We start from the raw sequence: 70,225 nt of genomic DNA, 5'->3' as shown, positions 1-70,225 counted from the left end.
CACTGTGGGGCTGGGGGTCACTGTGGGGCTGGTGGGGACATGGGGGTCGCTGTGGGGCTGGGGGGACATGGGGGTCGCTGTGGGGCTGGAGGGGACATGGGGGTCGGTGTGGGGCTGGAGGGGACATGGGGGTTGCTGTGGGGCTGGGGGGACATGGGGGTCGCTGTGGGGCTGGAGGGGACATGGGGGTTGCTGTGGGGCTGGGGGGGACATGGGGGTCGCTATGGGGCTGGAGGGGACATGGGGGTCGCTGTGGGGCTGGGGGGGACATGGGGGTCACTGTGGGGCTGAGGGAGACATGGGGGTCGCTGTGGGGCTGGGGGTTGCTATGGGGCTGGAGGGCATATGGGGGGTGCTATGGGGCTGGGGAGGGCTGGGGGGGATATGGGGATCGCTGTGGGGCTGGGGGGAGACATGAGGGTCACTGTGGGGGTTGGGGGTCGCTATGGGGCTGGAATTGACATGGGGGTCGCTGTGGGGCTGGGGGACATATGGGGGGTCTCTGTGAGGCTAGGAGAGACATAGGAGTTGCTTTGGGGAGGGGGGGGACAAAGGGGTTGCTGTGGGGCTGGGGGGAATATGGAGATTGCTGTGGGGCTGGGGGTTCACTATGGGGCTGGGGGGACATGGGGGTAGCTATGAGAGTGGGGGGGGACATGAGGGTCACTATGGGGCTGGGGAGTCACTACGGGGCTGCTGGGGACATGGGGGTCACTATGGGGCAGATGGAGACATGGGGGTCACTGTGAGGCTGGGGGTGATATGGGGGTCGCTGTGGGACTGGGGGGGACATGGGGGTCGCTGTGGGTCGGGGGGGACATGGGGGTCGCTGTGGGGTTGGGGGGGATATGGGGGTTGCTGTGGGGCTGGGGGGGACATGGGGGTCGCTGTGGGGCTGGAGGGGACATGGGGGTCGCTGTGGGGCTGGGGGGGACACATGAGGGTCACTGTGGGGCTTGGGGGTTGCTATGGGGCTGGAATTGACATGGGGGTCACGGTGGGGCTGGGAGACACACGTGGGTTGCTGTGGGGCTGGGGGACACACGGGGGGTCTCTGTGGGGCCGGGAGAGACATAGGAGTTGCTTTGGCGATGGGGAGGACAAAGGGGTTGCTGTGGGTCTGGGGGCTCACTATGGGGCTGGGGGGTTGCTGTGGGGCTGGGGGGAATATGGGGATTGCTGTGGGGCTAAGGGTTCACTATGGGGCTGGGGGGACATGGGGGTAGCTATGAGACTGGGGGGGGCATGAGGGTCACTATGGGGCTGGGGAGTCACTACGGGGCTGGTAGGGACATGGAGATCTATATGGGGCAGACGGAGACATGGGGGTCACTGTGAGGCTGGGGGTGATATGGGGGTCGCTGGGGGGTTGGGGGGGACATGGGGGTCGCTGTGGGCCTGGGGGGGACATGGGGGTCGCTGTGGGGTATATGGGGGTTGCTGTGGGGCTTGGGGGTTGCTATGGGGCTGGAGGATATATGGGGGTTGCTATGGGGCTAGAGGGGATATGGGGGTCGCTATGGGGCTGGGGAGGACATGGAGGTTGCTGTGGGGCTAGAGAGGAACATGGGGGTCACTGTGGGGCTGGAAGGGACATGGGGGTTGCTGTGGGGCTGGGGGGGACATGGGAGTCACTGTGGGGCTGGGGGGGACATGGGGGGTCTCTGTGGGGCTGGGAGAGATATGGGAGTTGCTTTGGGGGTGGGGAGGACAAGGGGGTTCCTGTGGGGCTGGGGGCTTGCTATGGGGCTGCTGGGTTGCTGTGGGGCTGAGGGGAATATGGGGGCTTGCTGTGGGGCTGGGGGTTCACTATGGGGCTGGGAGGACATGGGGGTAGCTACGGGACTGGGAGGGGACATGAGGGTCGCTATGGGGCTGGAAGTGACATGAGGGTTGCTATGGGTCTGGGGGTTCGCTGTGTGGCTGGAGGGGACATGGGGGCCGCTGGGGGGCTGGGGGTTTGCTATGGGGCTGGAAGGGGACACAGGGGTTGCTGTGGAGCTGGGGGGGACATGGGAGTCACTGTGGGGCTGGGGGGAACATGGGTGTCGCAATGGGGCTGGGGAGTCACTATAGGGCTGGGGGGACATGGGGGTCGCTATGGGGCTAAGTTCAGCATGGGGACAGGCCATGGGGGGGTCGTCACATGACACCCCTGGGCCACATGATCGCGCTCCACGTGACCCTCCCCTACCTTTTTAGAGTGTCCTCCCCCCCCCCCCGCAGCGGCCGCCCGTTCCCACCCCCCCCTCCCCTCACCATAGCGGCGGTTCCGGTATCCCGGATGTTCCGGTGCTCCCGGTGTCCCGGTGCCGTTATCCCGCTGTTCCCGTTATCCCGGTGCCCGTATCCCGGTTTTCCGGTATCCCGGATATCCCCGGGGCCCGATCCCGGGCCTCACGTTACGATCGTTCCCGGTCTCTTTTCCTCCGCTCTCCTCAGGCCCAGGAGCACCGCGCATGCGCCGGAGCTTCCGGGAGGGGGCGGGGCCTGTTGCTGGGGGCAACGGGGCGAGGTGGGAGGGGCTACCGCGGGGTGTTGCCATGGTAACGAGGAGCGGTGGGGGGCCGGGCCTTCCTGGAAACGGTTGACGGGGTGTGGGGGGGTGTTTCCATGGCAACGGGCGGGACTCTTGTGGTGGAGAGGGGGTCTATGGGCTGTTACGGGGGTGCTGGGTGCTGGTATCGGGGTGCTGCGGGGTCCGAGGTTGCCATATCCAAACCCTGTGCCCCATATCCACACCCCACATCCCCATTGCCACCACACATCCCCCCCCATTCCCGCTCTATATCCCTATTCCCATCCCATCACCCCTATCCCCATTCAAGCCCCCATCCCCATTCCCACCTCACACCCCCATTCCCACCCATTCCCCACCTCCCCATTCCCACCCCCTCCCCCACATTCCTATTCTCACCCCCTCCCTCTATCCCCATTCCCACCCCCTATCCCCATTCCCACTCTATCCCCCATTCCCACCCCATCCCCATCCCCATTCCCACCCCACATCCCCCCCATCCCCGTTCCCACCCCACCACCCCATTCCCACCCCCTCCCCATCCCAACCCCTCCCATCCCCATCCCACCCATCCCATCCATCCCCATCCCATCCCCATTCCCACCCCCATCCCCATTCCCATCCCACATTCCCATTCCTACCTCACCCCATCCCCCACACATCCCCATTGCCATCCTACATCCCCATTCCTAACCCTCACCCCCATTCCCAACCCCTCCCCCACATCCCTATTCCCACCCCATCCCCACATCCCCATTCTCACCCCACATCCCCCACATCCCCATTCCTGTCCCACATCCCCGTTCCCACCCCATCCCCCACACCCCTATTCCCACTCCATCCCCATATCCCCATTCCCACCCATCCCCCACCTCCCTATTCCCACCCCACATGCCCATTCCCACCCCATTCCCCACATCCCCATTCCCACCCATCCCCCACCTCCCCATTCCCACCCATCCCCCACCTCCCCATTCACACCCCATATCCCCATTCCCACCCCATTCCCCCCCTTCCCACCCCATCACCCCCATTCCCACCCCATTGCCCCATTCCCACCCCATTGCCCCATTCCCACCCCATTCCCCCATTCCCATCCCATTTCCCCCATTCCCCCCATTCCCATCCCATTCCCCCCATCCCATTCCCCCCATTCCCACCCCATCACCCCCATTCCCATCACCCCCATTCCCACCCCACATCCCCCACATCCCCATTCCCACCCCATCCCCACATCTCCATTCCCACCCCATCCCCCCATCCCCATTCGCACCCCTCACCCCCATTCCCACCCCATCCCCACATGCCCATTCCCCCCCCACCCATCCCATTCCCACAGCCCACCCCATTCCCGTTCACAGGGGATCAGGATAGGCTTTGGGATGTACCTGGAGGTGTCTCCTGGACCCCATGGGCTCCATGGGCCCTCCCTTGTCCCACGTGTCCCATGGGTGACCCCTTTACCGGGAATGGGCGTTGACAGCTCCGGTTCCACCCTTCCCTTTGGGAGCAAAGGTCCTCCCAGTGCCGCTCCGTACCCCATTCCCACCTCGCCACCGCTGGGGCCGGATCCCGGCGCCTTCCCAGCGCCCCACAGGGATGTGGGATCGTCCATGGGGTACCATTGCCTTGGTCTGCGTCACCCTCCTGCTCCTCCTCAGAGGTGGGTGCTGCACCCGAGGGTGCTGGAGGTCTGGGTTTGGGGTCACCCCAGCGTGAATTGGGTGCTATGGGGGTGCTTGGGTGGTTCACAGGCTCTTAAGACCCAATTGGGGGTATTGGGGGGACATTGGTCAATGGTTGATGTTTTTGGGGGTCTATGGGGTTTTGAGGGGGTCTTGGTGGGTCTTTGGGGGCATCTTTGGGGGGATCTTTGGAGGGCATTGGTCAATGCTTGATACCTTTGGGGGTCTTGGGGGTCTTTGGAGACCCAAGGGCAGGTCTATGGGGGATGTTGGTCAATGGTTGATGTCGTTGGGGTCTATGGGTTTTGGGGGTCTTGGTGGGTCTTTGGGGGCATCTCTGGGGGGCATTGGTTAATGGTTGATATCTTTGGGGGTCTTGGGGGTCTTTGGAGACCCAAGGGCAGGTCTATGGGGGATGTTGGTCAATGGTTGATGTCGTTGGGGTCTATGGGGTTTTGGGGGGTCTTGGTGGGTCTTTGGGGGCATCTCTGGGGGGCATTGGTTAATGGTTGATACCTTTGGGGGTCTTGGGGGTCTTTGGAGACCCAAGGGCAGGTCTATGGGGGATGTTGGTCAATGGTTGATGTCGTTGGGGTCTATGGGTTTTGGGGGGTCTTGGGGGGTCTTTGGGGGCATCTCTGGGGGGCATTGGTCAATGGTTGATACCTTTGGGGATCTTGGGGGTCTTTGGAGACCCAAGGGCAGTTCTAGGGGGGATGTTGGTCAATGGTTGATGTCTTTGGGGTCTATGGGGTTTTGGGGGGTCTTGGTGGGTCTTTGGGGGCATCTCTGGGGGGCATTGGTTAATGGTTGATATCTTTGGGGATCTTGGGGGTCTTTGGAGACCCAAGGGCAGGTCTATGGGGGATGTTGGTCAATGGTTGATGTCTTTGGGGTCTATGGGGTTTTGGGGGGTCTTGGTGGGTCTTTGGGGGCATCTTTAGGGGACGTTTGTCAATGGTTGATGTCTTTGGGGATCTTGGGGGCCTTTGGGGACCCAAGGAGAGGTCTATGAGGGACATTGGTCAATGGTTGATGTCTTTGGGGGTCTATGGGGTCTTGAGGGACTTGGTGGGTCTTTGGGGGCATCTTTAGGGGATGTTGGTCAATGGGTGATATCTGTAGGGATCCATGATTTTTTGGGGGTCTTGGTGGCATCTTCTGAGACCCAAAGGCAGGTCTGTGGGGGATGTTGGTCAATGGTTGATGTCTTTGGGGATCTTGGGGGTCTTTGGAGACCCAAGGAGAGGTCTATGGGGGACGTTGGTCAATGGTTGATGTCTTTGGGGGTCTATGGGTTTTTGGGAGTCTTGGTGGGTCTTTGGAGACCTAAGGGCAGCTCTATGGGGGACGTTGGTCAATGGTTGATGTCTTTGGGGGTCTATCGAGTCTTTGGAGACCCAAGGACAGGTCTATGGGGGACGTTGGTCAATGATTGATGGTTTGGGGGGTCCATGAGTTTTTGGGATCCAACTGCGAGTCCTGGGAGGTCTTTGGAGACCCAAGCAGGTCTATGGAAGATGTTGATCAATGGTCTATGGGCTGGATGAGGATCCCACCAAAACTTGTGGTGGGATGCAGGGAACATCCCAGTTGGGGTCACCAAGGAAGACCCAAGTGGATGAGGCCCTTGGGAGACGCCTGGGATGTTCGGGAATGTTGAGAGCAGCTTCCCTGTGGCGGGAGGTGGGAACCTGGACCTTGCCCCCACCACCGGGGAGTGGCTGCTGAGAACTGTGAAGGCCAAGGGAGGAGGAAGCAGTGGAGCTGGAGGTGCTCAGGGAGAAGGGAACATCAGGAGGGCAGAGCCAGAGGGATCTGCTTGGAGCATCCCTATGGGATAAAGCAGGGATGAGGAGACCAAGGAGGCTCAGTGGTCAAGGGCCACCTTCTTCAAGCTCAGTTCCACAGAGGAGCACCATGGGTGGACAAGGAGCTTCTGGAAAAGCCTGGAGAAGAGAAGGCTCCTTAAGGAGAGCAGCTCCAGTGCCCAAAGGGGCTACAGGAAACCGGGAGAGGGGCTTTGAACAAGGGATGGGATAAGGAGGAACGGCTCCAACTGGAACAGGGAAGAGTTGAATCAGATCGAAGGGAGACATTTTCCATTTGGATCATGGAGCAGGGCTCCCAGATGTGGCTGCCCCATCCCTGGCAGTGCTCAAGGCCAGGTTGGACACAGGGCTTGGAGCATCCTGCTCCAGTGGAATGTGTCTCTGCCCATGGAACTGGATGAGATTTGAGGTCCCTTCCATCCCAACCCATTCCATGATTCCATGTTTCGGGATCCATGTGCCTTTGTGACACCTCATCTCCTTCACAGGTGACGGTGGCCAGCAAGGAGCATGGGACACGGGACAGGCACAAAGGCGGAGGTCTCCTGCAAATGGCATGGGATGGACTGGGAATGCCAAGGACATGAGACTGAAGGACTGGGAGGAAGAACCTGAACTGGTGCCTGGCAGCCAGAATGCAAAGGCCCCAGTGGAGGAGATGGAAAAAAAACGAATCAGGAGAGGAGCTGGGACAGGAACAAAAATGGAAAGAGGGGGACAGGAAACAAAAACTGCGGAACCTGCAACCACATTGGAACCTAGAACAACTTTAGGATCTACAACCACTACAGAACCCGCTACCACTGTGGAACCTGGAACCAATTTGGAACCTGCAAACAGCTTGGAGACTACAACAACTTTGGAAACTTCAACACTTTTGGAACCTGGACAGATTTTGGAAAATGACAGCACTTTAGAATCTGGATCCACTCTGGAGACTGGAACAGCTTTGGAAACTGGAGCCACTTCGGGGACTGGAACCACTCTGGAAAATGGAGCCACTTTAGAAACTGGAACCAGTTTGGAGACTGGAAACACTTTGGAATCTATTACCATTATGGAAAATGAAACCACTTCGGAATCCATAACCAATTTGGAACCTGCAACTACTTTGGAGACGGGAGAAACTTTGGAAACTTCAACAAATTTGGAACGTGGAACCACTTTGGAAACTGGAACCATTTTGGAGATTGAATCCACTTTGGAATCTGCAACCACTTTGGAGACTGGAACAACTTTGGAGGCTTCAACAACTTTGGAGATTGGAAGAACCTTGGAATATATAACCACTCTGGAAAATGGAGGCACTTTGGAAACTGGAACCACTTTGGAATATGGAAACACGTTGGAGACTGGAACCACTTTGGAAACTGGAACCACTTTGGAATCTGCAAGCACTTTGGAAATTTTAAAGACTTTTGAACCTTCAAACACTTTGGAAAGTGAAACCACTTCAGAATCTGAAACCACTTTGGAACCTACAACCACTTGGGAAACTGCAGCCTCTTTGGAGACTGGAACCACTTTGGAAACTGGTACCACTTTGGAGACAGGAATCACACTGGAATCTGCAAACTCTTTGGAAACTTCAACAACTTTGGAGACTGGAATCACTTCAGAACCTGGAACCACTTTTAAACATGGAACCACTTCGGAAACTGAAATCACTTTGGAGACTGGAACCACTTTGGAAACTGGAAACACTTTGGAATCTTTAACCACATTTGAACCTGGAACCACTTCAGAATCTAGAACAACTTTGGAATCTGCAAGCACTTTGGAAACTGGAACCACTTTGGAAACTGGCACTGCTTTTGTACCTGCAACCACTTCGGAGCCTGCAACCACTTTGGAAAGTTTAACCACTTCTGAACCAGGGACCACTTTGGAATCTGGAACCACTTTGGAAACTGCAACCATTTTTGAGACTGGAACCACTTTAGAAACTGATACCACTTTGGAGACTGGAACCACTTTGGAACCTGCAACCACTCTGGAGACTGGAACAACTTTGGAATCTGCAACCACTTTGGAATATTCAACCACTTTGGAGACTGGAAGAACCTTGGAATATATAACCACTTTGGAAAATGGAGGCACTTTGGAATCTGGAACCACTTTGGAAACTGGAGCCACTTTGGAAACTGAAACAACTTTGGAATCTGCAAGCACTTTGGAGACTGGAACCACTTTGGAAACTGGAACCACTTTGGAATCTGCAAACACTTTGGAGCCTCAAACAACTTTGGAAACTGGAACAACTTTGGGATCTGCAAGCACTTTGGAGATTGGAACAACTTTGGAAACTTCAACAACTTTCGAACCCAGAACCACTTTGGAAACTGGAACCACTTTGGCGACTGGAACAACTTCGCAATTCATAACCACTCTGGAACCAGGAGGCACGTTGGGAACTGGAACCACCTTGGAGACTGGAATCACTTTGGAGACTGGAACAACCTTGGAATATATAACCACTCTGGAAACTGGAACCACTCTGAGTAGTGGAATCACTTTGGAATCTGGAACCACTTTGGAGACAGGATCCACTTTGGAATCTACAGCCACTTTGGAAACTGGCTCTGCTTTTGTACCTGCAACCACTTTGGAAACTGGAACCACTTTGGAATCTGGAATCACTTTGGAACCTGCAACCATTTTGGAAACTTTAAGCACTTTTGAACCTGGAACCACTATGGAATCTGCAACCACTTTTGAGACTGCAACCACTTTGGAACATGGAACCACTTTGGAAACTTCAACAACTTTGGAACCTGGAACCAGTTTGAAAACTGAAAACACTTTGGAAACTGGAACCACGTTGGAAACTGCAACCACTTTGGAAACTTTAACCCCTTTTGAACCTGGAACAACTTCGGAACCTGCAACCAATTTGGAGACTGGAACAACTTTGGAACCTGGAACCAGTCTGGAAACTTTAACCACTTTTGAATCTGGAACCACATTCGAACCTGTAACCACTTTGGAACCTTTACCCACTTTTGAACCTGGAACCACTTTGGAAATTGCAACCACTTTGGAGCTTGGAACAACTTTGGAAGCTTCAACAAATTTGGAAACTGAAACCACTTTGGAAACTGGAATGACTTTGGAATCTGCAAGCACTTTGGAGACTGGAACAACTTTGGAATCTGCAAGCAGTTTGGTACCTGGAACCAGTTTGCAAACTGGAAGTAGTTTGGAAACTGGAACCACTTTGGAGACTGGAACCACTCTGGAATCTGCAAACACTTTGGAACCTGCAACCACTTTGGAATCTGGAACCACTTTTGAACCTGGATCCACTTTGGAATCTGGAGCCACTTTGGAACCTGCAACCAGTTTCGAGACTGGAAATACTTTTGAAACTGCAACCACTTTGAAACCTGCGACCACTTTGGAAAGTGGAACCTCTTTAGAATCGGGAACCACTTTGGAGACTGCAACCACTTTAGAGGCCGGAACCATTTTGGAAACTGGAACCACTTTGGAATCTGCAACCACTTTGGAAACTGGAACAACTTTGGAAACTTCAATAACTTTGGAGAGTGGAACCACTTTGGAATCTGGAACCACTTTGGAGACTGGAACAACTTTGGAAACTTCAACAACTTTGGAGACTTCAACCACTTTGGAGACTGGAACCACTTTGGAAACCGGAACCATTTTGGAACCTGCAACCACTTTGGAAACTGGAACCACTGTGAACACTGGAACCACTTTGGAAACTGGAACCACACAGGAAACGGCAACCACTTTGGAGGCTGGAGCAACTTTGGAAACTTCAACAACTTTGGAGACTGCAACCACTTTGGAACCTGCAACTACCTTGGAAACTGGAACCACTTTGGAGACTGGAACAACTTTGGAATCTTCGACAACTTTGGAGACTGCAACCACTTTGGGACCTGCAACCACTTTGGAAACGGCAACCACATTGGAGACTGGAACAACTTTGGAGACTGGAACCACTTTGGAATCTGGAACCACTTTGGAGACTGGAACAACTTTGGAAACTTCAACGACTTTGGAGACTGCAACCACTCTGGAATCTGCAACCACTTTGGAGACGGCAACCACTCTGAACACTGGAAACACTTTGGAAACTGGAACCACTTTGGAGACTGGAACAACTTTGGAACCTGCAACCACTTTTGAGACTGGAACAACCTTGGAAACTTCAACAAGTTTGGAGACTGGAATGACTTTGGAAACTGGAACCACTTTGGAGACTGGAAGCACTCTGGAATCTCTAATCACTTTGCAAACTTTAACCACTTTTGGACCTACAACCACTTTGGAATCTGGAAACACTTTGGAAACTGGAACCACTTTGGAAACTTCAACAACTTTAGAGAGTGGAACCACTTTGGAAAGTGGAACCATTTTGGAACCTACAACCACTTTGGAGACTGGAGCAACTTTGGAAACTGGAACCACTTTGGAATCTGCAACCACTTTGCAGATGGAAACCACTCTGAACACTGGAACAACTTTGGAAACTGGAACCACACTGGAAACAGCGACCACTTTGGAGACTGGAACAACTTTGGAAACTTCAACAACTTTGGAGAGTGGAACCACTTTGGAAACTGGAACCACTTTGGAGACTGGAACAACTTTGGAAACTTCAACAACTTTGGAGAGTGGAACCACTTTGGAAACTGGAACCACTTTGGAGACAGGAACAACTTTGGAAACTGGAACCATTTTGGAACCTGGAACCACTTTGAAAACTGGAACCACCCTGAATACTGGAACCACTTTTGAACCTGCAACCAGTTTAGAAACTGGAACCACTTTGGAATCTGCAACCACTTTGGAGACTGGAACCACTCTGAACACTGGAACCACTTTGGAAACTGGAACCACACTGGAAATTGCAACCACTTTGGAGACTGGAACAACTTTGGAAACTTCAACAAGTTTGGAGACTGGAATGACTTTGGAAAGTGGAACCACTTTGGAAACAGCAACCACTTTGGAGACTGGAACCTCTTTGGAAACTGGAACCATTTTGGAACCTGGAACCACTTTGAAAACTGGAACCACTCTGAATACTGGAACCACTTTGGAACCTGCAGCCAGTTTGGAAACTGGAGCCACTTTTGAACCTGCAAGCAGTTTGGAAACTACAACCACTTTGGAATCTGCAACCACTTTGGAGACTGGAACAACTTTGGAGACTGCAACTACTTTGAAGGCTGGAACCACTTTGGAAACTGGAACCACTCTGGACACTGGAACCACTTTGGAAACAGGAACCGCACTGGAAAGGGCTACCACATTGGAGACCGGAACAACTTTGGAAACTTCACCAACTTTGGAGCCTGCAATCACTCTGGAACCTGCAACAACTTTTGAAACTGGAACCACTTTGGAAACTGGAACCACTTTGGAAACTGGAACCACTCTGAACACTAGAACCACTTTGGAAACTGGAACCGCACTGGAAATGTCAACCACTTTGGAGACTGGAACAACTTCGGAAACTTCAACAACTTTGGAGACTGCAACCACTCTGAACACTGGAACAACTTTTGAAACTGGAACCACTTTGGAGACTGGAACAACCTTGGAGGCTGGTACCAGTTTGGAAACTTCAACAACTTTGGAGAGTGGAACCACTTTGGAACCTGCAACAACTTTGGAAACTGCAACCACTTTAGAGGCCGGAACCATTTTGGAAACTGATACCACCTTGGAGACTGCAACCACTTTGGAATCTGCAACCACTTTGGAGACTGGAACAACTTTGGAGACTGCAACTACTTTGGAACCTGGAAACACTTTGGAGACTGGAACCACTTTGGAAACTGGAACCATTTTGGAACCTGCAACCACTTTGGAAACTGGAACCACTGTGAACACTGGAACCACTTTGGAAACTGGAACCACACAGGAAACAGCAACCACTTTGGAGACTGGAACAACATTGGAAACTTCAACAACTTTGGAGAGTGGAACCACTTTGGAAACTGGAACCATTTTGGAACCTACTACCACTTTGAAAACTGGAACCACCCTGAATACTGGAACCACTTTTGAACCTGCAACCAGTTTAGAAACTGGAACCACTTTGGAATCTGCAACCACTTTGGAGACTGGAACCACTCTGAACACTGGAACCACTTTAGAAACTGGAACCACACTGGAAACGGCAACCACTTTGGAGACTGGAACAACTTCGGAACCTGCAACCACTTTAGAAACGGGAACCACTTTGGAGACTGGAACAACTTTGGAGACTGCAACCACTTTGGAACCTGCAACTACCTTGGAAACTGGAACCACTTTGGAGACTGGAACAACTTTGAAAATTTCAACAACTTTGGAGACTGGAACCACTTTGGAATCTGGAACCACTTTGGAAACTTCAACAACTTTAGAGAGTGGAACCACTTTGGAAAGTGGAACCATTTTGGAACCTACAACCACTTTGGAGACTGGAGCAACTTTGGAAACTGGAACCACTTTGGAATCTGCAACCACTTTGGATATGGCAACCACTCTGAACACTGGAACAACTTCGGAAACTGGAACCACACTGGAAACAGCGACGACTTTGGAGACTGGAACAACATTGGAAACTTCAACAACTTTGGAGAGTGGAACCACTTTGGAAACTGGAACCATTTTGGAACCTACTACCACTTTGAAAACTGGAACCACCCTGAATACTGGAACCACTTTTGAACCTGCAACCAGTTTAGAAACTGGAACCACTTTGGAATCTGCAACCACTTTGGAGACTGGAACCATTCTGAACACTGGAACCACTTTGGAAACTGGAACCACACTGGAAATGGCAACCACTTTGGAGACTAGAACAACTTTGGAAACTTCAACAAGTTTGGAGACTGGAATGACTTTGGAAAGTGGAACCACTTTGGAAACAGCAACCACTTTGGAGACTGGAACCACTTTGAAAACTGGAACCACTCTGAATACTGGAACCACTTTGGAACCTGCAGCCAGTTTGGAAACTGGAGCCACTTTTGAACCTGCAAGCAGTTTGGAAACTACAACCACTTTGGAATCTGCAACCACTTTGGAGACTGGAACAACTTCGGAAACTTCATCAACTTTGAAGGCTGGAACGACTTTGGAGACTGGAACCACTTTGGAACCTGGAACCACTTTGGAAACAGGAACCACACAGGAAACGGCAACCACTTTGGAGACCGGAACAACTTTGGAAACTTCACCAACTTTGGAGCCTGCAATCACTCTGGAACCTGCAACAACTTTTGAAACTGGAACCACTTTGGAAACTGGAACCACTCTGAACACTGGAACCACTTTGGAAACTGGAACCGCACTGGAAACGGCAACCACTTTGGAGACTGGAACAACTTCAGAACCTGCAACCACTTTGGAAACTGGAACAACTTCGGAAACTTCAATAACATTGGAGACTGCAACCACTCTGGAACCTGCAACAACTTTTGAAACTGGAACCACTTTGGAGACTGGAACAACCTCGGAGGCTGGTACCACTTTGGAAACTTCAATAACTTTGGAGAGCGGAACCACTTTGGAAAGTGGAACCATTTTGGAACCTGCAACCACTTTGGAAACTGGAACCACTCTGAACACTGGAACCACTTTGGAAACTGGAACCACACAGGAAACGGCAACCACTTTGGAGACTGGAACAACTCTGGAAACTTCAACAACTTTGGAGACTGCAACCACTTTGGAAACTGGAAGGACTCTGAACACTGGAACGACTTTGGAAACTGGAACCACTTTGGAGACTGGAACCACTTTGGAAACTTCAACAACTTTGGAGAGTGGAACCACTTTGGAACCTGCAACTTCTTTGGAGACTGGAACAACTTTAGAAACTGGAACAACTTTGGAAAGTTCAACAACTTTGGAGACTGCAACCACTTTGGAGACTGGAACCACTTTGGAAACTGGAACCATTTTGGAACCTGCAACCACTTTGGAAACCGGAACCACTGTGAACACTGGAACCACTTTGGAAACTGGTACCACACAGGAAACGGCAACCACTTTGGAGACTGGAACATCTTTGGAAACTTCAACAACTTTGGAGACTGCAACCACTTTGGAACCTGCAACTACCTTGGAAGCTGGAACCACTTTGGACACTGGAACCACTTTGGAAACTTCAACAACTTTGGAAAGTGGAACCAGTTTGGAAACTGCAACCACTTTGGAGACTGGAACAACTTTGGAAACTTCAACAACTTTGGAAAGTGGAACCAGTTTGGAAACTGCAACCACTTTGGAGACTGGAACAACTTTGGAAACTGGAACCACTTTGGAAACTGGAACCACACAGGATACGGCAACCACTTTGGAGACTGGAACAACTTCGGAACCTGCAACCAGTTTGGAAACTGGAACCACTTTGGAGACTGGAACAACTTCGGAACCTGCAACCACTTTGGAAACTGGAACCACTTTGGAGACTGGAACAACTTTGGAACCTGCAACCACTTTGGAATCTGCAACCACTTTGGAGACTGGAACCACTTTGGAAACTGGAACCGCACTGGAAACAGCAACCACTTTGCAGACTGGAACAACTTTGGAAACTTCAACAACTTTGGAGACTGCAACCACTTTTGAACCTGCAACCACCTTGGAAGCTGGAACCACTTTGGAGACTGGAACAACTTTGGAGTCTGGAACCACTCTGAACACTGGAACCACTTTGGAAACTGGAACCACACTGGAAACGGCAACCACTTTGGAGACTGGAACCACTTTTGAAACTGGAACCACTTTGGAAACTGGAACCACACAGGAAACGGCAACCACTTTGCAGACTGGAACAACTTTGGAAACTGGAACCACTTTGGAAACTGCAACCACTTTGGAGACTGGAACCACTCTGAACACTGGAACCACTTTGGAAACTGGAACCACACTGGAAACGGCAACCACTTTGGAGACTGGAACCACTTTTGAAACTGGAACCACTTTGGAAACTGGAACCACACAGGAAACGGCAACCACTTTGGAGACTGGAACAACTTTGGAAACTGGAACCACTTTGGAAACTGCAACCACTTTGGAGACTGGAACCACTCTGAACACTGGAACCACTTTGGAAACTGGAACCACACTGGAAACGGCAACCACTTTGGAAACTGGAACCACTTTGGAAACTGGAACCACACAGGAAACGGCAACCACTTTGGAAACTGGAACCACTTTGGAGACTGGAACAACTTCGGAACCTGCAACCACTTTGGAATCTGCAACTACTTTGACCACTTTTGGACCTAGAACCACTTTGGAAACTGCAACCACTTTGGCGACTGGAACCACTTCAGAAACTGATACTACTTTGGAGACTGGAACCACTTTGGAACCTGCAACCACTTTTGGGACTGGAACAACTTTGGAAACTGGAACCATTTTGGAACCTACTACCACTTTGAAAACTGGAACCACCCTGAATACTGGAACCACTTTGGAGACTGGAACAACTTCGGAACCTGCAACCACTTTGGAATCTGCAACCACTTTGGAGACTGGAACCACTCTGGAGACTGCAACCACTTTGGAAACTGGATCCACTCTGAATACTGGAACCACTTTGGAAACTGGAACCGCACTGGAAACGGCAACCACTGTGCAGACTGGAACAACTTTGGAAAATTCAACAACTTTGGAGACTGCAACCACTTTGAAACCTGCAACCACTTTGGAGACTGGAACCACTTTGGAGACTGGAACCACTTTGGAGACTGGAATTACTTTGGAGCCTGGAATCACTCTGGAATCTGCAACCACTTTGCAAACTTTAACCACTTTTGAACCTAGAACCACTTTGGAATCTGCAACAACTTTGGAGCCTGGAACAACTTTGGAAACTTCAACAAGTTTGGAGAGTGGAACTACTTTGGAAACTGGAACCACTTTGGAGACTGGAACAACCTCGGAGGCTGGTACCACTTTGGAAACTTCAATAACTTTGGAGAGCGGAACCACTTTGGAAAGTGGAACCATTTTGGAACCTGCAACCACTTTGGAAACTGGAACCACTCTGAACACTGGAACCACTTTGGAAACTGGAACCACACAGGAAACGGCAACCACTTTGGAGACTGGAACAACTCTGGAAACTTCAACAACTTTGGAGACTGCAACCACTTTGGAAACTGGAAGGACTCTGAACACTGGAACGACTTTGGAAACTGGAACCACTTTGGAGACTGGAACCACTTTGGAAACTTCAACAACTTTGGAGAGTGGAACCACTTTGGAACCTGCAACTTCTTTGGAGACTGGAACAACTTTAGAAACTGGAACAACTTTGGAAAGTTCAACAACTTTGGAGACTGCAACCACTTTGGAGACTGGAACCACTTTGGAAACTGGAACCATTTTGGAACCTGCAACCACTTTGGAAACCGGAACCACTGTGAACACTGGAACCACTTTGGAAACTGGTACCACACAGGAAACGGCAACCACTTTGGAGACTGGAACAACTTTGGAAACTTCAACAACTTTGGAGACTGCAACCACTTTGGAACCTGCAACTACCTTGGAAGCTGGAACCACTTTGGACACTGGAACCACTTTGGAAACTTCAACAACTTTGGAAAGTGGAACCAGTTTGGAAACTGCAACCACTTTGAGGCTTTTTCAACAACTTTGGAAAGTGGAACCGCTTTGCAACCTGGAACCACTTTGGAAACTGGAACCACACTGGAAACAGCAACCACTTTGGAGACTGGAACAACTTTGGAAACTGGAACCACTTTGGAAACTGGAACCACACAGGAAACGGCAACCACTTTGGAGACTGGAACAACTTCGGAACCTGCAACCAGTTTGGAAACTGGAACCACTTTGGAGACTGGAACAACTTTGGAAACTGGAACCACTTTGGAAACTGGAACCACTTTGGAGACTGGAACAACTTTGGAACCTGCAACCACTTTGGAATCTGCAACCACTTTGGAGACTGGAACCACTTTGGAAACTGGAACCATTTTGGAACCTGCAACCACTTTGGAAACCGGAACCACTGTGAACACTGGAACCACTTTGGAAACTGGAACCGCACTGGAAACAGCAACCACTTTGCAGACTGGAACAACTTTGGAAACTTCAACAACTTTGGAGACTGCAACCACTTTTGAACCTGCAACCACCTTGGAAGCTGGAACCACTTTGGAGACTGGAACAAGTTTGGAGTCTGGAACCACTCTGAACACTGGAACCACTTTGGAAACTGGAACCACACTGGAAACGGCAACCACTTTGGAGACTGGAACCACTTTTGAAACTGGAACCACTTTGGAAACTGGAACCACACAGGAAACGGCAACCACTTTGGAGACTGGAACAACTTTGGAAACTGGTACCACTTTGGAAAGTTCAACAACTTTGGAGACTGGAACCACTCTGAACACTGGAACCACTTTGGAAACTGGAACCACACTGGAAACGGCAACCACTTTGGAGACTGGAACCACTTTTGAAACTGGAACCACTTTGGAAACTGGAACCACACAGGAAACGGCAACCACTTTGGAGACTGGAACAACTTTGGAAACTGGAACCACTTTGGAAACTGCAACCACTTTGGAGACTGGAACCACTCTGAACACTGGAACCACTTTGGAAACTGGAACCACACTGGAAACGGCAACCACTTTGGAAACTGGAACCACTTTGGAAACTGGAACCACACAGGAAACGGCAACCACTTTGGAAACTGGAACCACTTTGGAGACTGGAACAACTTCGGAACCTGCAACCACTTTGGAATCTGCAACTACTTTGACCACTTTTGGACCTAGAACCACTTTGGAAACTGCAACCACTTTGGCGACTGGAACCACTTCAGAAACTGATACTACTTTGGAGACTGGAACCACTTTGGAACCTGCAACCACTTTTGGGACTGGAACAACTTTGGAAACTGGAACCATTTTGGAACCTACTACCACTTTGAAAACTGGAACCACCCTGAATACTGGAACCACTTTGGAGACTGGAACAACTTCGGAACCTGCAACCACTTTGGAATCTGCAACCACTTTGGAGACTGGAACCACTCTGGAGACTGCAACCACTTTGGAAACTGGATCCACTCTGAATACTGGAACCACTTTGGAAACTGGAACCGCACTGGAAACGGCAACCACTGTGCAGACTGGAACAACTTTGGAAACTTCAACAACTTTGGAGACTGCAACCACTTTGAAACCTGCAACCACTTTGGAGACTGGAACCACTTTGGAGACTGGAACCACTTTGGAGACTGGAATTACTTTGGAGCCTGGAATCACTCTGGAATCTGCAACCACTTTGCAAACTTTAACCACTTTTGAACCTAAAACCACTTTGGAATCTGCAACAACTTTGGAGCCTGGAACAACTTTGGAAACTTCAACAAGTTTGGAGAGTGGAACTACTTTGGAAACTGGAACCACTTTGGAGACTGGAACCACTTTGGAAACTGGAAGCACTGTGAATACTGGAAGCACTTTGGAAACTGGAACCAGTTTGGAGACTGGAACAACTTTGGAAACTTCAACAAGTTTGGAGACTGGAACTACTTTGGAACCTGCAACCACTTTTGAGACTGGAACAACCTTGGAAACTTCAACAAGTTTGGAGACTGGAATGACTTTGGAAACTGGAACCACTTTGGAGACTGGAAGCACTCTGGAATCTGCAACCACTTTTGAACCTACAACCACTTTGGAATCTGCAACCACTTCGGAGACTGGAACCACTTTGGAAAATTCAACAACTTTGGAGAGTGGAACCACTTTGGAAAGTGGAACCATTTTGGAACCGGCAACCACTTTGGAGACTGGAACAACTTTGGAACCTGCAACCACTTTGCAAACTGTAACCACTTTTGAACCTAGAACCACTTTAGAATCTGCAACCACTTTGGAGACTGGAACAACTTTGGAACCTGCAACCAGTTTGGAAACTGGAACCACTTTGGAATCTGCAACCACTTTTGAGACTGGAACAACTTTGGAAACTGCAACAAGTTTGGAGACTGGAATGACTTTGGAAACTGGAACCACTTTGGAAACAGCAACCCCTTTGGAGACTGGAACCACTTTGGAACCTGGAAACACTATTGAAGCTGGAACCAGTTTGGAATTTTCAACCACTTTGGAGACTGGAACAACTTTGAAAACTGGAGCCATTTTGGAACCTTCAAGCAGTTTGGTACCTGGAAGCACTTTCGAACCGGGAACCACTTCGGAATCTGCAACCACTTTGAAAACTGGAACCACTTTGGAGACTGGAATCACTTTGGAACCTGGAACCTCTTTTGAACCTGGAACCACTTTGGAATCTACAACCAGTTTGGCAACTGGAACCACTTTGGTACCTGCAACCACTTGGAAAACTGGACGTACTTTGCAAACTGGATCAGGGTATCCAACCTCCACCCCTTCTACACTCTCCACCTCCATCTCCACCAGCACCCCAGCTCCTGGTGTCTCTTCCACTGCTCCATCCAACTCCACCATTCCCATTCCCAGCACTCCCAGGTCCACCCTCCCTACAACCCCCCCCAGCAGCACAATTACAGGTGAGGCCTCCTCCTTCCCTCTGCCCTTCCCTATGGGCTCCAGGTGTCTCCAGCCATGTCCCACCCTCATATCCCCGCAGATCCATGCCTTAATGGTGGCTTTTGGAATGGGTATAAGTGCCACTGTTCTGATGGATTCTATGGGGAATTCTGCCAATTCCCGATATGCCAGAATGGGGGCACCTGGAGCAATGGATTCTGCTTGTGCCCTGAGAACTTCCAGGGAAGCGAGTGCCAGGAGGCCAAGGACAGCATCGAGGTCAAAGATGGTAGGAACCCAATTCCGGGACCTGAGTGGGAATGGGGTCGCCTGGAGGTGGGATGGAGATGGCAATGGGATGGGAATAGGGGCACCAAAGAGGAACCACACTGGGAATGGGGCCATCACAGACAAACCAACCTGGAAATGGGCCACCATGAGGAACTGAGCTGGGAATGGGAACACCATGGAGGGACTGAGCTGGGAATGGGAACACCATGGAGGGACTGAGCTGGGAATGGAGGCACCAAAGAGGGAGGGCTTGGGAATGGGGCCACTATGGAGGGACTGAGCTGGGAATGAGGCCACTAAAGAGTGACTGAGCTTAGAGTGGGCACACCATGGAAAGAGAAACCTGGGAATGGGGCCTCTAAAGGTGGACTGAGCTCGGAATGGGAACACCATAGAGGGACCAACACAGGAATAGGGCCACCATGGAGGGACTGAGCTGGGAACTGGGCACCATGGAGGTACCAACCTGGGAATAGGTGACCATGGAGGGACAGAGCTGGGAATGGGGCACCAAAGAGGGAGGGCTTGGGAATGGGGCCACTATGGAGGGACTGAGCTGGGAATGGGCACCATGGAGGGACTGAGCTGGGAATGAGGCCAGTAAAGAGTGACTGAGCTTGGAATGGGAATGCTATGGAGAGAGAAACCTGGGACTGGAGCCTCTAAAGGTGAGCTGAGCTGGGAATGGGAACACCATGCAGGGATCAAATTGGGAATGGGGCCACCATTGGGAATGGGGTCACTGAGCTGGGAATGGGCCACAATGGAGGGACTGAGCTGGGAATGAGCCATCATAGAGAGACCAACCTGGGAATAGGGCCACCATAGAGGGACCTGCTTGAGAGTGGGCCACCAAGAGTAATTGAGCTTGGAATGGGAACACCATGGAGTGACTGAGCTGGGAATGGGGCATCACAGAGGGACCAGCCTGGGAATGGAGCCACCAAATAGAGACTAGCTTGGGAATGGGTCACCATGAGCAACTGTGCTGGGAATGGGAACACCATGGAGGGACTAAATTGGGAATGGGGCCACCATGGGGGGACTGATCTGGGAATAGGGCACCATGGAGGGACCAACACGGGAATGGGGACACCAAAGAGGAACCAGCTTGGGAATGGGTCACCATGAGCAACTGTGCTGGGAATGGGAATACCATGGAGGGACCAAATTGGGAATGGGGCCACTAAAGAGGGACTGAGCTGGGAATGGGAACACCATGGAGGGATCGGCCTGGGAATAGGGCCTCTAAAGGTGGACTGAGCTGGGAATGAGGACACCAAAGAGGGACTGGCTTGAGAAGGGGCCACCATGAGTAACTGAGCTGGGAAAGGGGCCACTATGGAGGGACTGAGCTGGGAATGGGGGCACCAAAGAGGGAGCGGCTTGGGAAAGGGACACCATGAGTATTAGAGGGCTGGGAATGGGCCATCAAAGAGGGACAAACCTGGGAATGGGGCCACCATAGGGGGAACAAACTGTCAATGGGCCATCATGGAGGGACTGAGCTGGGAATGGGAATGCCATGGAGGGACTGAGCTGGGAATTGGGCACCATGGAGGGACCAACACAGGAAGGGACCAAATTGGGAATGGGGCCACCATAAGGGCCCGAGCAGGTCCCCTGCTGAAAGGCACCCTGGAGGGGCAGGGGCACCCGGCTTGGTTGCCCATGGCTCTCCCCCTGCTTGGGAAGTGCTGCTGGATGCTGCGGTGGGGATGAAGACCAAGATTGATAACCGGGAATTCACGACCGAGCTCCAGGACAAATCCTCGCCAGCTTTCCAGGACTTTGAGAAGGAGTTCAAGGAGCAGGTCAGGATCTGGCAGCACCAGGGGCACCCCCTTGGGGTGCATGGGGTCAGATCTCCCCATGGCTTCTCTTTGTCTTCCAGATGAGAGACCTCTACAAGCATATCGAGGGCTATCAAGATGTGGTGATCCATGAACTGACGTGAGTGCTTCTGACCTGCTTCAGCAGTGGGATTTGGAATGAGACGATTCATGGGTATCAATTAGCAGTGATGCTCCCCAAGGATGGGGCATCTGCATCCCTCCAAGCCGTGTTCTAGCCAGGCTGGTTCATGATGTTCCCCAAAGATGGGGCATCCACATCCCTCCAAGCCATGTTCTATCCAGGATGGTCCATGATGTTCCCCAAAGATGGGGCATTTGCATCCCTCCAAGCCATGTTCTATCCAGGATGGTCCATGATGCTCTCCAAGGATGGGGCATCCACATCCCTCCAAGCCATGTTCTATCCAGGATGGTCCATGATGCTCTCCAAGGATGGGGCATCCACATCCCTCCAAGCCATGTTCTATCCAGGATGGTCCATGATGCTCTCCAAGGATGGGGCATCCACATCCCTCCAAGCCGTGTTCTATCCAGGATGGTCCATGATGCTCTCCAAGGATGGGGCATCCACATCCCTCCAAGCCATGTTCTATCCAGGATGGTCCACGATGTTCCCCAAAGATGGGGCATTTGCATCCCTCCAAGCCATGTTCTAGCCAGGATGCTCATGATGCTTTTCAGGGATGGGGCATCTGCATCCCTCCAACCCACATTGGTCCCAGCTGGGTCTCCCTGCCATAGCCACCACACTGGTCCCAGGTGGATCTCCCTGCCATAGCCACCCATGTCTCTTCTCTTTGCAGCCAGGGCAGCATCGTGGTGAACTACACGGTGCTCCTGAAGGTCCCTGCAAGCACCAACGCCAATGAGACACTGAAGACCATCTCCGATGACCTCATCAACACCATCACCAACTCCACCACCTGCAGTGAGGACTGTGAAGGACCCAACTGTGAGTGATGCTGGTGGTGGCCATGGATGGATGGATGGATGGGTGGATGACGGCTGGCTGGCTGGTTGGCTGGGTGGCTGATGGATGAATGGATGGACGGATGGATGATGGACGGATGGATGGATGGATGGACGGATGGATGATGGATGGATGGATGGATGGACGGATGAATGATGGACGGATGGATGGATGGATGGACGGATGGATGATGGACGGATGGATGGATGGATGGATGGGTGGATGATGGCTGGCTGGCTGGTTGGCTGGCTGGCTGATGGATGGCTGATGGATGGATGGATGGATGGATGGATGGATGGATGGAAGAATGGATGGAAGGATGGATGGATGGATGGATGGATGATGGTCCCATGCAATGCTTGGCACCAGGGCAAGGTCCTTGCTCAGGGGGAGGATGGAGCTTGAGCCCAAGGGTGCCCATCAGCAGCTACTCTCTCCATGCCAGGCTCTTTCTGCTTCAATGCTGGGTTCACCAACATCACCAGCTACGAGGTGGAAGAGGTTGAGAAGAGTAAGTGAACCCATGGAGATGTTCCTATCAACCCTGGGACCCCCTTAAGCCACATCCCTGAGCTGTGACCTCCCACCCTTAGGTGTCTGTGACAGCCTCAATCTGAACGAATTCAGTTCCTTTTATTCCCCACTCCTCACGGCCACCGGCGTCATCTGCATCACCAGATGTGACCAGCGAACAACCGACCCCCTCCCCTGCGTCTTTGGCACTTGCAAGGTGCTCAAAGAAGGACCAGAGTGCATGTAAGGACCCACTGGGTGTCCTCCACGCAGTGGGTGCCCCCTCCTTGGCTTGGTGCTGGTGTCACCACTTGGATGTGGATGTGGACGTGGACATGGATGTGTCCTCATCAGGTGCTCGGAGAAGGCGGCGTTTTGGTACCAGGACAAGGCCTGCAGCTCACGGATCAGCAAGGTTGGGGTGGCCATAGGGGTCCCAGTGACAGGGCTGGTGCTGGCCATCGGCATCTTCACCATCTTCCTGGTGCGGGCAAGGAGGCAAAAGGAGATGTACAGGCAAGTGGGGTGGGGATAAGGAGCTGTCCCATAGGAGCAGATCCGGTTCTCATCTGTCTCCATGGCACCATGCAGGGATAAGTTGACGTCCCGCTCGGAGCTCTACTGCAGCATCGATGAGAGCTGGAGCAGCCCCCAGGGCTTTGCCACCAACAATCAAGGAATCATGCTGGAAGGTAATGGAGCTGGTGGGATGGATGATGGGTGATGGATGAATGATGGATAGATGATGGATGGATGATGGATGGATGGATGGATGGATGAAAGGATGGATGGTGGATGATGGATGGATGATGGATGATGGATGGATGATGGATAGATGGTGGATGGATGATGGATGGATGAAAGGATGGATGGTGGATGGATGGTGGATGGACAATGGATGATGGATGGACGATGGATGGATGATGGATGATGGTGGATGATGGATGGATGGATGGATGGATGGATGGATGAAAGGATGGATGGTGGATGATGGATGGATGATGGATGATGGATGGATGATAGATAGATGATGGATGGATGATGGATGGATGGATGGATGGATGGATGGATGGATGGATGATGGATGGATGGATGGATGGATGGATGGATAGATGGATGGATGGATGAATGGATGGATGGATGAAAGGATGGATGGTGGATGGTGGATGGATGATGGATGGATGAGGGATGATGGAGAGGTGATGGATGAATGGTTGGATGAGGGATGGATGATGGATGGATGATGGATGATGGATGGATGGATGGTGGATGGTGAATGGGTGGTGGTGGCCAGGTGGAGCTGCAGCCCCTCCATGTGCTCCTGTGGTCTATGCTCTCTTTCCTTCCCCCAACAGAGCTGGAGACCCCCAGCACCACCCAGATTTACCTGGAGAAGGTGGACACCTCACAGAAGGTGGGTGCCATGTGCCTAGATCCCCCCACCATAGTGGGGAAAACCCCCTCAGTTCCACTCCCATCTCTCCTTCCTTCCTTCCCAGATCCACATACAGAAGCCATCCCAGATCATCATCCCTTGAGCAGAAGAACCCAAGAGCCATGGGTGAGGAAGCACCAGGACATCTCCCACTTTCCTCCCTGCATGGTTCTATCAACCCCCTGTTTGTAGTTGAATAAAGCGGTTATTCTATTGTCCCCTCTTTGGGTGACACATGTGGGGCCTTTGGGGAGGGTGGTTGACATGGAGGGGTCCCAAGGTGGCCACCACCACATTGTCACCCCACAGATGATGGGGACACCACTGAATGAGCACCATAGGCCTGTTGAGCTCTATGGCAGTGGTGGCAGCACCAGCCCTGCCAGCTCATCCAGTCCTCCTGGCCACATAGGTCCTAATGGTCCTCTGAGCCCTTCCATTGGAAAGAGTAGATGTAGAACTGCTGCATCAGAAACCACTTAAGTGACCACCACCTCCTCCTGCACCACCGCCATCTCCACCACCACTTTCCCCACACCACTCCAACCATCCCTACGACTCCAGCCATCCCCATCACCACCATCCCCTCCACTACAACCATCCCCACCACCACCATCCCCACCACCACCACCATCCACACAACTACAACCATTCCCACCACCACAATCATCCCCACCATGACAACCATTCCCACCACCACAACCGTTCCCACCACCACAACCATCCCCACCATGACAACCATTCCCACCACCACAACCATTCCCACCACCACAACCATCCCCACCATGACAAACATTCCCACCACCACAACTATTCCCACCACTACAACTGTCCCCACCACTACAATCATCCTCACCACAACCATCCCCCCCCACCATTCCCACCACCATCCTCCCACTACGATCATCCCCACCACTCCAACCATCCCCACCACCACCACCCCCTCCACTCCAACCATCCCCATCACCACCATCCCCTTCACTTCAACCATCCCCACCACCACCACCCCCTCCACTCCAACCATCCTCACCACCACTCTCAGCACTACAACCATCCCACCACCACAACCATCCCAACCACCACCATCCCCTCCACTACAACCATCCCCCCCACCACCACCATCCCCTCCACTCCAACCATCCCCACCACCACTCTCAGCACTACAACCATCCCCACCACCACAACCATCCCAACCACCACCATCCCCTCCACTACAACCATCCCCACCACCACCATCTCCTCCACTACAACCATCCCCTCCACAACAGCCGTCCCCACCACCACCACCATCCCCACCACCACAACCATCCGCACCACCACCATCCCCTCCAGTACAACCATCCCCTCCACCACAACCATCCCCACCACCACCACCATTCTGACCACTACAACCATCCCCACCACCACCATCTCCACCACTACAACCATCCCCACCACAACCATCCCCACCACCACCATCCCCACCAAAACCATCCCCTCCACTAAAACCATCCCCTCCACTACACCCATCCCCCCCACCACCATCCCCCCCACCACCACCCCCACCACTACAACATCCCTCCCCACCATCCCCACCACCACAACCATCCCCTCCACTACAACCATCACCACCACCACCACCACCATTCTCATCACTACAACCATCCCCACCACCACCATCTCCTCCACTACAACCACCCCCTGCACCACCATCATCCCCAGCACTACAACCATCCCCACTACCCTATCCTCACCACCCCCATCCCCCACCACCACCCCCTCTACTACAACCATCCCTATCACCACCATCCCCACCACCACCATCTCCCCCACTACAACCATCCCCACCAATACAACCACCCCCCCACCTCCATCCCCCCCATCCCCACCACTTCAACCATCCCCTCCATTACAACCATCACCTCCACTACAACCATCCCCACCACCACCATCCCCACCACTACAACCATCCCCACCCCCACCACTACAACCATCCCCACCCCTACCACCCCCACCACATATATGCCCCTCCCTGTCACCAGTGCTGTATTTAACTGCTTTATGGTGTTTTTCTCACCTCCCCTGGCACTTGGGAGGTGTCTGAGTGGGGACAAAGTCCATGCCTTTCCCATAATATCCCATTGGGGTGTGGTTGTGGCCAAAGTCCTACCTGGAGTGGGTTTCAGAGTCCATCAGGAAGCAAGTGGCAATGGAACGGGGGTGATGGGGAAGGTGTCACCCCAAAACAGGGCTCTCAAAGGGGAAGGTGTCACCCCAAAACAGGCCTCTCAAAGGGGTGATAGTGGTGGCTTCTTGCTCCCTCCCAGCTGTACAGTTCTGTATAAACCAGTATCCCAAGAGTGATCCCAGTGAAGAAAGAGGGGGTCCAGCCCCAGCTGGACCTCCCTAAGAGGAGGCCGAGGAGATGCTCATGGATTGGCCATAATTTCCTTAGTTCCAACTGGCTCCTTGTCAGGACTCCTCATACATTGACTTATAAGCAACCTTAACAATTGAACTGAGTAATTCCACAATTCCCAATAATTCAGGCCGTGTTTGGCTCTTGATTCCTGTTAATCCAATTGGGAGCCAATGAGATGCCCTGGATTTTGCAGGGGCTTTCCCACTTGTTGCAGGAGGTCTGGAATGGCCATTTGGGAATGAAACACCCTGATTTCAAACATCTAAGTACTTGGGAATGAAAAGAGGGAAGAGGGAATGTTTTGGTTGGTTGAGATGGGTATTGAGGGCAATAAAAAGTGAATAATGCTAGTAACACTAATGCTACTACATTAATAATAAAATGTATTAATAATATAATAATATATTATGAATAATATTATATGCACAATATTACTAAGAATAATAGTAGCAGCAGCAGCTACTACTAACACATTCTAAGTCTAAAAATTTAGCCAGTATTATTGATATGAATAATTATAGTTATTAATTCTGATAGCATTAGATAATTGTCTAATAATACTAATTAAATAGTAATTGCATTAGATAATTAATAAAACTTATATTATTGGTATTATTAGTTTTCATCCCAATGAATGCTAGATCTTAGGGCTCTTGGCCAATGCTGGTATTATTATTAGTATTAGTACTATTAGTATTATAGCATTATTACTATATTAGTAGCAGTAGTCTTACTATGTTATTATTATTATTATCATTATTTGACAAGAAATTAATTTTCATGGATTTTGTGGAGGCTGCTCAGGCTGTTCTCTTCCAAATAATCATCGTCCCCTGTTCACATGTATCTATGAATATATACATGAATATATGAATGTAATTCATATATATATGATATATGATACATATGATATAATAATATAATTAATATATCATAAAGTAGATATTATATTATATATAATATAATGTTATATGTTAGTATATAATATGATGTAATATATAGAGAATATATAGTCTAGAATATATAATATATAGAATATATAGAATACAGAATATAGAATATAGACTATAGAATATAGAATACAGAATATAATCTATAACATAGAACATATAATATAGACGATAGACTATATAAATGAATGTAATTCATATATATGAGTTGATATGAATTCTATATTTAGGACAGGTTAGTCTCTTTTACATAGAAAAAGCACACATTTGGTGGCAAACAGACAAGCCCAAATGTGCACTTTTCCTTCTGGAGCATCAGGAAAATGAAAAAGAATAGAAAATGGAATCAAAACTGCATCACCCCAAACATTCCATTGGGATTTTTCTAGGGAGCAAAGCACTGAGAATCCCATTTCCTTCCCAATATGTTCTGAAAACTCCCACTGGTGAGAATCCTCCAGAACGTGGGGGTTTGGTGCAAGGGAGAACTGGGCACAAAAAGAGCTTTGCAACATGATTTCTGGTTGGCCTTAATGGTCTTGAAGGTCTTTTCTAACCCAAATGATTCTGGGACTCTAAGAACCATAGAACTGGATGATCTTTGACCATCTTTGAGCACAGAGTAGAAGGTCTTTGGAACCAGATGGTCTTTGGAACCAGATGGTCTTTGGAACCAGATAGTCTTAGAACTAGATGGTCTTTGGAACCAGATGGTCTTTGGAACAAGATAGTCTTAGAACTAGATGGTCTTTGGAACCAGATGGTCTGTGAAACCAGATGGTCTTTGGAGCCAGACAGTCTTCCAACTCAAATCATCTATGAATCAGTGAACCATGCATAGGGTGGAGGAGTTTTGGTGCCCATTAACCTCTTGCTGCCAACAAACACAAAGGTTACAGAGGCAAGAAGATGCCCCCATCGAGACTGGATGCTCCGGGGGTGTCCTTATGGCATTGGTTGAGTCCTATGGGTCTGTGTAATGCAGTGGAGGCTGTTCCCTTGTGGTCCTCCTGCTGCCTTCAGCCGGAGTTCAGGAGTTCAGATTCCTGTAGGGATATTGCCTTGTCATCTGGAGATAAGGAACTGGGCTGAGTCCGTCTCTATTCCCTGTTTATGGCTCACACGATGACAGGTTTATAGCAGCACGATGATGCTTTGGGTGAACTCTGCTGCTCTATCTTGGCTGGGTGCGAGCAATAAAGGCTATAAATAGAGTGTGTATGGATAGGTCTCATAGATAACATATACACTAGGCATAATATTGAATTCTTATACTATATATGAATAAATCTACAACATATAAATAAGTGAATACAATTATTATAACATATAACTATATAAAATAGGCATAATATTAAATTCTTATATATGATGTACATGAATAAATATACTATATATAAATAACTAAATATAATTAATATATTCACTTTATAAAATAGGCATACTATAAAATTCTTATATATATACTATATATGAATATACCACATATAAATATCTGGATATAATTAAAATAAGATGATATAGATTATCAATAACATGACATAACACATCATGTTATAGTAACAACATAATAACCTAACAACATGACTGACATAATGCAAGGTGATTTAATATCTCTATAAATATACATAAATATATACATATATACACATATAGATACATAAACATTTATTTACACGTCGATAAATATTGCTTTACATATGAATATGTACATAAGTGTTTCAGATGGACTCTGCTCCTTTCTGCTCTGAACACATATCCTATAAAAGACTTTTAATGTATGTGTGTATAGAAGGTATTAATATATATACATGAGTATATAAAGCATATAAAATGAAATATACTCTATTATAAGGTGGTGTTTAACATATGAGAATATGGCATTACAGTTTCTGTGCATAGTTTTTAATATATTGATATAAAAGTATCTAGAAAGAAGTACTTTTGGAGTGGACTCTGCTACTTTCTCGATGATGGCCATGAAAGATGCAGACAATGAAATAGATGTATATATACTATAAATACATATGTACTATAAATAAATATCTATTATAAAAGGCTTATATTTATAATATAAATGTATAGAATATATATCTATATTACATTTAAATTATATTTATGTATCTAAATACCTATCTATATTATATATAATATATACATATCTATATTATACAGATATGTATCATAGGCATACCTAATATACATATAATATACATACATATATATAAACATACTTTATACATACATTATATAGATATGTATTATATACATATAGTAGAATAGAATCAGAGAATCATAGAATGGTTTGGGTTGGAAAGGACCTTAAGATAATCCAGTTCCAACCGCCATATGGGCAGGGACACCTCACACTAAACCATGGCACCCAAGGCTCTGTCCAGCCTGGCCTTGAACACTGCCAGGGATGGAGCATTCACAACCTCCCTGGGCAACCCATTCCAGTGCCTCACCACCCTAACAGGAAAGAATTTCCTCCTTATATCCAATCTAAACTTCCCCTGTTTAAGTTTTAACCCATTACCCCTTGTCCTGTCACTACAGTCCCCAGTGAAGAGTCCCTCCCCAGCATCCCTATAGGCCCCCTTCAGATACTGGAAGCTGCTCTGAGGTCTCCACGCAGCCTTCTCTTCTCCAGGCTGAACAGCCCCAACTTTCTCCTTCATAGAGGAGGTGCTCCAGCCCCTGAGCATCCCCATGGCCTCCTCTGGACTTGTTCCAACAGCTCCATGTCCTTTTTATGTTGAGGACACCAGAACTGCACACAATGCTCCAGGTGAGGTCTCACAAGAGCAAAGGGGGCAGGATCACCTCCTTTGACCTGCTGGTCATGCTCCTTTTGATGCAGCCCAGGATACGGGGCTCATCATGCCTTCAGTGCTGCCATCGTCAGGGTTTTCTGACATCCTGAAAGGAAGCACTGTGAAAGGCTGACCCAGGACTACGGTTTTCCTGAGTCCCTAAGGCCTTAGCCTGGGAAGTTTTCCTTGGAAAGTGATCACAGTCTCTGTGTCTTGAGTCCTGTGCTTGGAGCAAGCATTCACAGCAGTTTCACTGAGGAGCAGTCATGAGCACTGTCAAGAAGCTGCTGAAGAGCGATGACATTTCAGTCTAGAAGTCCACTCTGTTGATTCGAAGCAATCACAGCTCATGTTAGTGAAACTGGGTTTGCCAGGGTGCGTGGTTTGTTACCGGTGCACTGTAGAACAGACCTTGGTGAAAGCAATTTCACCTTGTAAAACGTCAGGCAGTTGAGCTAACCCCAGTTTTAAAGGGAAACTCCAGAAGCTGTCAAGTGTGAGGATCTGGAGTGCAAACTCCTCATGCTGTCCCTTCTTTACATCGTTCGGAGCAGATGCTATTATCGTCGTCCTGTTTTCCATCCATCTGCTTGTCTTTCAGCCGTAAAAAGCTTTTGGTTGATTCTGGTGCCACCTTCTGACCAGCCAGGCACAGGCAGCTTTCACCGGGTAGTGTTTGCCGATCGGGATTTGGCACGCAGCGCGCACACGGTGTGTTCAGTGCAAGCAGAGGGGGCACAGAGGTTTTGCAGGGGTGTTTTATAGACCTCACTTCTCAGAGGCAGGACTGCAGATGCCTCTAACGGTGCCTGGGTTGTTTCAGCTTAAAACCGTGCTGTGAAAACACCTTCCCGAAAGTTAGCATTCGTTAGCTATTGTAGTTCTTTAGCTTTTGTTTTTGGAGATGTCTTGGCATGAAACACCCAGGGTCTGCTTGGGATTTACTAATCCCAATTTAATTGATATTTAATTATTATTGATACATATATTATGATTATATTATTGTGATTTAATAAAATTTAAGTATCAATATATGCTGTCAGGATGTACAAGCAGCCATAATCATAATAATTACATTACGTCCACTTCCATAGGAACAAGATCTTTCTGTTCCACTTCAACATTCTGAAATGTGCCATCCCCGTAGTGTTAATAGAGCTGCAGTGCCCTACAACACAGGTGAGTGAAATACCGAGATAATGTATTCTCCCTGCCTCTTAGTCGTGATGCTTAAGAACTAGAGATGCATTTGTTTGATATAAAAGTTCATATCCTTCAAAATGCACTCACAAGTGCATTGTGTCCCTTCCCAAATGCTGCAGTAAGCATTGCTGAAGGCAATTCTATAAGACAGAGCAGTTTTACAGGTGGCTTTTTTCCTTGCTTTTTGATTGCACTGACTTTCCTTACCCTTTTCTACCCCCAGGGCGTCTTCTTTTCCCACAGCTTTGTGTCTGAAAGCGCCCAGGGAGGTTTGTGACCCATATGGATGTTCAGGCCTCCTACAGATACAAACCCCATCAGCGGAATCACTTCAAGCAGTTCTGCAAACCTGGTTTTAGGAGTCCTGGCAAGGTCTGTGTGTATCAGGAGGCGATGGAATACTTTATTTCTTCAAGCAATGAGTAATACACATGATGTTATTGAGCTATAGCAAAGCTTTGATTTATTCTGATTTCACCGTGTAAGGAGTCATCCTACACGTCTGCTTTGACAGAGATTTGGTCATGGATGAAGGTGATGGATGTGATCCCCAGAGCATCCTCAGGACCCCCAGAGCATCCCAGGGATACCCCTAGAGAATCCCAGAGAACGCCTGCAGCACCTCCAGAGCACCCCATGGACCCAATCAGAGCTCATGACTTTGGAACAATGATTCTGGATCTCCCTGTGTTCAGGTGTGTGAGGCCACGGAACCCCATGGAACCCTTCAGCAGAAGCACCAGGAGACAGAGCTGCCCCACAGAGCACAAGCTACCGGTGGAGGAGGCAAGAGCAGCTCCCCTGGTGGTTCCAGTCTTGGTGTCTTGGAGATGGTGACACCTGTGGACACAGGAGCATGGGTGGCGATGGGGATCTTGGGGTGCTTCAGGAGTTGCCAAGAGCACCTCAAGTGACTTCCCCAGGGTGGCTGCTTTGGATGGGGTGTGCGAGTTGCGATGCCTGAGCCGGCAGCGGAACTGGGACGGTCCTGGGATCTGGCCTCATTTTTTGTGGGGAGAACAAGGGCCTGTGGGGATGGGACAAGGGGGAATGTCTTTCACCTGACAGAGAGGGGAGATTGAGATGGGATCTTAGACTTAAACAGGGGAAGTTTAGATTGGATATAAGGAGGAAATTCTTTCCTGTTAGGGTGCTGCGGCACTGGAATGGGTGCCCAAGGAGGTTGTGAATGCTCCATCCCTGGCAGTGTTCAAGGCCAGGTTGGACGAGGCCTTGGGTGAGATGGTTTAGAGCGAGGTGTCCCTGCCCATGGCAGGGGGTTGGAACTGGATGATCTTAAGATCCTTTCCAACCCTAACTGTTCTATGATTCTATGATTCTATGATCTTAGCGGTTGTTCCATGTGAGGGTGCTGGGACACTGGTGCAGGGTGGTGGGACACTGGCACAGGGTGCTGGGACACTGGCACAAGGTGCTGGGACACTGGCGCAGGGTGCTGGGACACTGGCGCAGGGTGGTGGGACACTGGCACAAGGTGGTGGGACACTGGCACAGGGTGGTGGGACACTGGCACAGGGTGCGCACGCACAGGGTGGTGGGACACTGGCACAGGGTGGTGGGACACTGGCACAGGGTGCTGGGACACTGGCACAGGGTGGTGGGACACTGGCACAGGGTGCTGGACACTGGCACAAGGTGGTGGGACACTGGCACAGGGTACACTGCACAGGTGCTGGGACACTGGCACAGGGTGCTGGGACACTGGCACAGGGTGCTGGGACACTGCACAGGGTGGTGGGACACTGGCACAGGGTGCTGGGACACTGGCACAGGGTGCTGGGACACTGGCACAGGGTGCTGGGACACTGGCACAGGGTGGTGGGACACTGGCACAAGGTGGTGGGACACTGGCACAGGGTGCTGGGACACTGGCACAGGGTGGTGGGACACTGGCACAGGGTGCTGGGACACTGGCACAGGGTGGTGGGACACGGCACAGGTGCTGGGACACTGGCACAAGGTGGTGGGACACTGGCACAGGGTGCTGGGACACTGGCACAGGTGGGGACACTGGCACAAGGTGGTGGGACACTGGCACAGGGTGCTGGGACACTGGCACAGGGTGGTGGGACACTGGCACAGGGTGGTGGGACACTGGCACAGGGTGCTGGGACACTGGCACAGGGTGGTGGGACACTGGCACAAGGTGCTGGGACACTGGCACAGGGTGGTGGGACACTGGCACAGGGTGCTGGGACACTGGCACAGGGTGGTGGGACACTGGCACAGGGTGCTGGGACACTGGCACAGGGTGGTGGGACACTGGCACAGGGTGCTGGACACTGGCACAGGGTGGTGGGACACTGGCACAGGGTGCTGGGACACTGGCACAGGGTGGTGGGACACTGGCACAGGGTGCTGGGACACTGGCACAGGGTGGTGGGACACTGGCACAGGGTGCTGGGACACTGGCACAGGGTGGTGGGACACTGGCACAGGGTGGTGGGACACTGGCACAGGGTGGTGGGACACTGGCACAGGGTGCTGGGACACTGGCACAGGGTGGTGGGACACTGGCACAGGGTGGTGGGACACTGGCACAGGGTGGTGGGACACCAGGGTGCTGGGACACTGGCACAGGGTGGTGGGACACTGGCACAGGGTGCTGGACACTGGCACAGGGTGTGGGACACTGGCACAGGGTGTGGGACACTGGCACAGGGTGGTACACCCACACACTGCCAGGGTGCTGGGACACTGGCACAGGGTGGTGGGACACTGGCACAGGGTGCTGGGACACTGGCACAGGGTGCTGGGACACTGGCACAGGGTGCTGGGACACTGCACAAGGTGTGGGACACTGGCACAGGGTGGTGGGACACTGGCACAGGGTGGTGGGACACTGGCACAGGGTGCTGGGACACTGGCACAGGGTGCTGGACACTGGCACAGGGTGTGGGACACTGGCACAGGGTGTGGGAACCCAGGGTGGTGGGACACTGGCACAGGGTGGTGGGACACTGGCACAGGGTGGTGGGACACTGGCACAGGGTGTGGGACACTGGCACACAGGGTGGTGGGACACTGGCACAGGGTGGTGGGACACTGGCACAGGGTGGTGGGACACTGGCACAGGGTGGTGGGACACTGGCACAGGGTGGTGGGACACTGGCACAGGGTGCTGGGACACTGGCACAGGGTGGTGGGACACTGGCACAGGGTGGTGGGACACTGGCACAAGGTGCTGGGACACTGGCACAGGGTGGTGGGACACTGGACAGGGTGGTGGGACACTGGCACAGGGTGGTGGGACACTGGCACAGGGTGCTGGGACACTGGCACAGGGTGGTGGGACACTGGCACAGGGTGCTGGGACACTGGCAGGGTGGTGGGACACTGGCACAAGGTGGTGGGACACTGGCACAGGTTGGGACACTGGCACAGGGTGGTGGGACACTGGCACAGGGTGTGGGACACTGGCACAGGGTGCTGGGACACTGGCACAGGGTGTGGGACACTGGCACAGGTGTGGACACTGGCACAGGTGTGGACACGGTGCTGGGACACTGGCACAGGGTGGTGGGACACTGGCACAGGGTGGTGGGACACTGGCACAGGGTGCTGGACACTGGCACAGGGTGCTGGGACACTGGCACAGGGTGGTGGGACACTGGCACAGTGTGGGACACTGGCACAGGGTGGTGGGACACTGGCACAGGGTGCTGGGACACTGGCACAGGGTGGTGGGACACTGGCACAGGGTGCTGGGACACTGGCACAGGGTGGTGGGACACTGGCACAGGGTGGTGGGACACTGGCACAGGGTGCTGGGACACTGGCACAGGGTGTGGACACAGGGCACTGCCAGGTGGGCAGGGTGGTGGGACACTGGCACAGGGTGCTGGGACACTGGCACAGGGTGCTGGGACACTGGCACAAGGTGCTGGGACACTGGCACAAGGTGCTGGGACACTGGCACAGGGTGGTGGGACACTGGCACAGGGTGCTGGGACACTGGCACAGGGTGCTGGGACACTGGCACAGGGTGGTGGGACACTGGCACAAGGTGGTGGGACACTGGCACAGGGTGGTGGGACACTGGCACAGGGTGGTGGGACACCGGCACAAGGTGGTGGGACACCGGCACAGGGTGGTGGGACACTGGCACAGGGTGGTGGGACACTGGCACAAGGTGGTGGGACACTGGCACAAGGTGGTGGGACACTGGCACAAGGTGGTGGGACACTGGCACAGGGTGCTGGGACACTGGCACAAGGTGGTGGGACACTGGCACAGGGTGCTGGGACACTGGCACAAGGTGCTGGGACACTGGCACAGGGTGCTGGGACACTGGCACAGGGTGCTGGGACACTGGCGCAGGGTGGTGGGACACTGGCACAAGGTGGTGGGACACTGGCAAAGGTGCTGGGACACTGGCGCAGGGTGCTGGGACACTGGCACAGGGTGGTGGGACACTGGCACAAGGTGGTGGGACACTGGCACAGGGTGGTGGGACACTGGCACAGGGTGGTGGGACACTGGCACAAGGTGGTGGGACACTGGCACAGGGTGCTGGGACACTGGCACAGGGTGCTGGGACACTGGCACAGGGTGGTGGGACACTGGCACAGGGTGGTGGGACACTGGCACAAGGTGGTGGGACACTGGCACAGGGTGGTGGGACACTGGCACAGGGTGCTGGGACACTGGCACAGGGTGGTGGGACACTGGCACAAGGTGGTGGGACACTGGCACAGGGTGGTGGGACACTGGCACAGGGTGGTGGGACACTGGCACAGGGTGCTGGGACACTGGCACAGGGTGCTGGGCACTCAGGTGTGGGACACTGGCACAAGGTGCTGGGACACTGGCACAGGGTGGTGGGACACTGGCACAAGGTGCTGGGACACTGGCACAAGGTGCTGGGACACTGGCACAGGGTGCTGGGACACTGGCACAGGGTGGTGGGACACTGGCACAGGGTGGTGGGACACTGGCACAGGGTGCTGGGACACTGGCACAGGGTGGTGGGACACTGGCACAGGGTGGTGGGACACTGGCACAGGGTGGTGGGACACTGGCACAGGTGTGGGACACGGCACAGGTGGTGGGACACTGGCACAGGGTGCTGGGACACTGGCACAGGGTGCTGGGACACTGGCACAGGGTGGTGGGACACTGGCACAGGGTGCTGGGACACTGGCACAGGGTGGTGGGACACTGGCACAGGGTGGTGGGACACTGGCACAGGGTGCTGGGACACTGGCACAGGGTGCTGGGACACTGGCACAGGGTGCTGGGACACTGGCACAGGGTGGTGGGACACTGGCACAGGGTGCTGGGACACTGGCACAAGGTGCCCAGAGAAGCTGTGTCTGCCCCATGGCTGGCAGTGTTGAAGATACAGCTGAAGATTCCCTGCCTGTTTCCTTGGTACATGGTCGAGCTGCTTGGGAGATAAACCTGACTCTGCAGATCTAACACCCAAAGGAACTGTTCACCTGCATGTGCAGCAGACACACAGAGCTCTTGCTGTGTCATGGGTGCCTGTTGGTTACTGAGGAAAGTATCCATGGGCTGGGAAGGGAAACGGCACAGGAGGGAATTTGTAGGTAATTGTTGTTCTACCTGGTAAAACCTGTTGGGCTCCAGCATCTTGTTCCGTATCTTCAATGGTGATAGGAATGTATGTTAGTTATTAAAGATAATATTTCATTCCCTGCTCCCCTGTGTTCCAGGAGAAACAGCAACACGGGTCTCCCTCAATCCATCCTCCTCACAGAGTGGTGTGGTCTCCTCTTGTCTCTGTGCCTCCAAACAGAGTAGTGCTGAATTCCAGTTATAACTTGAGGGAAAGGGTTGGTTGGTTTACCCAGTTGTAAAGGGTTTATTAAATGTGTTTAAGTCCCATGATCTATGCGAGGAGGTTTCTGCAGGAGCGTAACTTGTCCATCTGATTGCCATGCTCTAATGTAGGGCAGAACGGAAATGAGTGAAATTATGATGGGATGTAAAAATCGACTTGGTTCCAGTTGCAGTTGGTGAGCATCCAGACAGGGGATCCCACAGGGATGTTGTCATGGTCAGCGTGTGCGCTTGTTAGGGACAGGTTGATGGTTGGACTCGATGTTCTCAAGGGTCTTTTGAAATGAAATGATTCCGTGATTCTAAGAAAAGTTGATTTTTAGCCTTAACTCTGTCCCTCATCAGAGCAGGAAGGCAGTGTGTCACCAGCTGAGGGAGGGAACAGCAGTGCTTGCTTCAGGCTTTCATTTTGGGGTTGTTTTTTCCTACCCTCTTTCAAGAGACTGTTCCCATGGGATGGCATCTTTGCTGCCTCTCGTCACCCTGGCACTGGCGTTTGGGACCCTGGTTGGTGGGACCCACAAGGCACGTTATGAAAATTCTCTTCCCATTAACAACTGGATCAACCAGTCTTTCAAGTATCAACAGGTCTTTTATTTCTGTATGTGTCTGTATACATTTCTATGTACACTGTAATGTGATGAGGGAGTGGATTCTTACTGGAAGCTTCAGCCCAGCCCTGGAACAGGGGTGCTGCAGCACAGCAGAAATAACGACAGACTCCAGCCCCTCCAGCCTGTCTTGGAAACCCTCCCCCCGTCCCGCACACCATTCATCAGTGTCTCGTGCAGGACTGGTCCAGGGGCACCTGCATCAATGGACAAGAGCAGGACTGCAGCAGAAGTACCTTGAGCGCCTGGCAGAGCTGGACTAGGACTAGTAACTGGTAGTGAGGGTGCTAGTGCTTGGTGCAGGTGTGCGGTACGTGACCACCTGAAGGGTGTGAGCGTGGGCTATGGAAGGAGCCTGAGCCCTGCAGTGAACAGTGCGGAGGAGAGCCCTCCCTCGGGAGGCTGCATCCCCCGTGCCTGCCCTGCGCATCCAGGTCCGTGTTCTTTGTCTCTGCAATGCTGCTTCAGTGTTGGCTTGGAACGCATCGTGGGTGCGTGCTGTGAAGGGAGGAGAAGCTGTCGGGAGCTGCGCTGGTGCCATCCCAGCTGGAGGAGCAGGGATGGGTGAGGAGGAGGCACCGGGCTTGTTCCTGTGCTTGGAGCTCAGCTCTGCCTGCAGAGGTGCTGGGGGCGAAGCAGGAGCCTTCCGTGTGCAGGAGCTGCTGGTGCCAGAGGTGCTGGGGAGGTGTCGGGGCAGGAGAACTTCTCCCTCCCTGTCAGAGCCTGCGGGAGTGCAGGGGTCACCCCAGCTCCCAGGAACCCCCCTTAGTTCCATCCCCCTCCAGGCAGAGGGGTGAGCTCATCATCAGCATCCTCACAGGTAGGATTTAGGGAGAACCCCCCAGCTGCAGCCCCAAAACCTGGCACGGTCCCCCCATGTCTCCAGTTCTCCCATCCCCAATGATCTGTGGGGTGCTCTCTGGTGGCTGGAGCCCCTGTTTGAGGGCTCTGGTGGTCCCCAAAATTACTCTGCCCCCTGCAGAGCTCGGGCACATTCCCATGAACCCCCAAATCTCCCCAAACCTCCAGTTCCCTTCTGAACCCCAAATCCCCTCCATTCACTGCCATGGGCCAACAGGGGCACTGAAGAGCCAGGGTACCCTGGGACAAAGGTAACCCCTAGCTGTGGGACACTGGGTGTTCCCAAATCCCTGCTCCCTCCAAAGGGAGCTTTGGGGATCTCCTCCAACACCCAAAACCCCTCTGAGCCCCCAAACTCTTCCCCTCAGCACATCTCCACCCTGGGGGAACATTGCTCACCCAAGAGCGACTCAGGGTGCCCTGGGACCCTGGTACCCCCCATTTTCGGCACTTGGGAGCTCCCCCAATGTAATGTGCTTCCCACAGTGAGTTTTGGGGAACTCCCCCGAACCTCCAAATGTTCCTTGAACTGCAAATCCCCCTGAATCCCCAAGTTCCTCCCATTTATGGCAATGGGGCTACCTAGGGCATCCAATGAGATTCGGCTCTCCTAGGATTGATGGTCCCCCATTTTCAGATTATGGGGAGTCCCCCAAATACCTGAGCTGCCCAAGGAGTATTGGGGACCAGCCTGAATCGACAAAATCCTCCCAGGATCCCCCAAATCTCCCCAAACACAAAGCCCACAGGTCCAAAGCCACCCCGTTGATCAGTATAGTGGCACAGATCCACTAAAAATGGGGTATCCTGAAAAGTGGGGTCCTCCCCAGCACCTGCCCTGGGGGTCCCTCAAGATGCTCTGGGACTCCGAATCCACTTCAGGAACCCCAGCATTGCTTTGGGTTCAGTAGGGAATTCAGGGCCCAGAGGGGGTGGATCCCGCAAAAGAGGCACCCCAATAAAGCGGCACCCAAAGCACCCTCCCACTGCAAAGGGCCCTGGAGGCACAAAAGCAATTGTGATGCCCCACAAAATTATGGGTTACCCGAAGTCTCCCTGAAGCACCACAAGAGCAGGCAGGACCCCCAAATGGGGGTCTGGGGCAGCCCAAAAGTGACTGGGACCCAACATCCCGGGCACTCCCAACTGAACTCAGGGACCCAAAATCTTGGGGGGCATCACCAAACACCCCCCCCCAAATGGGGATTCCTGCAAAAAGCTGCTTCCCCCCCAAGAAACAGCCCCAAATTACTTCTTGTTGCCCCCACACCTCGACATTTGGGGGACTCCAGCACCTGTCCCCCCTCAAATATCAGGGAACTGTGGGGCAGCCCCAGAGCAGGGTGACGCCTAATGCCGGGTGTCCCCCAAAAGAACACCAAGGAAGGAGGTCTGGTTGGGGATGTGCAGGAGCACTTGCAGCAGGGACTGGGAGCACTGGGGTATTGAAACCCCAGCAGTATTTGGGGCCATAGTGGCCTATATTGGTCTGTACTGGTGCAAACTGGTCCGTACTGCTCCATACCGGGATGTGTAACTTTGCAGATGACACCAAGTCGGGTGGAGCGTTGATCTGCTGGAGGGTAGGAAGCTCTGCAGAGGGATCTGGACAGGCTGGACCCATGGGCTGTGGCCAATGGGATGAGCATTAGGGTTAAGTGTGGCAGCAGGGCCAGGGCAGTGGTTGTGCCCCTGCACTGGGCACTGGTGAGGCTGCACCTGGAATCCTGGGTTCAGTTCTGGGGCCCTCACTGCAAGAGAGACCTTGAGGGGCTGGAGCGGGGCCAGAGAAGGGAATGGAGCTGGAGCAGGGCCTGGAGCCCAGGGGTGATGGGGAAGGGCTGAGGGAGCTGGGGGGTTCAGATGGAGAAGAGAAGGCTCAGGGGGGACCTGATGGCTGCCTCCAAGTGCCTGAGAGGAGGATGGAGCCAGGAGGGGCTGGGCTCTGCTCCCAAGGAACAAGGGATGGGACAAGAGGAAAGAGGGGAGGCTCAGATGGAGATGAGGGGCACATCCATCCCCAAAGGGTGCTCAGGCATTGGAACAGGCTGCCCAGGGCAGGGCTGCAGGCACCGTCCCTGCAAGTGTTCACACAGCGTGGAGACGAGGCCTCAGTGCCATGGGGCAGTGGTGGCCCTGGCAGTGCTGGGGTAAGGGCTGGACTGGATGAGCTTAAAGGGCTTTTCCAGCCTGGTTCATTCTAGGATTCTGTGATCCTTTTTGCTGAGGCACCGCTGAACCAGGTATTCTCTGTTGGTGTTCCCTGGGTGAAGGGAGCTGCTCCTGAACCTGGTGAGGTTTGAAAGGTTGTTGTAACGCTGATGGCTCTGCATTTACAGGCATCTGCAGTAGTTTGGGAACTTCACTCTGTCCTTCAGGTAATCTCAGTTCCTCTGCAACTCCCAATAGGTAGGCATGCCATTGTCTGAGTGTGGTTTGTGCAACTGCAACCTGAGAGCCTTTGGGTTCCTTTAGGGGATCCATCCCACTCTTTGGGATACTGTCCAGTCAATTGAATGGATGGTTTGTACTGGTTGGTCTTGATCAGTGTTCTTGATCAGTGTGCTCTGTTTGTTTTACTGCTGGGACCAAAGACAAGAGTCCCTTTTCCCACTCAGAGGATGTTGGTTCAAAGTCTTTGAAGGAGGCAACTTGAACATGAAAGTTCTTTTTGGTCCATCAGGGCCAGTTTGAACAGGTCACAGGAAGAGCCCTGCTCAGCAAAACCCCCTTCTTCTATGGTGAGTGGTGGGGATGTACAGGCCCCAGTGACTGGTCTGGTTTTAATTCCTGTATTAGGTACTTGATTCCTGTATTAGGTATTAATACCTGTATCAGGTGTTCCTGTATTAGGAATTAAAACACAAGAAAGAGGCTGCCTGCAGAAGTGGTTGTGTCACCATCCCTGGAGGTACGTAACAGACATGTTCTAAGAGATATAACTGATGTGCTGACTTGCCAGTGTTAGGTTAATGGTGGACTCGATGTTCTTAAGGGACTTTTCAAACCTAAATGGGTTTGATTCTACATTTAGGTCTTTTCCAACCTCAATGGTTCCATGATTCTAAAGGATCTTCTTGCTCAGAGCAAACTCTGTCTCTCCTCAGAGAAATGGCACTGCAGGAAGGCAATGTGTCTGCCAGCTGAGGAGGGAGCATCAGTGCCTGCTCCAGGCTGTTTCCCATGGGGTTCCCTGGAGCCCCAGGGAGCCCTGGGGGGAGCCCAGCGGGGCAGAGGCAGAGCTGGGCCTCTGCTGCTGAGCTGGGCCGGGCTCCTGGGACGCAGATAGATGCTGGCAAGCGGCAGTGCTGCAGAGAGACAGCTCTGCTGAGGAGCAGGGCTGGGGCACTGCCTGCAGGCCCCCAGGGCAGAGCTGCCAGCCTCAGAGAGCTTAAAGGCACTGGGCAGTGGAGGATGCTGAGAGCTCCCTGCAGGAGAAACCTTCCCAGCCCTGTGCATGGTGAGGCTCTGGGTGCAGGGCAATGCAGCTGCAGCTCCTGCAGGGATCTCCTCCAGCTGCTGCCTCGCACAGTGCATGGCATCTGTCAGGAGCTCTCTCTCGGTCTCTCTGTGTAGGTAAGGAGGAGGATGTGCTGCAGAGCAGGGCTTCCCTCTGCACCATGCAGGGCCAGGACAAGGCAGGTCCCTTGTCCCGGGGCTGGCTGCAGGCTGTGAATGTGGGTGTGCAGGCAGGGGTGCCCAGCGCTGCCCTTGCAGCAGGGTCCCTGCAGCCCAGCAGGGACAGCTCCAGGCAGCAGAGCCATGGGCAGGGAGTGGGGGGAAGGTGCAGCCCCGCGCTGGGGAGGGTGCGTTCAGGCAGCTCTCTTGGGGTCTGGCACTGGAGGTGGCTGCTGGCCCTGCTCTGCTGGGCACAGTCCTTTGCTTCTCCTCATCAGAGCTCCGTCATCTGCCCTTTGACATTGGGCACCCCGGCTCTCAGCACAGGGCAGATATTGCCTGGGCATTTGTGTTTGTGTGTGAAGGCATCTTACAGGCACTGCAAGTGGAAGCAAAGGGCCAATGGGAAAGGAGTGATGGACACTGGAGCTCTCTGGGCTATGTACTAAGCTGCAAAACACTCAGACTTTTTGCCTGATGCAATGCTCTTCTGATTGTGTGTATGAAGGAAGCCCAGCGGTATAATGCCATCACTGGTGATGACCCTGAGCCTCTCCTCTCCTCCTATGATGTGCTCAGAGCCGTAAGTGTGTAAATGGAACTTGTGTATCTGACATCCCTCCTGCCCTACCCTGTCCCTGCCCTTTTCTCCTGTTTCAGTGCCCCATGCCCAGAGGCAGCAGATGTCCAACGGCAGCTCCATCACCCAGTTCCTCCTCCTGCCCTTCGCAGCCACGCGGGAGCTGCAGCTCTGCCACTTCTGGCTCTTCCTGGGCATCTCCCTGGCTGCAATCCTGGGCAACGGCCTCATCATCACCAGCACAGCCTGCGACCGGCACCTCCACACCCCCATGTACTTCTTCCTCCTCAACCTCTCCCTGCTGGACCTGGGCTGCATCTGCACCACTGTCCCCAAATCCATGGCCAATTCCCTCTGGAACACCAGGGCCATCTCCTACACAGGCTGTGCTGCACAGGCCTTTTTCTTTGTCTTCTTATATTCAGCAGAGTATTCTCTCCTCACCATTATGTCCTATGACCGCTACGTGGCCATCTGCAAGCCCCTGCACTACGGGACCCTCCTGGGCAGCAGAGCTTGTGTCCACATGGCAGCAGCTGCCTGGGGCACTGGGTTTCTCACTGCTCTCCTGCACACAGCCAATACGTTTTCACTGCCCCTGTGCCGAGGCAATGCTGTGGAGCAGTTCTTCTGTGAGATCCCCCAGATCCTCAAGCTCTCCTGCTCACACTCCTACCTCAGGGAAGCTGGGCTGCTTCTGCTAAGTTGCTTTTTAGGACTTGGCTGTTTTGTGTTCATTGTGGGGTCCTATGTGCAGATCTTCAGGGCTGTGCTGAGGATCCCCTGTGAGCAGGGACGCCACAAAGCCTTTTCCACGTGCCTCCCTCACCTGGCCGTGCTCTTCCTGCTTGTCAGCACTGGTACCTTCGCCTACCTGAAGCCCCCCTCCATCTCCTCCCCATCCCTGGATCTGGTGCTGTCAGTGCTGTACTCGGTGGTGCCTCCAGCAGTGAACCCCCTCATCTACAGCCTGAGGAACCAGGAGCTCAAGGATGCTGTGAGGAAGCTGGTGGCTGGATGTGTTTCAGCAGCCATCCACTGCCTTCTTTCCTCTGCAATGGGCTCCCAGTGTAGGTCATGACAGGCCAAGTCTGTCTTTGCTGCTTTACATCTGGTTTCCTGTTTCAATTTTTGATGATGTTGTCTTTGTAGAAATGTCAGTTTTCATCTCCTCTACTTAAGTATCCACTCGTGTTGTGTGACCACAGACTGTGTCAATGGGGGGCTGTCATTTTACTTGAGTAAAGTAAATGATCCTGCAGCAGCTTCTTCTCTGTGGTAAGTCCTGCCATGGCAGGAATGAAGGGGAATGAAAGCAGCTTTCTGGCTGCTCCAGCTCTGGGATGGCTGCTCTGTGCCTGGAGCAGGAAGAGCTCCTGGGGAGCTGTTGTGCTGGAGTGGGGAGATGGGATGGCCTGGGGGGGCTGCAGAGCTCTCCGGGTGTCCTGGGCAGGAGAGCAGGGGACACGGGTGCCTCCTTCCCCTTTTGCCCTCCATGTTCACCCCTCTGTGGGGCTGGCTCCTCTCTGCCCCCAGGAGCTGCTGTGCCCTGCACCCGCACTGAGCCTGTGTGTGACTGCCCAGAGCACCCTGCAGTGGGCTCTGCTGTGGGGCCAGCCCCGACCGGGCTGTGCTGGGGAGAGGGCATTGGTGCTGCAGAGCGGGCAGGGGAGGTGGGAGAGCTTGGAGGGAGCTGGGCTGAGCTGGGCAGTACCTGGGAGTGACCAATATCAGTGTCTGTGTCGGACTGCATGGCCATGCATGGGGAGGGCTCACACCAGGGCGCTGTGGTGCAGAGCCAGGGCTTGCGGAAGGGATCTCAGACCTGCAAGTGCAGGACAGAGGAGGCTGGGCTGTGCCCTTGGCGGCAGGAGCAGACCAGGAAGCTGTCCCAGGTCCATTGCCACCACCCAGCCATTGCCCATCCCTCTCTGGCCATCGCCAGCCCTGGCTGCTCAGCCCAGTTTACGGGTGATCTTTGCTGTGGGGCCATTTCCATCCTGCTGCTGGGCTCAGTGCCTGGATCAGGGCAATGGCCAGCCCTGCCTGGCCTCTCTCCTGGCCAGAGCCTGGCAGAGCCCAGAGCAGGGCTGTCTGTGAAGCCCCACAGGGGACATGGGCACTCCAGGACCTTGGAGAGGCCGCCCAGCAGGGAGGCAATGGGGTGACAACACATCAAGGACTGCTGTGGGCACTATGTCAGAGGCCCAGAAAAGCAGCTGCCAGGGGGTGACTGCAAGCAGAGGTACAGACAAGGGGTTTATGCGCATTGCTGTTGCTGTGCAGGTGTGACTTTGGGAAAGGCAGAGCTCACCTGGAGCTGGGGGCTGCAAGAAGAGTCAAGAGAAAGGAGAAAAGCTCCCATTGCTGTGTTAGAGACCAAGGCTGAAGAAGGAAATGCAAGGTTGCTGCGAAATGGGCAGGGGGTTTAAGAACAGAAGACGCTGATGCTGGTACTGAGGAACTGGGTGCCTTCTTTAGTTGAGGTTCTACTGGAACATTCTCCAAGGCCAGGGAAGGGTCTCCAGGAGCAGGAGAGGCAGGAAATCCCAGAAGGACAAATGCCAGTTTCTGCCCCCGCAGGGAACTGCCCTGCAATGGCCCAGGCTGGGGCTGCCTGGCTGGGAGCAGCCCATGGGAAAGGTCTGGGTGGGCAGGGGCTGGACAGGAGGCAGCGTGTGCCCTGGCAGCAAGGGAGGAGAGCAGCACTGTGGGCTGTATGAGCAGGAGCACGGCAGGACAACAAGATAAGGGATGCTCTGGAATGCTGCATCCAGGCTTCAGATCCCCAGTTCAGGAACGCTACTGGCAAGCAGGAGTGGGCTTGGCAACGGGCCCTCAGGACAGGCAGGGACTGGAGCAGGGTGCCTGTGGCAGAGGCTGGAGGAGCTGATCTTGTCCAGCCCAAGGAAGGGAAGGCTGATGGGGACCTGAGATCTTTGGAAGAGAAGGCTGTCTGGGACTGGCAAGAAGCACGTGGAGAAGACAGGCTCCTCACTATGGTGCCTGGTGGGAGGACTGATGGCAACGGGGGATAGCGACAGAGGAGAGGTTCAGCCAGGACAGGAGGAAACCTTGTTCCCATGGCCTCAGGCAAGTGCTGCATCAGGTCACCCAGAGAGGCTGTGCAGTCTCTCTTTGGGGATTTCCAACTTAGGCTGAATCAAGCCTAGAACCACTTGCTCTGACCCTGATGGGTTGGACTTGAGACCTCCTGGGATCCCTTCCAACCTCTGTTCACTTATGATCGTACAAGGAATGGCTTACGAAGGGTTAAAAGATGCTCTGGGGGCTGGAACACATCTATGATGAGGACAGGCTGAGACAGCTGGGGCAGTTCAGCCTGCAGAAGGCTCCAGGGAGACAACTTAGCATTTTCCCATAGCTAACCAGGGCCTACAAGAACTCTGGAGAGGGGCTTTCTGCAAGGCTGTGCAGTGACAGGACAAGGGGGAATGGCTTGAAGCTGAAAAAAGGGAGATTTAGCTTGGGAATTTGGAGTAACTTCTTCCTTGTTAGTGTGGTGAGGCACTGGCACAGGGTGCCCAGAGAAGCTGCGGCTGCCCCATCCCTGGCAGTGCTCAAGGCCAGGTTGGAAGGGAGTCAACTTACCTCTGAAGCAGTGATTTGTCCTGATCTGATGTTCACAAGGGATGTCAGATGAAATCCAACCTTACTGTAAAGTTCTCTACGTGTATGCATGACTCAGATTAGTCTGGGTTACACAAGAGAGGCTCACCATGGCCTTAGAGTCATTTTTACCGCGTTATTTATTTACTCCTATAACACTCCTAAGGATTTTTTGGGGGGTATAAATCCTTGTTAGCATGACCAAAAATCAGAAGAGTATTGAAAGAGGGAGTTCTCAGGTTTTTGCAGCTTAGTGCAGAGCCAGGAGAGCTGCAGCGTCCATCAGTTCTTTCCCCGTTTGCCCTGTGCTTACAACACTTGTGTTTCCTTTGTGTTTGCCGTTTCTGTACACATGAATTCAGTTCAATACTGTATAAACCACTTGAATGCAAAGGAGCAAGGGAGGACAGCAGCATCGTGGGCTGTATGAGGAGGAGCACGGCAGGAGAACAAGGGAAGGGATGCTCTGGGATACTCCATCCAGGCTTCAGATGGGGACCTGAAATCTTGGGAAGGGAAAGGTGTCTGGGACTGGCTGCCTGTACTGTCAAAGAGGACATGGAGAATACAGAGCCAGGCTCCTCCCCATGGTGCCTGGTGGGAGGACAAAAGGCAGTGGGGATCGTGACAGAGGAGAGGTTCAGTCAGGACAGGAGGAAACCTTGTTCCCATGGGCTCAGGCGAGTGCTGCATCAGGTCACCCACAGAGGCTGTGCAGCCTCTGGCTTTGAGGTTTTCCAACTCGGACTGAATCAAGCCTTGACCTCCCTGCTCTGCCACCCTTCCTGATGGGTTGGACTGGAGACCTCCTGGGGTGCCATCCAACTTCTGTTCTCTTACGATCCTACTGTGATGGGCTTATGAAGGGCCACAAAGAAGCTTTAAAGGCTGGAGCATGTCTCCAATTGAGACACGCTGACAGATATGGGTGTTCAGCCTGGAGAAGAGAAGGTTCCAGGGAGACATCTGAGAATCTACCTGTATCTAAGCAGGGCCTAAAAGAAATCTGGAGAGGGGCTTTCTGCAAGGGTGCGCAGTGACAGGAAAGGGGGAATATCTTTAATCTATAAAAAGGGAGATTTAATTTGGGCATTTGGAGGAAGTTGTTCCCTTTGGGGTGGTGGGAGAGGGTGCCCAACAAAGCTGCGGCTGCCCCCATCCCTGGCAGGGTTCAAGGCCAGGTTGGATGGGAGTCAACTTATCTCTGAAGCAGTGCTTTGTCCAGCCCTGGTGTTAACAAGGGATGTCAGATTAAATCCAACTTTACTGTAAAGTTTGCTACGTGTACTCATGCCTCAGATGAGTGTGGGCTGCACAAGAGAGGCTCAGCATGGCCTTGGAGTAATTTTTACTGTGTTATTTATTTACTGCTATAACACTAAGGAGGTTATTGGGGTTTTTTTTTTAGGGGTATAAATCTTTCTTTGTATGACCAAAAAATCAGAAGAGTATTGAAAGAGGAAGAAGTTCTCAGATATTTGAAGCTTAGTGAGGAGCCTGGAGAGCTGCAGCGTCCATCAGTTATTTTCCATTTGCACTGTGCTCCAACCTCCACTGCCTGTAAGATGCCTTCACACACAAAATGATCTTAAGAACCCCCACAAACACCCGTCCTGTGCTGAAAGAGGGGGAGCACGGTTTCAAAGAGCAGATAATGGAGCTCTGATGGGGAGAAGCAAAGGACTGTGCCCAGCAGAGCAGGGCCAGCAGCCACCTCCAGTGCCAGACCCCAAGAGAGCTGCCTGAACGCACCCTCCCCAGCGCGGGGCTGCACTTGCCCATGGCTCTGCTGCCTGGAGCTGTCCCTGCCAGGAGCTGCTGCTCTGTGCCCAGCTCTGCCCCCTCTCAGTGCTCCCAGAGCCCATCCCATGGGCTGTGTGCTCAGCTCTGCCCTGCACACCCCTCCCGGCAGCAGGGCTCTGCCCAGGGGCATCTCTGCCTCTGCAGGAACCCCACAGCTGGCACTCAGTGGGTCCATCAATGGTGAATGGAGAAACGTGGTCACCCCTGAGGAAAGCCTTGAGAGCTTCTTAACTCTTCAGTTAGTTACCGGTGGCAATGAGCAGTGTGTAGGGAGGGGAGAGAGGGTGGAGGGGAGTCAGCAAGAAGCAAGGGGGTGGTTCAGGGCTTTAACAGATCCTTACAGGCAGGACGGAGCCCAGCAATGGAGAGCAGTCGGTGTCTGTAGGTGGAGCAGCAGTAGGTGCTCCTGGAGCGTGGCTGCAGGCCCTGGACAAACCAGAGGCTACCTGAGGAGTTTCCCTCATGGGAACATGCCTCAGCGTGGCACAAGGGGAATGCCCACTGCTGGGGTTGCCTGAACACTGCTCATCCTGCCCCACGAGCCGACCTTCCTGTCTCCCGCTCCTGCACTCCCCAAACTTGCCTGGAATGCAGGATCCATCCCTGAGCCTGGAGAATGCAGGATCCATCCCTGAGCCTGGAGGATGCAGGATCCATCCCTGAGCCTGGAGGATGCAGGATCCATCCCTGAGCCTGGAGGATGCAGGATCCATCCTTGAGCCTGGAGGATGCAGGATCCATCCCTGAGCCTGGAGGATGCAGGATCCATCCCTGAGCCTGGAGGATGCAGGATCCATCCCTGAGCCTGGAGAATGCAGGATCCATCCCTGAGCCTGGAGGATGCAGGATCCATCCCTGAGCCTGGAGGATGCAGGATCCATCCCTGACCCTGGAGATGCAGGATCCATCCCTGAGCCTGGAGGATGCAGGATCCATCCCTGAGCCTGGAGGATGCAGGATCCATCCCTGAGCCTGGAGGATGCAGGATCCATCCCTGAGCCTGGAGGATGCAGGATCCATCCCTGAGCCTGGAGAATGCAGGAACCTCCTGCAGGGAGGTGTCGCTGATTCAGGGTCTTCCCAATGCGTTCTCAATCCAGACCATTCCCTTTTCCCACTGCTCTCTCATGGTGCTTAGTTCTCTCTACTGATGGCATCACCCAATCCTCTAGAAGCCTCTTTTAGATGGCCTTGCTGAGGGATGTTCCCTCCACCTGCTGAATTGACACTATAGTAGCAGCCACCAACTACTGTAATGGTGGTTTCAAGCATAATGGGGATTTTCTTGCTAGCAGGAAGAGAAGGAAACCTCTGCAAAGTGCAGCCTGGAAGGTTCAGACTCCAAGTTACGAAAGGGAAATGTCATCGGGCAAAAGTAAGGGGGAGAAGGGATTCCAGCCATAGGGAATAGGCAAGGAGCAGCTCCCATCCCGTCTCCTTCCCCATCCTGGATGCACTGGGAAGAGCGCTCAGGAGAAGGCTGCTTCCAGCTTGACATCCCTGGAGCCTAAGGCTTGCTGGGGCAGTGCTTTCCTTTGGGAAGCAGAAGCAATGTGGCTCCTTCCAACCCCTCTTCTCCATAGAATGGATTGGAATGGAATGGGAGGGGATGGAATGGAACGGCATGGAATGGATCATGGGATGGGTTGGGTGGCAAAGGAGCTTGTGATCATCCAGTTCCAAACCCTTGCCATGGGCAGAGATGCCTTCCATAGAGCAGCTTGCTCCAAGCTGACCTTGAGCGCTGTCAGGGATGGAGCATCCAAACCTTCTCCATCCATCCCATCCCATCCCAGTGCCCCAGCACCCTCATAGGGAATCCCTTATCTCCAAGCTGCAATTCCCAGTCGGAACCCATCACCCCTTGCGCTATGGCTCCAATCCCTGCTCTTCCACTCCCTCCCAGCTTCACCACGGATTGGTACGTGATGGTCGGAATCACGGACCTGGTTTGGGCCAATTCGGAGACCCAGAAACGTTGGATCCGGAAGGTCGTGGTCCATGAGCATTACACCAAGGTCTCCGACGGCTTCGACATCGCCTTGGTGGAGCTGGACCAGCCGGTGCAGTGCGGGTACCACGTGCAGCTCGCCTGCGTGCCCGATTCGACGCTCAGGGTGTCCCAGCTCTCTGAGTGCTTCATCAGCGGATGGGGCGCGAGGGAAGCCAGAAGTGAGTGCCCGACGGCCCCGTTGGCCTTGGATTGTCATGGATTCATGGAATGGGATAAAAGGGAGGGTAAAGCTCATCCAGGTCTATTGGAGGTTGCTCTGGCTGGGGATGGAGCATCCCAACCTTCTCCACCCAACCCATCCCAGTCTCCCACCACTTCCTTCTCTCCAACCTGAGCATCCCTGGTTCTGTTGGAACCCATCACCCCTTGTCCCATCGCTGAAGGTCCCTCCATGTCCTCCTTATGTTGAGGATGCAGCATCAGCAAAGGGGATGCAGCCCAGGCCATGGGGGAGGTGTTTATGGCTCCCATGGAGCTTCTCAGCCCCAAATACCCCCAAATCCATCCCTTCTACCCCCATTCCTCACCCCCTTTGTGTCTCCACAGCGGGGGCATCGTCCCCATCTGCCCTGCAGGAGGCCAAGGTCCGCCTCATCGATGTCCAGCTCTGCAACAGCAGCCTGTGGTACCGAGGGGCCCTCAAGAGCCACAACCTCTGCGCTGGGTACCCCCAGGGTGGCATCGACAGCTGCCAGGTAGGGATGTGCCACTGGGTCTTTCTTCTCCTCTCCCATCTGCAGGGCCTTGCTCTGCATCCCCCTTTATCCCAGCTTCGAAAGCGCATCCAGCTCCTGCTCCATCATCCCTGCGCAGGGACCATAGAGGTTGGAGCTTTAAGAGCATTGAGATTCCACCACTAAACCATGTTGTGAGCAGGGATTCATGGAATGGGTTAGGTTGTGAAGGAGCTGAAAGCATCCACTTCTAAGCAAGGGTCAGGGATGCCTTCCATTAGACCAGGTTGCCCCAAGCCCCGTCCATCCTTCTCCATCCAATCCACCCCGGTGTCCCACCACCCTCATAGTGAACAACTTCGCCTTACCTCCAACCCAAACTCCCCTGTTCCAGTTGGAACCCATCACTCCTAGTCTTACAGCTCCAGTCCATGCTGAAGGTCACTCTCCACACGCAAATGATGAATGAGAACACTTCCACCCCCACCCATGGGGTGACAGCAGTGGTCCCCTCAGGCGTTGCCATGGCCACCCATCCCCATCCTCACCCCCTCTCTGATTCTCCTCCATAGGGTGACAGCGGCGGTCCCCTCATGTGCCGGGACACCCGTGCCAACTTCTTCTGGGTTGTGGGGCTGACGAGCTGGGGCCGCGGCTGTGCCAGGGCCAAGCAACCGGGGGTCTACACCTCGACGCGGCACTTCCATGACTGGATCCTCCTCCAGCTGGGGATGTTCCGCTCCGCGGGAGCCTTCGCAACACCCCCGACATGGAGCCACCAGTCTGTCTCCCATAGTCCCATTCAGCAGACGATGCCGGCTCCGACGGCCTCCAGCATCAGTGGCATCTGCTCCTTCCCATACCGGCTGGTGATGGAATTCATCAGTCGGGTGCAGGAGCTGCTGCAGGCTCTAAGAGGGAAGAAGACTTGAGGAGCGGCATCGCTTGAAGCTGGCTTGAGCTTCACTAAAGTTGCCTTATTTTCCCAAAGAGAAGATGCTTTGCGTGCCCATCTCCTGGTCCATGGGGAGGGATGGGAATGAGGGATGGAGGGCAGGGAACAGTGGGAAGTGGGAGCTGGAATCAACCAGGTTGGGAAAGACCTTCAGGAGCATCAAGTCCAATATTGCCCCACCATTAAAGCATGGCATGAAGAGGGAGGGGGGACAGCTTCCATTAGACCAGGTTGCTCCAAGCCCCATCCATCCTTCTCCATCCAAGCCATCTCAGTGTCCCAGCACCCTCACTTTCTTATCTCCAACCTAAACTTCCCTGTTCCAGTTGGGACCCATCACCCCAGCTCCAATCCATGCTGAAGCCTCCTCTCCACACCCAAATAATGAAGGAGAACCCAAACTTCCATGGTTCTGCTCCATCCCTGCATCCAGCTGGAGCATCCCACTTTATGCCTGCATCCAGCTGGAGCATCCCACTTCCAGGCTTGGAATCTTCCCTTAGGACCTCACAAGCTTCAAGGCTGTGTCCATCCCAGCACCAAGCACCCGTCCCAGCTCCCAACACCCATCCCAGCACCCTTTGGACCTCTCCCAAACGCCAGCACTGTGGTCCCCAGTGCCAGGAGCAGGGACTGGGGCCAGGGCTCACCCTTGTCCATCTGGCTGGGTCCCCATTCACTCCATTAACTAGCACTGGGACCCCATTCACCCCTCATCCCATGAAGATCCCATTAGGACCCCATTAAGATCCCATTAAGTCTCCATTAGGATCCAATTAGGACCCCATTAATATCCCATTAGGATGACATTAGGACCCCTTTAGGACCCGATAAAGATCCAATTAGGATCCATTAAGGCCCCATTAAGATCCCGTTAGGATCCCTTTAGGACACTATTAAGATCCCATTAAGATCCTGTCGTGGTTTAAACCCAGCCATGCAGCTCCTTCATTCACTCCCCCCCTTCCTCCCTCCCCCTACTCCCAGAGGGACGGAGAGGTGAATCGAAAAGAATGCAACTCCCCCCGGTTGAGGTAAGAACAGTCCAGTAACTGAGGTATAACACAAATCACTGCTGCTACAGCAATAGTAGCAATGATAAAGGAAATAACAAGGGAAGAAAGTACACCACCTCTCCACCCGCCGACCGATAACTCGCCACCCCAGCCCTACCAAACACAGACTGATACCCAGTCCAAAGCCGCAGTCCTCGCCCTTCCGGATAACTCCCCGTTACATCCCAGGCATGACGTGCTGTGGTATGGAATACCTCTCTGGTCAGTTTGGGTCAGGTGTGCTGTCCCTGCTTCCTCCCAGCTTCCCTCCTCCCTGGCAGAGCGTGAGGCTCACAAAGGCCTTGGGCAGACCAAACATTAGAGCAGTAACTAAGGACATCGGTGCTATCAGCGCTGTTCCCAGGCCGAGAGTCAGAAACACAGCACTGCAGCAGCTACCAAGAAGGAGAAAAATGACTGCTACTGCTAAACCCAGGATGGATGATCCGTCTGTGGGATGCTCTGAACACCTGTGGGATGCTCTGCTTGTGGGATGATCTGAACTCCTATGGGATGCTCTGCTTGTGGGATGATCTCAATCCCTGTGGGATGCTCTGGAGCCCTATGGGATGCTCTGAACCCCTATGGGATGCTCTGCTTGTGGGATGCTCTGAATCCCTATGGAATGCTGTGAATTCCTATGGGATGCTTGCTTGCGGGATGCTCTGGGGCTCCCTTGTGCCACCAGCTCCTTCCTAAGATCCCTACCTCAGGAACATCCACACTGCAGCACAGAGATGTGGGATCATGGAGTCAATCATGGAATCATGGGATGGGTTGGGTTGAAGGCACCTTAAAGCTCATCCAACTCCAACCCCTGCCATGGGCAAGGACTCTTTCCATGGAGCAGAATGCTCCAAGCCCCATCCAACCATGCCCACTTCCAGGAACACCGCACAAACCCCATTCCTTCTGCACCAATCCCTTTCTAAGCTCTTCTTCCCCCTCTGCCCCCCCCATTCCCTGGATTTGGCACCATTTGCACATCCAACACCCCCCCCCCCCCCAACTGGCTTTAAACAACAACATGGGCCCCATTCCACCTCTTTCTGGCCCAAAGCAGAGGCTGGGAAGCTGCTTCTGGGGCAGCAGCCGTGTCCTTGGATCCGGGCCTGCGCGGAGGCTCCTGGTGCCGGATCCCGCTTCCAGGCTCTGGGGTTTAAGGACGATCCCTTCATCACTCCTTGCCCACCAAATCCCTGGATTTTGGGAGGTTTTGAGGAGCAAAAAGCAGCGGTTTGGGGATCAATGTGGGATAAATCCTCACCAGGGACCTTGCTCCATGGGGATGCCGCTTCTGCCCCCTGCAGCCCTCATCCTTGTGGTCCCTTGGGCACCTTCCTGGTCCTTTTGGGGGCCTCCCATGTGCCTGTTTGAGCCTTTGGGTGCCCCCCCATCTGCTTCCACTGCCCTTTGGGGGTCTCCTCATCTGTCTTTGGGTGCCCTCATCTGCTTCCATTGCCCTTGAGGGTGCCCCCATCCTCCTTTGGGTACTCCCATCTGCTTCAATTGCCTTTTGGGGTGCCCCCACCCATCTTTGCGTGCCCCCCGTCTGCTTACATTGCCCTTTAGGGTGCCCCATCCATCTTTGGGTTCCCCCCATTTGCTTCCATTTTCTTCATCCCTCAGAGCTCCAGAGCATCCCGTAAGGATTCAAGTCATCCCAAGACAGTGGGAAGCGGGAGCTGGAATCAACCAGGTTGGGAAAGACCTTCAGGAGCATCAAGTCCAATATTGCCCCACCATGAAAGCATGGCATGAAGAGGGAGGGGGACAGCTTCCATTAGACCAGGTTGTTCCAAGCCCCATCCATCCTTCTCCATCCAAGCCATCTCAGTGTCCCGACAGCCTCACTTCCTTACAGGGAACTCTCGTGCAATGGCCCAGGCTGGGGCTGCCTGGCTGGGAGCAGCCCATGGGAAAGGTCTGGGTGGGCAGGAGCTGGACAGGAGGCAGCGTGTGCCCTGGCAGCAAGGGAGGAGAGCAGCATTGTGGGCTGTATGAGCAGGAGCACGGCAGGACAACAAGATAAGGGATGCTCTGGAATGCTCCATCCAGGCTTCAGATCCCCAGTTCAGGAACACTATTGGCAAGCAGGAGTGGGTTTAGCAGTGGGCCCTCAGGAAAGGCACAGACTGGATCATGGTGCCTGCGGGGAGAGGCTGGAGGAGCTGATCTTGTCCAGCCCAAGGAAGGGAAGGCTGTTGGGGACTGGCTGCCTGTACCAGCAAGGAGGACATGGGGGATCCAGAGCCAGGCTCCTCCCCATGGTGCCTGGTGGGAGGACAAAAGGCAGGGGGGGTAGCGACAGAGGAGAGGTTCAGCCTGGACAGGAGGCAGCCTTGTTCCCATGGGCTCAGCAAGAGCTGCATCAGGTAATGCAGAGAGGCACCTGGGGATTGCCCACTGCTGGGGGTGCCTGAGCACTGCTCATCCTGCCCCACGAGCCGACCTTCCCATCTCCCTCTCCTGCACTCCCCAAACTTGCCTGGAATGCAGGATCCATCCCTGAGCCTGGAGGACGCAGGATCCATCCCTGAGCCTGGAGGATGCAGGATCCATCCCTGAGCCTGGAGGATGCAGGATCCATCCCTGAGCCTGGAGAATGCAGGATCCATCCCTGAGCCTGGAGAATGCAGGATCCATCCCTGAGCCTGGAGAATGGGGTCCCATCCCTGAGCCTGGAGAATGCAGGATCCATCCCTGAGCCTGGAGGAATCCCAGGATCCATCCCTGAGCTGGAGGATGCAGATCATATCCTGAGCCTGGAGAATGCAGGATCCATCCCTGAGCCTGGAGGATGCAGGATCCATCCCTGAGCCTGGAGGATGCAGGATCCATCCCTGAGCCTGGAGAATGCAGGATCCATCCCTGAGCCTGGAGGATGCAGGATCCATCCCTGAGCCTGGAGCAGGCAGGAACCTCCTGCAGTGAGGTGTCGCTGCTGCAGGGGAAGCGCAAAGCTTCTGTGGGACACTTGTGAGTGCGGGCAGAGAGGGTGCTACAGGCAGGAAGCTGTCCCCAGAGCAGGGGGTACCTTGAACCCAAGGACACCCCTTTTCCTTGTGGGTCTCCCCAATGAGTTCTCAATGCAGACCATTCCCTTTTCCCACTGCTCTCTCATGGTGCTTAGTTCTCTCTACTGATGGCATCACCCAATCCTCTAGAAGCCTCTTTTAGATGGCCTTGCTGAGGGATGTTCCCTCCACCTGCTGAATTGACACTATAGTAGCAGCCACCAACTACTGTAATGGTGGTTTCAAGCATAATGGGGATTTTCTTGCTAGCAGGAAGAGAAGGAAACCTCTGCAAAGTGCAGCCTGGAAGGTTCAGACTCCAAGTTAGGAAAGGGAAATGTCTCTGGAAAGGTGGACTTGTGGTGCCAGAGGTCACCCAGAGGGAGTCTGGCTCAGCCCAGGGCATTGTGTGTTCAAGGAACAGACAGCGACGGGTGCAGAGATGTGACTGAAGGTACAGAAATGCCAGGTGAGAGCTGGGGGAAAGCGATCATATGGTTGCTGCAGTTCAGGGGAAAGAGGTGCAGGCATGGGCCAGTGTAGGACAGCCTGCAGCGCAGATGACAGGATTGTGGCCAGGCTGAAAGGACCAAGAGAACAAAAGGCCTCTGTGCCCTGGACTATGGCAGCTCCTCTTTCATCAAGACCTATGAGGAGAACTTTCTTTCTCAGGATTTCGGGCTCTGCTTTCCAAGGGCTGTGGTCAGGGCTTGGCCTTTCTGCTCTGTCAAACAAACTAAGGGTTTCCTCACCATCAGACACCTGCATTTTGCCTTTGTCTCCCTGTAATCACAGCCTCCACTTACTTGCTTTAACGAGTCCCTGGGGAGGCTTTGTCAGCAACAGCTCCCAGTGGGGCCCATTAATGCTGAAGGGACTCGGGGCTTTGTTTCTGATTTGGACTTCTGGAGAGGTTTCATCAGTCTCTTCTCAGTACCGGAGGTTCATGGACTCAGCCCAAATACACCATGGGGCTCATTAAACCCTGAGGAGCCATGTCTCACCCTGTGGATTTTGTTGAATCTTCCAGATTGTCTTCCAGGGAATTGGGAAGGTTTCCATGTGCAGGAAGATTCCAAAGAACATCTGATAGAAGTTATTTGAAAGGGTTTATTTTATCACCTTTCAGTTTAGAAATTTCTATTCCATTGCCACTGATCCCAAGTGCCTCTCCCAGAGCCCTGCACAGGCAGGAAAAGCAGCCCTTAAGGTCCAGCGCTGCACTGAGCACCTCGCTCCTCACTCCCCGCCCAACATTGCTCTCATTGTCACCTCTTGTGCCCCAGCTCCCAGCCTGGCTGCCTTAGAGACCTGCCTGCACACGGGCAGAGCAGGATGGTTCCTCTGGGCAAGCAAAGCAAAGCAAAGGGAAGCATGACAAAGCATCATACACCGTCAGATGCACTCGGGCCATCTCCCAAATTATTGTGCCTGCTATTGGGGAATTTTGGAGACCACCCCATGAACCCTGAAATCTCCCATGAACCCCCAAATCCCTCTGAAGCCCCAAATTCCACACATTTATGGCAAAGGGACCACATGGGGCATCCAGTGATGCCCCAGGTGTCCTGGAATGGATATATCCTCCATTTTCAAGAGGGGGGGGGGTCCCCTAAATCCCTGCACACCCTGGAGAGTCTCGGGGACCTCCCCAAAGCCCAAAACACCCCTGAATCCCCAAATCTTCCTCTGAACCCTCAAACTCCCCCCACTTACTGCCATGGGCAAGCACAGGGCAACCGGTGAGACTCAGGGTGCCGAGGGACAAAGGTGCCTGCACTGAGGGACATGGGGGTCCCCCAGATTCCTGCCCCTGGGGAGCTTTGGCCCCTGCACCCCCCCTCTGCAGAGCTGTCCCCGCAGTCGCTGCAGGGGCTGCGGCAGCACGAGGCCGACGTGAAGCTGCTGCAGCAGCAGCGCCGGGACCTGAAAGAGCTGCGCCAGAAGCACCTCAAGAGGCTCCCAGGCAGCCAGGTGGGACCCCGAACCTGGCACCCCTGAACCGAGCACCCCCGCACCCCAAAATCCCACCAGGGAGCCCCAAATCCCCCCAACACAAACCCTGCAGATCCAAATCCACCCCGGCTCAGCGCAGCAGCCAGGAGCCCCCTGAGAAAGGGGTGGTCTGAAAAGTGGGGTCCCCCCGGTACCTGCCCTTGGGTCCCCAAAATGCTGCGGGACCTCAAATCCACTGTGGAGACCCCAACGTTGCTTTGGGTTCAGTAGTGAATTCAGGGGACCCTTCAAAAGAGGAACCCCAATAAAGGGGTGCCCCAAAATGTCACTGCCCACCCAAAGGGCCCTGGAGATACCCAAAGTAGTTGTGGTGTCCTCCAAAATCCTGGGGTACCCCAAATCTCCTTGAAGCAACAGACAAGCAGGCAGGAGCCCCAAATGGGGGGCCTGTAGCACCCCTAAACTGAACTGCAACCCACTGTTATATAAATTCCGTCTTGGCCATGATCTGATTTAATTAATTGTTTATTACAATGGATTAATATGGAGAGGCAATAAGCAAGCAGCGCTGGGTGCCCCGGGGAGTCTCCGCTCCACCCAAGACGCACACCGAGAGTTCTGGGGTACAGGCTCTTCTACTCCTCGGTCTTGGGTTTCAGCCAATCCTGTCGTCTCCTTCACCCAAATATCGACGTGGTTCCTTTTCATTGTTCTCCTCCTGTTGCTGGGGTCTTATCTTTGGGTGAAGAAACTTCTTAAAAAGTCATTGAATTCCTTGGCAATCCCCCATTAACAGGGGATGTCTGTCACAAGCTTAACCAACATCTTAGCCCCCCTAAATTCCATTTCTTATATAGTTACTTATTCAATACACAAGTTTCACCTCATCCTGTACCAGAAGGTATCTCTTGATTACCTAACCCCCTCAAGCCATTCCAGCAGTTAAACAAAGTACCCCTGTAATTAGCAAAGTGTTTGAGACATTCACGTAGTTAAACAAAGTACCCCTTAAAGTAACAAAGTGTTTGATTAGGAAGGATTGTTCCTTTGTTTCTTCTTCTCTTTCATCATTGTATTGACAGGAACATCTATCATAATCTGATCATTCTTACACATTCTACACACAATACAATGATTTCAAGGATTTTCAATTCCTCCCAAAGTACACTGATGATAAGAATTCCTAAATTGCTGACACGAATCATTCCTATATACCTCACACCACCATCACCACAGGCCCTGCCAAATGAACCCAGGGACCCAAAATCCTGGAGGGGTCCCACCAAACAACCCTGCCCCCAAGTGGGGGTGCCCCTAAAAAGCTCCTTCCCCCCGAGACAAAGTGGCAAAAGATCACAAAATGGAATATAGAAACCTTTAGAATTAGTTTTAGTAATGCTAAGTTTGATGGCTTTGTAACGGCAGCAATGGAAAATTATTGAGGTGCGTGATACATAGAGAAAAAAATAGGGTACAGCTAGAGAACATAGTGAGAATTCTCACAAGATAAATTGTTATAGTTGGCATAGTTTTAAGAGAAACAGTCAGGAAGAACAGGACACAGGGATAAGGGGTATCTGGGAACTGCAGGTGTCCAGCATGGGCTGCAGTTAAATAACTGATAAGTAGGAGGCTGGGAGGATTATTATGTCTCTGGTGCTAACGAACCAATTAAACTGGTATGAGCATCTACTGCGCGTGCTTCAAAGGCTGCCAGAAGTGATGAAGATCGTTGGAAGAAGTAACCGACCCTCAGAGACCACCACCGCAATTCTGTACGCATGGGGGGAACTCTCTGCATAATGATGTAATGCATACGTAGCCTCATGAATATGTATGTATGCCCAGGGACTATATAAGGATGGTTTGTATAGCAATACGGGGACACACGTTAGGAGGAGCTGTCCCCCGTGTCTCCCGGCGCTGCAATAAATAATACCTGCTTGTCAACTTGAAAACTGTGTTGGTGAGTTTGTTCCTCCTCTTTGTGCACCCACCCAGGCTGTAATGGGTTCCCCTGGAACTGCACTGCCTGTTCCACCACGTCCTTCATTCCTCTCATCTGTCATAGATTTTCCCCTATCCAGGACACAGTGATGAGCTCTGAAGCCCCCTTTTCAGCAGGCTGGCCAGACAAAGGCCCTGTCCATCACTCTCCACTTGTCTCCTCCCCTCACTCTTTGTTCATTCAGAGTCCTCTCCCCTAAGCTGCTGCTTTCAGCTTCAGGCAGGAAAGGTTTACAAGTCTCTTTATGGTCTAACTGTCTCCTTGGACAACTCTTGAACCATGATCACAGCTTCCTCTTTCCATCTACCTGTATCTCTACAACATTCCTCATGAGATTATCCCTGTGTGGGAACGGGACCCCATGAGGCGCTGCTTGTACCAGGCACGTGGTACCCGAGTGCATCTGACGGTGTATGATGCTTTGTCATGCTTTCCTTTGCTTTGCTTGCCCAGAGGAACCATCCTGCTCTGCCCGTGTGCAGGCAGGTCTCTAAGGCAGCCAGGCTGGGAGCTGGGGCACAAGAGGTGACAATGAGAGCAATGTTGGATGGGGAGTGAGGAGCGAGGTGCTCAGTGCAGCGCTGGACCTTAAGGGATGCTTTTCCTGCCTGTGCAGGGCTCTGGGAGAGGCACTTGGGATCAGTGGCAATGGAATAGAAATTTCTAAACGGAAAAGTGATTAAAACCCCCTTTCAAATAACCTCTATCAGATGTTCTTTGTAATCTTCCTGCACTCGGAAACCTTCCCAATTCCCTGGAAGACAATCTGGAAGAGTTGACAAAAAGCAAAGGGTGAGACACGGCTCCTCAGGGTTTTATGAGCCCCATGGTGTATTTGGTTATATGAGCCCCATGGTGCATTCGATTATATGAGCCCCATGGTGTATTTGGTTATGTGAGCCCCATGGTGTATTCGGTTATGTGAGCCCCATGGTGTATTTGGTTATATGAGCCCCATGGTGTATTTGGTTATATGAGCCCCATGGTGTATTCGGTTATATGAGCCCCATGGTGTATTTGGTTTTATGAGCCCCATGGTGTATTTGGTTATATGAGCCCCATGGTGTATTCGGTTATAGTGATAAAATAAACCCTTTCAAATAACTTTCATCAGATGCTCCTTGTAATCTTCCTGCACTCAGAAACCTCCTGAAATATCTGGAAGGCAATCTGGAGGAGCTGACAAAAACCACAGGGTGAGACATGGCTCCTCAGGGTCTAATGAGCCCGTGGTGTATTTGGGCTGAGTCTGGGAATCTCAGGTGCTGAGTGGAGACTGAAGGAATCCCTCAAAAAGTCCAAGTCAGAAACAAAGCCCCAGGTCCCTTCAGCATTAATGAGCCCCACTGTCACATCCTCCCCAGGGACTCGTTAAACCAAGTAGCTGCAGGCTGTGATTACAGGCAGACAAAGGCAAAATGCAGGTGTCTGATGGTGAGAAAACCGTTGGTTTGTTTGATGAAGCAGAAAGGCCAAGCCCTGACCACAGCCCTTGGAGAAGTACAGCCTGAAATCCTGAGAATGAAAGTTCTCCTCACAAGCCTTGATGAAACAGACAGCTGCCATAGCCCAGGGCACAAAGGCCTTTTGTTCTTTTGGGCCTTTCAGTCTTGCCAGAATCCTCAGCCATCTCTGCTGCAGGCTGTCCTTCACTGGCCCATGCCTGCACCTCTTTCCCTTCAGGCTGTTGACACCCATCTTGCTTTCCCACCTAGCTCTCACCTGGCATTTCTGTACCTTCAGTCACATCTCTGCACCCATCACTGTCTGTTCCCTGAAACACAATGCCATGGGCTGAACCAGACTCCCTCTGGGTGACCTCTTGCACCACAAGTCCACCTTTTCAGAGACATTTCTCTTTCCTAACGTTGAGTCTGAACCTTTCATGATGCACTTTGTAGAGGTTTCCTTCTCTTCCTGCTAGCAAGAAAACCTCCATCATCTCTGAAGCTACATTTCAAGTACTTGTAGGCTGCTACTATAGTGTCAATTTAGCAGCTGGAGTGAACACCCCTCAACAAGCTGATCTAAAGGGGGCTTCTAGAGGAATGGGTGATGCCACCAGGACAGAGAACTAAGCACCATGGGAGAGCAGCGGGAAAAGCCAATGGTCTGGATTGAGAACTTCTTGGCAAGACCCAAAAAGAAAGGTGTTGTCCTTCGGTGCATGGTATCCCATGCTGTTGGGACAGGGCACCTCATCTGAGACAGCTTCCTGCCTGTAGCACCCTCTGCTGTGCACACCCCACTGTCTGCCTGCACTCACAAGAGTCTCACAGAAGCTTTGCACTTGTTTGTGCATGCATGTGGCAGGTTAGAGTTGAGAAGAAGGTGTTGAATGCGTTTAGTATTGGGTGTTTGGTGTTGCAGGTCTTGCCCTCGACCTTTGGAGGCGGAGGAGTGCTTGAGGTGAGTCAGGCAGGTAAGGAGAAGGTTTGCGGGGTGGGTCAGTTTCGCAGGAGCGATGGCCCTTGGCTTTTGTTGCACTCCTAGAGCACGGAGGGGAGGAGGAGCCCCAGGTGAGACTGCGGAAGGGCTTTGGTGGCAGGCGAGCCCAGTATTGAGGAGCTTTGGAGGAGCCTGAGAGTTGGTAAGGACCAGGCCGGGCTGGGGATGGCTGGGGTGGTGGAGGTGACAGGCAACACAGCCTGTTCCCCCTTTTTTGTTTGTTTCTTGCAGATGATGAAGGGAACTTGTCAACGGCTGCACCATCCCTGGCATCTGCCGTGGAGATTCTGAGCAGTGAGGTTGCCTGGAGCCGCATGGCACTATGCCCGCTAAGTAGAGGGGGTCCTTTAGGAGGCGAGGGGGTGGGGGACGATGTCAGAATGGCAAGAAGGGGTTTGAGCTGTAGCATTCCAATGTAGTATTTGAGCCAGAATGTCTGAGAACACGCTTGGCGGTGCCTGGGAGGGGAATGGTCAATTTTAGTGTAGGTAGTGCCTCAGAGTTAAATGCCAGGATGAAAAGGTGCCTTTTGTGGGGCTGAAGTCTGGGCTGCTGTGTCAGGGAGAATAGGTAATGATCTGTGGTGAAACACACAAGGGTGGGAAAGGTGCTGTTTGTTGTCATGGGCCTCTCGCAGAGGGTTTTGCTTTGGCTGCTTCATGCGGTGTCCAGCTTTGGTTCCTAGCCAGAAAGTTCTGCTTTCGAAGTGCCTGGGAAAGTCCTGAGCCTCGGAGACCTTCTTAGATTTGGTTGGGCGCTTCTTGCAACGTGGGCTGGCCCCCTGCGTTGCAATGAGTGTTCAGTTTTTGTGAGTGTGAAAGCCTGAGCCTCATGCTGTGTGAGGGAGGCAGAAGCTCATGCCAGGCAGGTGAAGGTTGCCTGCACGGGGACGCCCGCTAAGGCTGAGCCTGCCACCTCGCACTGCCATGATGATTCTCGGAGCTGGTTTGCTGATGGTCTTCCCAGGGTCCTTGGGCTTGGTAAGATAAGGAAGCATGAGAAGTATCCTTTCCTATCTCTATAGTTTGCCATGTTAAGAAATTAATAGTGAGTTGTTTGCTTGTCTCTGGCTTTGTCTCGCCTGGAATTGTTGAACTGTGCAAGGTATGTGGTGTAGTTTTATGACAGTGTAGCTGTGTACTCTTGATGAGCTGTGTGAATGGACAGAAGAGCTCTTAGAATAAGCTTGTAATGAACGAGTCAGGGCCAGAGAGTCTTCTTGGGAGTGGGTGTGATAGTATATTTGGAGTTAGTGTCTGAGGCAGAGGGTGTAGGGGCTGTGCTGCGACTGTCTGAACGTCAGTCTGTGTATGCATGTCAACCTGAGTGTCGGTGTGAGCTTGGGCTGTGACTTAGAGGCAGAATAAGCTTTTGGTTGGCTTTGCGGTTAATAAAGCCAGGTTATTCTGGCAGGTGGCGAGATGGTTAGCCCCATGTGAGAGGCTGGTGTAGGAGGGTTGAGCTGAGTTAGGGTACTAGGTGGGTAAATTTGCGGTGTTCAGAAGGAAGTTTCAGTTTATTGTGCTGGTGGGCTTCTTGTTTGCCCAGAGCTGTCTTGGACTAGGTGAGCTGTGCTTAGCAGACTGAAGCAGCAACTGATAGACTGCTTTACAGTTTTTGTGAGATGAAAACCAGGTCTTAACGTTGTGTTTTGCAGGCGGTGCACATGCTCAAAGAAGAGAAAAGAAGCCGTGCAAAGGCTGTGGAAGAATAGCAGAGTGATAGGTGAGGGAGTTGGGCTTTGCTGAGGTAAGAGTGTTCCTTCGAACCACTTCTCAGCCTTTGTCTATTTCCCTTTGTGTTTCAGGTTTCGTAGGTATTTCGGGAGATTTGAAGGTACCAACGGAGGAGGGCTTGAAGGGGTAAGAAATTTGTGCATGCGTGTGGTAGCTTAGAGTTTAGAAGAAGGTGTTGAATGCGTTTACTATATGTGTTTGGTGTTGCAGGTCTTGCCCTCGACCTTTGGAGGCGGAGGAGTGCTTGAGGTGAGTCAGGCAGGTAAGGAGAAGGTTTGCGGGGTGGGTCAGTTTCGCAGGAGGTTAGGTTAGGTTAAAACAGGCTAGGCTAGGCTAATCTAATCTAAGCCTGGCAGAGCTAGGCTAGGCTAATTTAACCCAGGTTATGCTAACACAGGCTAGGATAGGCTAATCTAACCTAACGCTGGCAGAGCTAGTCAAATCTAATCTGAGTTAGAGTTAAGCTACACTAATCGAAACAAGGCTAGGCTAACACAGGTTAGGCTAGGCTAATCTGACCGAGTCAGACTGAGGCGAATCTAACCCAGGGTAGTCTAACAGAGGCTAGGCTAGGTTTATGTAAACTAAGCTAGGCATAGCTAGGTTAATGTAACCCAGCTATGCTAGCCTAATCTAAACCTGGCTCGGCTAGGCTAATCTAATCTAACCCAAGCAAAACTAGGACATTCTAACCCAGGCATTGCTGAGTTAATCTAACGCAGGCTAGGCTAGGCTAGGCTAGGCTAATCTAATCTAACCCAGGCTAAACTAGGCTAGGCTTATCTAACCCAGGTTAGGCTAATCTAATGTAACCAAGGCAGAGCTAGGCTTATCTAATATAATCCAGTTAGAGCTAGGCTAAACTAGGCTAATCTATCCCAGGCTAGGTTAATATATTCTAACCCAAGCAGAGCTAGGCTAGGCTAGTCTTATCTAACACAGGCTAGGCTAATCTAATGTAACCCAAGCTAGGCTAGGCTAATTTAATCCAACCCAGGCAGAGCTAGGCTAATCCAGCCCAACCTAGGCTATACTAACCCAAGTTAGTATCGTGTAATCAAGGTTCTGCTAGGCTAATCTAAACCAGGTTCATTTAGGCTAATTTCATCTAAGCCAGGCAGAGCTAGGGTAGAATAATCTAATCCAGACTTGGCTGTGCTAGGCAAATCCAATGTAACCCAGGCAGAACTAGGCTACGCTAATCTAATCTAACCCATGCATAGCCAGCCTAGGCTACGCTAATCTCATCTAATCCAGGCAGAGCTAAGGTATCTTAGGCTAATCCAACTCAGGCTAGGTTAATTTAACCAAGGCTAGGTTCAACCAGGCCTAACCTTAACTGTGATCCTAATCCCAACCCCTAATGTGTGCCACCCTAAAAGTAACCCCTAAGCCTAAAACTAACCCTAAACCTAAACTCAAATCCTAACCATAATTCTAATCCTAAAGGCAACCCATCTTAACCCTAACCCCAAACCATCCTAACCCTAAGCATTATAACAAATCTAACCCTTACCCTAACTCTTAACCCTAGCCATTAACTCTACTGGCTGCCACACTAACCCTAATGGCTGACCCTAACTGTAATCCATCCTAACCATACCCATAACCCTTACCCTAATACCTAAACCTAAACTTAACAGGTCTGAACCCTTTCCTTGACAATAACAATTACCCTAACACTTACCCTAACCCTAACTCGTAAACCTAAACCATAACCCTGTCCCCTAACCCTAAACCTTACCCTAACCCTAACCCTCTACTCCCACAGCCGAAGAACCAGGCCAGAAAGCTGGTGCTTGGCATCTTTAGCACACAGCGAGCTTTGCTACGGTGCCACCCCCAGTGCTGTTGTTCCTCGCTTTCCCACCTAAATGTCTGTTTGCATCCAAACTCTTTGGTGGTTGCTCCCGGCTGCCCTGCAGCAGGGTGAGGAGAGCACAAACATTTTGTGTCTCACAGACTAAGAAAAGCTAATCTAATCTAACCCAGACAGAGCTAGGCTAGACTAATCTAACCCAGATTAGGCTAACAGAGGATGGGCTAGGCTAATCTAACCCAGGCAGAGATAGGCTAGACTAATCTAACCCAGATTAGGCTAACAGAGGATGGGCTAGACTAATCTAACCCAGGCAGAGATAGGCTAGGCTAAAGCAGTCTAGGCTGGACTAATCTAACCCAGGTTAGGCTAAAACAGATAAGGCTAGCCTAAACCTATCTTAGCCAGGCAGATCTAGGCTAGGCTAATCTAACCCTGGGTAGGCTAACACAGTCTAGGATAGGCTAATGTAATCTAACCCAGGCAGAGCTAGGCTAATCTCATTTAACCCAGGCAGAGCTACACTAGGCAAATCTAACCCAGGCTAGGCTAAAACAGGCTTGGGCTAGGCTAATCTAATCTAACCCAGGCAGACCTACCCTAATCTAACCCAGGGTAGGCTAACACAGGTTAGGCTAGGCTAAGCCAAGCCACGCTAGTTTAGGTTCATCTAATCTAACCCAGACAGAGGTCGTCTAGGCTAATCTCAGCCCGGTTAGGCTAATCTAATCTAACTGAGGCAGAGGTAGGTTTATCTAATATAATCCTGTTAGAGCTAGGCTAAACTAGGTTAATCTATCCCAGGCTTAGCTAATCTATTGTAACCCAGGCAGAGCTAGGCTGGCTACTCTTATCTAACACAGGCTAGGCTAATCTAATGTAACCCAGGCTAGGCTACGCTAATCTAATCCAACCCAGGCAGAGCTAGGCTAATCCAACCCAGCCTAGTCTAAACTAACCCCAGTGAGTATCATGTAATCAAGGTTCTGCTAGGCTAATCTAAAGCAGGTTCAGTTAGGCGAATTTGATCTAACCCAGGCAGAGCTAGGGTAGGTTAATCTAACCGAGGCTGAGCTAATCTAATCTAAGGTAGGCAGAGCTAGGCTAATCTAAGCCAGAATTGGCTGTGCTAGGCAAATCCAATGTAAGTTTTTGTGAGTGTGAAAGCCTGAGCCTCGTGCTGTGTGAGGGAGGCAGAAGCTCATGCCAGGCAGGTGAAGGTTGCCTGCACGGGGACGCCCGCTAAGGCTGAGCCTGCCACCTCGCACTGCCATGATGATTCTCAGAGCTGGTTTGCTGATGGTCTTCCCAGGGTCCTTGGGCTTGGTAAGATAAGGAAGCATGAGAAGTATCCTTTCCTATCTCTATAGTTTGCCATGTTAAGAAATTAAGAGTGAGTTGTTTGCTTGTCTCTGGTTTTGTCTCGCCTGGAATTGTTGAACGGTGCAAGGTATGTGGTGCAGTTTTATAATGACAGTGTAGCTGTGTACTCTTGATGAGCTGTGTGAATGGACAGAAGAGCTCTTAGAATAAGCTTGTAATGAACGAGTCAGGGCCAGAGAGTCTTCTTGGGAGTGGGTGTGATAGTATATTTGGAGTTAGTGTCTGAGGCAGAGGGTGTAGGGGCTGTGCTGCGACTGTCTGAACGTCAGTCTGTGTATGCATGTCAACCTGAGTGTCGGTTTGAGCTTGGGCTGTGACTTAGCGGCAGAATAAGCTTTTGGTTGGCTTTGCAGTTAATAAAGCCAGGTTATTCTTGCAGGTGGCGAGATGGTTAGCCCCATGTGAGAGGCTGGTGTAGGAGGGTTGAGCTGAGTTAGGGTACCAGGTGGGTAAATTTGCGGTGTCAGAAGGAAGTTTCAGTTTATTGTGCTGGTGGGCTTATGACTTTGTGTGTGTTTTGAATTTGGAGGTGCACAGGGAGGAGCAAAGCGAGCTCGTTTGCCCGGAGCTGTCTTGAACTAGGTGAGCTGTGCTTAGCAGACTGAAGCAGCAACTGATGGAGTGTCTTACAGTTTTTGTGAGATGAAAACCAGGTCTTAACGTTGTGTTTTGCAGGCGGTGCACGTGCTGAAAGAAGAGAAAAGAAGCCGTGCAAAGGCTGCGGAAGAATAGCAGAGTGATGGGTGAGGGAGTTGGGATTTGCTGAGGGAAGGGTGTTCCTTCGAACCATCTCTCAGCCTTTGTCTGTTTCCCTTTGTGTTTCAGGTGCCGCAGGTACCTCGTGAGTGTTGAAGGTACCAACGGAGGAGGGCTTAGAAGAGGTAAGAAGTTTGTGCATGCATGTGGCAGGTTAGAGTTGAGAAGAAGGTGTTGAATGCGTTTAGTATTGGGTGTTTGGTGTTGCAGGTCTTGCCCTCGACCTTTGGAGGCGGAGGAGTGCTTGAGGTGAGTCAGGCAGGTAAGGAGAAGGTTTGCGGGGTGGGTCAGTTTCGCAGGAGCGACGGCCCTTGGCTTTTGTTGCACTCCTAGAGCACGGAGGGGAGGAGGAGCCCCAGGTGAGACTGTGGAAGGGCTTTGGTGGCAGGCGAGCCCAGTATTGAGGAGCTTTGGAGGAGCCTGAGAGTTGGTAAGGACCAGGCCGGGCTGGGGATGGCTGGGGTGGTGGAGATGACAGGCAACACAGCCTGTTCCCCCTTTTTTGTTTGTTTCTTGCAGATGATGAAGGGAACTTGTCAACGGCTGCACCATCCCTGGCATCTGCCGTGGAGATTCTGAGCAGTGAGGTTGCCTGGAGCCGCATGGAACTATGCCCGCTAAGTAGAGGGGGTCCTTTAGGAGGCGAGGGGGTTGGGGATGATGACAGAATGGCAAGAAGGGGTTTGAGCTGTAGCATTCCAATGTAGTATTTGAGCCAGAATGTCTGAGAACACGCTTGGCGGTGCCTGGGAGGGGAATGGTCAATTTTAGTGTAGGTAGTGCCTCAGAGTTAAATGCCAGGATGAAAAGGTGTCTTTTGTGGGGCTGAAGTCTGGGGTGCTGTGTCAGGGAGAATAGGTAATGATCTGTGGTGAAACACACAAGGGTGGGAAAGGTGCTGTTTGTTGTCATGGGCCTCTCGCAGAGGGTTTTGCTTTGGCTGCTTCATGCGGTGTCCAGCTTTGGTTCCTAGCCAGAAAGTTCTGCTTTCGAAGTGCCTGGGAAAGTCCTGAGCCTCGGAGACCTTCTTAGATTTGGTTGGGCGCTTCTTGCAACGTGGGCTGGCCCCCTGCGTTGCAATGAGTGTTCAGTTTTTGTGAGTGTGAAAGCCTGAGCCTCATGCTGTGTGAGGGAGGCAGAAGCTGTGAGGGAGGCAGAAGCCCATGCCAGGCAGGTGAAGGTTGCCTGCACAGGGAACGCCCGCTAAGGCTGAGCCTGCCACCCTCGCACTGCCATGATGATTCTGGAGCTGGTTTGCTGATGGTCTTCCCAGGGTCCTTGGGCTTGGTAAGATAAGGAAGCATGAGAAGTATCCTTTCCTATCTCTATAGTTTGCCATGTTAAGAAATTAATAGTGAGTTGTTTGCTTGTCTCTGGCTTTGTCTCGCCTGGAATTGTTGAACTGTGCAAGGTATGTGGTGTAGTTTTATGACAGTGTAGCTGTGTACTCTTGATGAGCTG

At 52.4% G+C, this 70,225-nt stretch overlaps 4 protein-coding genes across 6 annotated transcripts; all 4 read left to right on the top strand.

The window, feature by feature from the left end:
• Positions 1–12,534: 12,534 nt before the first annotated feature.
• Positions 12,535–17,512, top strand: LOC133220851 (cysteine-rich, acidic integral membrane protein-like). Its single transcript, XM_061369253.1, has 5 exons — positions 12,535–13,528; positions 13,666–14,272; positions 15,303–15,642; positions 15,843–16,686; positions 17,349–17,512. Exons 1-5 carry the CDS (start codon positions 12,535–12,537, stop codon positions 17,510–17,512), a joined length of 2,949 nt encoding a protein of 982 aa, XP_061225237.1.
• A 2,171-nt stretch (positions 17,513–19,683) lies between these two features.
• On the top strand, positions 19,684–24,862 carry LOC133220852 (mucin-3A-like). The gene is made up of 9 exons (XM_061369254.1): positions 19,684–19,868; positions 21,566–21,684; positions 21,765–21,823; positions 22,530–22,678; positions 23,142–23,207; positions 23,290–23,452; positions 23,564–23,901; positions 24,565–24,623; positions 24,709–24,862. Exons 2-7 carry the CDS (start codon positions 21,589–21,591, stop codon positions 23,742–23,744), a joined length of 714 nt encoding a protein of 237 aa, XP_061225238.1. The 5' UTR covers positions 19,684–19,868; positions 21,566–21,588; the 3' UTR covers positions 23,745–23,901; positions 24,565–24,623; positions 24,709–24,862.
• Positions 24,863–38,865: 14,003 nt separating this feature from the next.
• On the top strand, positions 38,866–44,665 carry LOC133220853 (olfactory receptor 14A16-like). 3 transcript variants are annotated; one of them, XM_061369257.1, is made up of 2 exons: positions 38,866–38,885; positions 43,591–44,665. In XM_061369257.1, the coding sequence occupies exon 2, from the start codon at positions 43,614–43,616 to the stop codon at positions 44,589–44,591; it is 978 nt and encodes a 325-aa protein (XP_061225241.1). In that variant the 5' UTR covers positions 38,866–38,885; positions 43,591–43,613; the 3' UTR covers positions 44,592–44,665. The 3 variants fall into 3 exon arrangements, with proteins under 3 accessions (XP_061225241.1, XP_061225240.1, XP_061225239.1); XM_061369256.1 differs by lacking the exon at positions 38,866–38,885 and adding an exon at positions 42,202–42,223 and having other exon boundaries at positions 43,591–44,664; XM_061369255.1 differs by lacking the exon at positions 38,866–38,885 and adding an exon at positions 42,584–42,772.
• A 6,149-nt stretch (positions 44,666–50,814) lies between these two features.
• On the top strand, positions 50,815–52,563 carry LOC133220854 (acrosin-like). Its single transcript, XM_061369258.1, has 3 exons — positions 50,815–51,115; positions 51,504–51,652; positions 52,204–52,563. The coding sequence occupies exons 1-3, from the start codon at positions 50,815–50,817 to the stop codon at positions 52,561–52,563; spliced, it is 810 nt and encodes a 269-aa protein (XP_061225242.1).
• Positions 52,564–70,225: the final 17,662 nt, after the last annotated feature.

Source organism: Neopsephotus bourkii, unplaced genomic scaffold, assembly GCF_033783945.1.
Source record: "Neopsephotus bourkii isolate Nb327-2 ecotype Australia unplaced genomic scaffold, CSIRO-AGI_Nbou_v1 NB_1482, whole genome shotgun sequence".
In the NCBI taxonomy this organism is placed as follows: Eukaryota; Metazoa; Chordata; class Aves; order Psittaciformes; family Psittacidae; genus Neopsephotus; species Neopsephotus bourkii.
The sequence above is the reverse complement of the archived record's forward strand: the minus strand, read 5'-3'. Positions and strand labels throughout refer to the sequence as shown.

What these genes read in the sequence shown, in the direction of transcription:
- LOC133220851 (XM_061369253.1), top strand. Translation starts at nt 12,535, where the DNA reads ATGGCAACCACTCTGAACACTGGAACAACTTCGGAAACTGGAACCACA. An exon ending in AACTTTGGAAAGTGGAACCA is followed by an intron (nt 14,273 to 15,302) that starts GTTTGGAAACTG and finishes TTTTGGACCTAG; the next exon opens with AACCACTTTGGAAACTGCAA. An exon ending in CTGGAACCGCACTGGAAACG is followed by an intron (nt 15,643 to 15,842) that starts GCAACCACTGTG and finishes TTTTGAACCTAG; the next exon opens with AACCACTTTGGAATCTGCAA.
- LOC133220852 (XM_061369254.1), top strand. Translation starts at nt 21,589, where the DNA reads ATGAAGACCAAGATTGATAACCGGGAATTCACGACCGAGCTCCAGGAC. An exon ending in AGAAGGAGTTCAAGGAGCAG is followed by an intron (nt 21,685 to 21,764) that starts GTCAGGATCTGG and finishes TTTGTCTTCCAG; the next exon opens with ATGAGAGACCTCTACAAGCA. An exon ending in GGACTGTGAAGGACCCAACT is followed by an intron (nt 22,679 to 23,141) that starts GTGAGTGATGCT and finishes TCTCCATGCCAG; the next exon opens with GCTCTTTCTGCTTCAATGCT.
- LOC133220853 (XM_061369255.1), top strand. Translation starts at nt 42,727, where the DNA reads ATGCTGAGAGCTCCCTGCAGGAGAAACCTTCCCAGCCCTGTGCATG. An exon ending in CCTTCCCAGCCCTGTGCATG is followed by an intron (nt 42,773 to 43,590) that starts GTGAGGCTCTGG and finishes CTCCTGTTTCAG; the next exon opens with TGCCCCATGCCCAGAGGCAG.
- LOC133220854 (XM_061369258.1), top strand. Translation starts at nt 50,815, where the DNA reads ATGGCTCCAATCCCTGCTCTTCCACTCCCTCCCAGCTTCACCACGGAT. An exon ending in GGGCGCGAGGGAAGCCAGAA is followed by an intron (nt 51,116 to 51,503) that starts GTGAGTGCCCGA and finishes GTGTCTCCACAG; the next exon opens with CGGGGGCATCGTCCCCATCT. An exon ending in GTGGCATCGACAGCTGCCAG is followed by an intron (nt 51,653 to 52,203) that starts GTAGGGATGTGC and finishes TCTCCTCCATAG; the next exon opens with GGTGACAGCGGCGGTCCCCT.